Below are 72,089 nucleotides of genomic sequence, written 5' to 3' on the forward strand. Positions count from 1 at the left end.
AGGGAACCCTGAAGCTACCACTGGGTCAAGAGATGGAGGTAGCTCCTGGGTTCCCGTCTGCTCAATTTTGAACTGAAAGCAGGATTGCAACTTTAAGTGCGAAGAGCAATTTTTGACACAAGTACCTTTAATTAATGTTGTTATAGAGGCAAATCACTGCAATGAATAGCACAAACTGCACTTGGGAACTTCTTTTACAGTATCTTTCTTTACTTTGTGGCTATGAGCAAGTGTTCTGTATATGTATGTTTGTAAAATAGGAAAGACTCCCACTCACCTGAATTATGATGTAAAATCATCATAATTCGTTTATTTTGTCACCATTTGGTAAGACCTTTCTCAAGGATAAACAGATTTTAAAAAAATACCCTCCCCATGTGTAAAAAAAAACCTCCAAAATCATATCACATAATTGTGAAGATCCAGTTCATATTGTGCAATCCATCCAATATTCCTGATGTTGATCTACTGTGTCATTCTCATCATGTGCAAATACAATTTCTTTAACATAGTCCAATAGAAACACAACACTTATAAGTGCTAAAATCAATTCTTATATTGATCTGCTTGGTGTCACTCTTAAACACTTCCAAGTTTAGTTTATTTGAGTTAGTCCATCGGAAACAATTTTTGTATCTTTTGAAACCAATTCTCATATTGAATCGATATTAATTGATGTGTAACCTGTATAATTAATAATTAAATAGCTGAGAGCAACCAAGTTGGTATGCAAATAATAGGTTAAACTTATTTGCTGTCTACAACCTCTTTCACTGGGCCGATCTACTAAAATGTTAGCCCTCACAAGGTGGCTGTTTCTTATACCTTCAGTTTAGCTTTTATATCCTTTTTGTAGAAATTTCTAAAATTGGTGAAGCAAAATATATTACTGGCCATTCTGGAATCTTATCATTATGATATTGCTTATGTCAGCTTCCTGTATACACCTATTATAACCTACCCCAGATTTCCTCTTGTGCCCTGACGAGGCATTGGTTAATGGTGTGCCTGTAAGAACTTACCTGTTTGATTACCTGCTTTGTATGACCCTGCCTGCTTCTTGCTATCTTGCTTGCTTATTGAGTGTGAACTTTTAATACCAGCCCCAAACAACTGTACCAGGACCTGGTTCAAAGCCCAATTATTTGGTGTACCCAGTCTGCCCTACAGTCTCTGCTGAGGCTGAATTTTCACTAGTTACTGCTGTCTTTTAGTACGGTTGTCTAAAAGGCCATTAGAGTTAACCTGTTGCTTTTGAGCCTTTAGTGTTAAACAAAATACATTGTAATGCAGAAGAATAGGGATTGTCTCACTCTACATATGGTGATCTGACTTTATCATGGGAAAATGCCTTCCTGGTTGGTTAACAAACCACTAAATCTACCATTAAGAATCATATTGTGGTGGGATTGTGGGAGGCATGGCAGGTTTAGGTTTTGGAGATGATGTTGGCTTCTTGTGTGCAAGTGGAGTAGAAGTTATTTCAATTTCACAATAAACATGTAATTTGTCATTTGTATCTTGGTCCAGTGCAGGCATGACTAACAGTGCTGTATTCTTTCCTGATATTTCACTTTCCATGTTGGTAGAATTATTGTTTGTCCACTGATAATGAGAGAGGAAAGAAAGAATGTGTTAGTTTAATGAGATGTTTTATGAGATGAGTAATTTATATTTTAATCAGTCAATGGCCAGCCTGGAAAAACATAAAGTTAGGACTTCTTGTTGTTCAGGGAAATTAATTCATTCCAGTAAGGACCCATGGAGTACTGGAATATCCATGTGCAAATTGCAAATAATCACTACCAATGACCTCTGTAACTTGTTATGTATGAGGAGAGGTCAAACAAAAGTAAATAAACTTTGAAATTTGAAAAACTTTTCAAATTTGAATTAAGTTCAGGGTAAACAGTGCATCTCTATGTAACTTTTTATTTATATGCTCACTCATATGTTGGACCAAATTAACACAGGTCCTTTAATAACCTAGACATACAAACTAATGGGCCAGATTCAAATAGATGAGAAAGACTTATCTCTTTCTTTAAGTCCAGATTGTCCCATATCTCTTTGTTAATACACATTATACATATTTTAGCCCTGAAAAGACCGAGCAGTTATAAAAATGTTTTTTTCAGTTGGCACCAAAGAGTTGATTTAGATGTGACTTACTAATTAATTTGGTTTATAACGATGCTTCTTTCCTGAGGAGAAACACAATAATTGGATGTTCTTAAAATGACTTCATTAGCAAATGACAATATTAGCAAATATTACCTTTAGAAAATAGTGCTCATTATCAAGGGCGACTTTTTAAAATGGACAGAAAGTTGTTAATCTTTAGACTGTAATACAGTAGTACATAAATTGTACTTGCTCACATACACGTTTCCTGCACTCCTGTGTTCTCCAAGTGCCCGCAATGACAAAATGGAACTCTGGAATTACTTCCACTACTAGTGATAGGCGAATTTATTTGGCAGGCATGCATTTGCGGTGAATTTCCGGATTTTGACGACTGCGAATGTTTATGCGAAACTGCCACGAAGTTTCGCTGTGGAAAAAATTTGCTGCAACAAAAAAATTGTCGCTTGTCAAAATTGTCGCACGTCAAGATTATTCAGACACCCATTAACCTTAATGCATTTGGACAAAAGAGTCGCACGTATAAAAATTGTTGCCTATGTCAAAGTTTCACAATTTTTTTGGAGTTTCGCTAAATTTTCGGCGAAGCAAAACGGGAAAGATTCGCCCATCACTATCCACTACCTCATGCTCTATTGAAACAAGTAATTTCCCACTTGGGGGTGCCAAATGTTAGGGATCCCCAAATGACTGTATTTACTGACATGACACCCCGGAGATTCTTCCAGTGAGGACCACGGATCGATCCTCTTCCTGCTTCTTCTTTCTTCTCGTGGCTGTGCATGAGCAGTAGAGCTAAAAGTCGAATGAAAAAGCTGGCTATTTAGTTTTAGTTTGCATGCGTCTGCCCCGGGAAATTTGAAGAGTGAAGAAGCAGGAAGAGTATTGCTCCATGGTGCATAAGTAAATACAATCACTTGGGGGTGCCTAACATTTTGGCAAATTACTTTCCTTCTCCTTTAAGCAGCAGAACTTGAGCTCATTACAAATACCTTGGGGTCCCCATCTTTCGTTTCCACAATGCCACTTCCCCTTGCAAGCTCGCCATAATTGTGTGTGCACTAGAGTTAACCGCTGACTACCAAAGGACTAAATTAAAGGAAGTATAAGGAACATAGGAACATAGGAACATAATTGGGCTCATTTTCTCCTAGGCATAAACCCATGGCTACAAATGAAATTTGGAATTTCACTACTCAACCTACAGCTTGCTGAAGAAATCACTGATTGGTTTCTATGGGATACTGTCCATGTGCAAATTTGCCCAGTGTTTATAAATGTCTCCACAGAAACATGGTTGCAAAAATAAGGGGTAGGTTAAGCAAGGCCAGTGATGATGTGTGGCCATATCAAATGACTTGCATGTCATTGCTCAGAAGGTGAACACTAATGATACAGAGAGCACGGACAGGTTTGAACTGTTTCATCAGTGCATATTCCTGCCCAGGTTTATATTGAAAAAGTAAACTGGCTGGTGTCATTCTACTTCTAAGATTCTACACATTCTACTTCTGCTGAGGTGCTGTGAATTGACCAGTGACTATTAGAGGCACCACAAAGTTGGCAACGAGCTTATTCAATTCCATTTTAAAGTGTCCTTGCTGCAGAGGTTCTAGTCAACTTTTTGTTTCTGCAACTTTATTTGTCGAAATGCATTAAAGTCAATGTGCATTTTTTTCTTATGGCAACTTTTTTGTCCAAACTCATTAAAATCAATGGCCTTTTTTTCTTATGGAAACTTTTTTTTTTGTCTTGGCAACATTTTTGTAAAATATTTCACAGGAAATTTTTGCCGCAGTTTCAAGAAAAAAATTGCAGATTGCCAAAATGCAGAATTTTGCCACTAATCCATGGATGCTTAAAAAATGTGCTCATCACTACTACCTTCTGATTGGTTGCTATGAGCTACTGCTTCTGGGCAAAATTTTGTTTTATTACATAACCCCCAAGAGTTTTTATGTGATAAACAGTGAGATAATTGTTGGTGTTATAACTGCTCTATGGTTCATTTGGATGAGAGAGCATTAATCAGTATATTAAGCACTGGTATGGGCAGCATTACTTGGCATTTTGCTGCAGCTTGCTTCCCATTCTGGGGTTATGCTTTTCCTTTTGTTGGGTTTTGGGCTGTTTCATTTATTTTTTAGAAGATACCAGTTTTGAAGAGCTTGTAGCGTAACCTGGGGTGAGTTGAAAGTGTAGTTGAATCCATTTCTCAGTACTATTAGTTTGGTTGGTAATCTCATCTGTAAATAATACTGCATTAAGCATTATACTTATGGCCTTCTGAAAATCTGTGTTTCCTGATCCTCCATGGCAGTGGTCACTAACAGGTTAATACCCTGTTGTCATGTGAGAACAGGAAATAAGATAATTATAAAACTCCTCCCCCAAGACTAACACCTAGTTTTTTTTTTATCCTGTTTTGTGAGGATGGGGATGTGTGGAGCTTCATGGGTTAATGCCAGCAGCCTTCTGCTGATGTCCTGGGGCAACACCGATTGTAATTGTTCCCCAGAAGCCCTTTTTGACCAAGGGCATTGCTGGTGCTGAGAGACACTAGCGTTCTGTATGGCCCTTGTCTGGGCAGGTTTGCAAAATCAAAAGTGTATGTGTGTCAAGCTGGAACACATTGGGGAAGCAAGTATATTCGCATTCTGTAAGGTGATTAAACCAGGAGAGAATGTGAAGCATGTTATCATTATTCTCTAGATAACAAAAAAACATTGTCAAGATTCGTTAAACTGTATTGCTGGTCCAAGCTCTTCTTATCAATTCTCCCACCTTATAAACTGTATGCACTTCATCTATTGATTTTATGGCCTCTACTATTTCAAAAGGTACAGAGAGTGCCATGAAACAGCACACTCAGCTCAACTTAAAAACCTGTTAAAGTGTCTGTGGTACATTCTGAGTCTAAGTCACTAGAGTTCAGACATGATTTTGACAGTGACGATGATACCAATATGGTGCCAGGCAAAGATAGTAAAGTTGACCTTGAAAAACTAGAACCATTGCTTGCAGCGCACAGAAATGTGCTGGATGCAGAAGAATCAGTACCAGCCAAACAATGTTATGTTCAAATGCAAATGTAATGCAGTGAAATTATTTAAACTTTTTGTTTCTTTGTTTGTTAATATCAGTTAGCTTTGCTGATCAGCAAATTCATTGATGGGATGCAGTGCAATGAGTGTCATAGCATTCTCTGCAGCTGGTGATTTTTTGCAGCCCCTTGTAACTGGCCTCTCACTGTGGAAACCCCATTACCCAGAAAGCTCCGAATTACAGAAAGGCTGTCTGCCATAGACTCCATTTTATCCAAATTTTTAAAAATGATTTCCTTTTTTTCTGTAATACTAAACAGTACCTTGTACTTGATCCAAACTAAAATATAATTAATACTTTTTGGATGCAAAAGCAGTCTATTGGGTTTATTTAATGTTCACAGTGACTACTTATTATTTATTGGCCTTCCCTGCCAGAGACTGTCACCTCTCCAGTCCATAATGAACCCTGCCGCCAGGCTTATACACCTCAGCAACTGCTCCTCCTCTGCCATGCCACACTGTCAATCCCTGCACTGGCTTCCACTACCTTTTAGAATAAAATTCAAACTAATAACTCTGACATTCAAAGCACTTTGTTCACTCTGCATCTCTGAACTCATCTCGAGAACTCACCCAGCTGCTTCCTACACTCCTCTACTGACCTGCTCCTCAACTCTTCTCAAGGGCTGCTCCCCTCCTCTCTTCCATAGTCTGCCTGACTTTCTCCCAACCTTTCTACCTTCAAAAGATCTCTTAAAACACATTAATTTAGAGAAGCATACTCTCACTCTGTTTAACTACCAAATGCAATACCATATGCTACATCTCTCACCTGCTTATTTGTGATCTTGCCCTCTCCTGCACCTTGGTGGAGGCAGGGTGTAGTGCAACTGTAATCGTGTGCAATGCACAAGAAATTGGGCGCCAGTAGTTTTATTTTGCTTAAACCAAAACCATAGTTCACAATGGAGTATGAAAAATAGAATAACACATAGATCAACCAATTTAACAAGTTATACTCACTGTACCAAACATAGAATGACTCTTTGCACGGTACAGAGAGTTAGGCAGCTTGTGAGAAGGTATTTCCCCAATCTTCAGGATTACCTTAGGTGGAACTCAGAAGACTACGTACTACCCTGAGTCTAACACTTAGGCCCTGCTATAGGGTCAGTAATAACCGGGATCTTAATCTCTCTAATATCCTCGTCGGAGCTTTGAGCTGCTCAAGTACATACCCTATCTATCACTGCTAGAGTGATGTATTAAAGGGTATAACTATCAATTCACTAGACTCAGACTGAGTTCCACCACCCCTAACCTCGGCTGCATAACAGAGGTAAGGCTCAGCAACAATGGACGTTGACCTCATGGCTTGAAAGCCTTTTATACTATGCCGCAGTGCCACCTAGCATCCACTGTGAGAACTACAGGGATTACATAAGCACAAAGCCCCACTTAGGCGTCAATATTACTGAGGATGTGCCTGTCAATAAAGGGTAAGGGTGTCTACATTTTCCCATCCCTACATATGTAACTCTGTATGTTCTATGTACAGTATGTAATTCATGTGATTTCTTGTATAAGCACATTTATTTTACAGCGATGCACAATATGTTGGCGCTCTAAAAGTACATTAATAAAATAATAATTCATGATCTTCTAGTACCCGTAATGTATGAAGATCTAATTATCCAGAAAACCCCAGGTCCTGAGCATGCTGGATAGCAGGTCCCATATCTGTACAAATGCAAGTTTCATGAAGCACTTACCTAGAGCTCCCAGAGAAGCCATTCCTAAAGGGGTGGGCAGCATCTGTGAATGAATATTTATAGGATAGATGCTGGCAGCATAGAGCAGTCTGAAGTCTATAAGGAGATATCTGTCTCTTTCTCAGACATTTAGGAACTTTGTTGCAAGTTTCTTTGATAAACTATAGAAAGCAGGGGAATTGCCTACACAGTGGAATAGGCCAAGGCACTAGATAGTGACAGCTGCACAGATGGAGAAGTTGAGTGCACTGTTAGTAAATACACATGTGCATATCCAACAAGTGTCATGAATGAGGGTGTGTATGTGCGCACCATTGTTATTTATAGTATTGTCTCACCCAACCAAAGAGTCTGCCGTCCTGATGGGAGAAACAGGATAATTCAAATACCTCTGGTGTCTGGTTTGCTGGTGAGATTAGGGACAATTGGATACCATGAATGCTCTTTTTGACTGATCTTTTGAAACCACATTTACCATACAATACAGTGAGCTTTGTGACAAGTCCATTTTTTTCATTGCTGGTGCTGGCCATGCTGGGAGATGTTTAGGTGTCTTCACCATACTTTGCTTGCTCCAGAATGTAGTAGTCAGTAGTAATCTACTAGTTTTGGCTTTTATCAATTTTATTAATATCCTTCGTAAGCACTGAGGATCAAAACTGGACTGAATATGCTAGATGGGCCTTACCAGTGATTTGTAATGGGGGGAGAATTACCTTGTCCTCCAGTGATTCTATACCCCTTTTAAAACAGAACAAGATCTTGCTGACCATTCCTGCTGCATTGCTTGCTAGAGCTTAGTTTATTATTCACAATTCCATGCATATTTTAAAATCCCAAATGCATAACCTTATATTTATCAGTATTGAATCTCATCTGCCACTCTGATTGTCAGTCTAATGCCAGTCGTGCAAGATTGCCACATCCTGGATGAACTGAATTGGCCTGCAGACTGTTCTGTCATCAGTAAACACTGATATACTGCCTTCAATGCCCTCACTGAAGTCATTAATAAACAAATTGAATAAAAGTTAGCCTAATATGGTAACCTACGGCACCCCACAAAAAACCCCCAACAGTAGGCCCATTACAGAAGACTGCAGCACTCCACTAAGAACCCAACTCCAAGCATACCATCTGTATATGATCTTTGTATTAGTTTTCTATCCATATACAATGAGTATTACAAAGACCAACATACAGTATCTCATTTTAGAATGCAAATATTTAGGCAGCAATTCATTTGGCAAAATGCAAGCAGATCACACCTTCTTCAAATCCATTGTCCAAGTTCCTGCTTCTTTATCATAAAAGCAATTACATTTGTCATAAATTTGTTTTGATTACAACTATAACACCAGTATATTTTGATATACCATTAGAAGGTATCCCTTAAAGGAGAAGGAAAGTCATTTGGCACTTGGGTTCCAAATGTTAGGCACCCCAAGTGATTGTATTTACTTACCTGACACCCTGGGGTGGTGCTCCTATCTGCAGAAAACTGCACCGGCCCAAGGTTCGTCACGCTGCAAATTTCCTGGGACAGACACATGCTCAGTAGAACAAAAATAGCCGACTCTTTTGTTAAAGTTCGGTTTTTCCCATTACTGCGCATGTGCAGCCGGGAGAAGAAAGAAGCAGGCAGAAGATAGCTCCATTGTGCTCACTAGAAGAACCCATAGGCCGTTGAAGGTTTCTGCTGATAGACGCACCAGGGTAAGTAAATATAATCACTTCGGGTGCCTAACATTTGGCACCCGCAAGTGCCAAATGACTTTCCAGTACCCTCCTCCCCTGAATCTAGTATAATGATTGTGTTCAGAAACAATCATTATGCTAGTATCTGGTTTGGAACAACCTGAGAGATAATCTGTCTCTCTTCCAGACATTTAAGAACTTGGTTGCAGGTTTCTTTGATAAACTGTAGGAAGCAGGGGAATTGCCTGTGCAGTGGAATAGGCCAAAGCACTAGATTGTGGCAGCTGCACAGATGGAGAAGTTGAGCGCACTGTTGGTAAAGTGGGAAGAAACTGATCGATTTCACAATACAGATGTGTTTTTACACTCTCTTCTTGGTTGTGCAAGGAAATATCATTCTGAGGCAATTCATTTTCAGTGACTGTTTCACCTGAGTTTATCTGCTGAACATGAGAGAGACAATGAGAGGCTTTTAATAACCAATTACCAATACTTGCACTGCTACACATCAAGCTTTACTAATTACTATCACTAAACCCAGAAACAAAAAAGGACAAAAATATCTGTGTGCCTTGATTTGCAAAAGTACTTAGCCCCCATGCAAGTAATTGCACATAGCTTTGATGTACTTGCTCTGATGGATTGTGCACAACTGAGGGCAAGTACAATGCACTACTGGATGCAAATAACCATTGACCTTAACACCTGCCTTGAGCTGGTAGTAATTCCAGGGTTCCCTTAAGTTGCATACACATAAGGGACTCATTTGGATAGTGATGCTGTTTTAACACTGTGGAAGTGGCACTCTTTGCACACAAATGCATTTTAAGAAAATGTGTGCCACAATTTGCTGAATCACAATAACAAAGTGTGCTGCACACCTTTAAGCATATAAGACAATAAAACTGAGCTACACTAATAAAGTTGTTTTTACTTTGTCAGTAGAAAATATCACAATGTATGCTAGGACTTACAGTTTAACCAACTCTATACAGCTCATTGGTTGAAGCACTTCAAGGCCAAAATACTACTATGTTTTGCTTACTCTATATCTCAGGGTATAACAAAATACTGGCTAATACACCAAGCCAATATATATCTGTGGTTATATCAAGGCAGTTGTATGGAGCTGGCTGACAGACTGACTGACAGTATAATTAAATAATCCTGAATGGCTGATTCTGCAGTGTTAGGGTTTTTCATATGTATATATAGTCCAGCATGATTGTGTTACTATATAACCAACCAGGTCAGGGCTGGTATTTGTTCTAGGGGTTTGTTAGCATTTGAAAATAAATTATTTTTAGGGACCCCTAAGGTATTTAATCATATGCTGGGAGTGCTGTGTTATCCAAGGGGAAGAGAAGGCATATGGATTTAAGGGTATGTCTTAACTTTTTTTTCCACATGAGTGATAAGTGATATCCCTGCAGTGAGCACCAACCATTTGGTTTTTTGGTGTGCTACCACAATTAATGTGGACATGATCGTATGGTAACATGGGTGTAGTTTAAAGTGAGTGTAGTTTAAAAACAGAGAATGGTCAACACTGGCTTCCATTATCGGCCCTCCACTATGTAGGCCGGAAAAATATTGGCCCTCGGTACCACAGAAGTTGGACAGCACTGAACCAGGCTGTTTTCCTGGAAACTATTTTTAACTACAGTTGACAGGTCAATGAATTAATGCATTTACTCTAAAGTGCATTCCCATGAAATATAAAGATATACAATATCATCTTATTTGGTTAAGATAGAAAGCTACCCTGATCACTGTTAACAAAATATTATCTGTAAGTGTGTATATATAGTGAATAAAGTACCCCCTCTTGTAAAATATAAGGATATTATAAGTTACCGAGGAGTTTCATGACCATATAAAAACACGAGGCCGAAGGCCGAGTGTTTTTATACAGGTCATAGAACTCCGAGGTAACTTCTAATATCCTCATATTTTACAACTGGGGGTACTTTATTTATTATAATACACAAGTTTCAGTGAGTTATGTGACAGAAATGACATCAGAACTCACCATTTATAAGGGTATAATTTACAGGATATTCATGGCTTTTGTGTATTATATATATATTATGCAAATATATATTATATATAAAATTATGATATGCTCTCACATTTTCATGACTTAGAAGAGGCGCTGGTTTAGGGTATTTACCCTTTCCTAAGGAGAGAATAATGTACTTTGTATTATATAAGCAAAAAGGAATACAAACTTGACACAGTGACCTTATCAATTAAAAAAACTTGGATATTAAAAAAGAAAAATACACTGTCAACAGCACATTCAAATTTAAAAGTACAACTTTACCTAAAAAAAGAACATTCTCACATTTTTTCCTGGTATAGTCACAAAAGCATCACTAAATGATGCCACAAGGTAAAAGATGTAATTTACTAATATGTACAGCATATGTCAATGTGATAAGATTCTTTATTGGGTCATGTATCTGGATATTAATTCTGTTGGTTAGGTATTCATTGTGAAAATATAGTTTTCTTTATTGCATTAATTGTAAGCAGACATGATTCACCTAAACGGCTGTTTCATCTCAAACAAATTTGAGGCTTCCCAAAACCCTAACAGGACCCATTTTTTAACTACAGTTAATAGGACCCATTTTGGTGCTTAATATTGTGAAGCAAATATGGTGCTGCAAGGTTTAGAGGTAAGTTCTCACAGTTTTAGTATCTGTTATATTGTATACACAGTAGTTTTGCACAGAATGTATATATTACCAAGCACTATGGCAAAGCTATTTTATATTATATAGTACTACTAGCCATTAAGCACACATGTGAAATACAGTACAGATGATGCACCAGTGACAAGCAAGTAAGTTTCTACCAGGGCATAAATATATGAGCACATCCAACTTACTTTTGCTGCAGCTTCTGAGCAACACAATGCCTATAGTAAACACCAGTATACATAAGCCTGCTCCAGCGATGAGAAATATTAGCTCTTGAGGTTCATGTAAATAAGAAAATAGTTAACATTAAGCAGTAAACTAGAAGACTAAAAAGTGAATGCTGTTTTAAATACAAATATGGGGCAACATAGTTATAGTCATTAATGGAAAAAGAATACAAAAAAGCATTGCTTTGTGCAAACCTTTGTGCTAGTTTTATGCAACTTTTGTTAACCCAGAAATTAGTGACCACTTCCACCAGTGGAAGTAGGGGGGCTTCGTACCTTTAAGGGCAGGAGCCTTGATGGTGCTGGGAAGGGCAGGCAGAAAAAGAGGGTTTAAAGGGCAGGTCTAGGACTGGTAGTTGAGGGGGAGTAAGGCAGAAAATTGAGTCTATGGTAGATGGCCATCCCGTAATTCAGAGATTTCTGGATAATGGGTTTCCGGATTACAAATCCCATACCTGTATATATATCACAGTCTCAAGCAGCCGCACTCTGATCCAGAATAATTCAGCAAATGTGGGTGCAGGGTCTAGTAATATATAAAAATCTTCACACAGACCCGCACTTTAGTTTGTGATAAATCAAATAATTTTTTTATTGCATAATAAAAATTATTTGATTTATCAGAAATTGGAGTGCGGGTCCATATGAAGATTTTTATACGTATATCTATATACTGCTGTGTAGCCATGGGTTAGCTAAATGCTATCCATGGATTTCCACAAAATATAGAATACGACATTTTATTTGTAGGTGCTGGATTAAAAAAAAAAACCTCTGATTTTTGAAAGTAAACAATTGTATTGTGATCTTAAAGTATAAGTTTTAATAAATAGTGCAATTTTGAGTAATATTTAACAAGAAGCCTGATTAAAGTTCAAAGCACTTACCATTTCGTTTCAGTGCAGAACCAGTGTCAGACTGGCCCACTGGGATACCAGGAAAACTCCTGGTGGGCCCAGGTGTCAGTGGTCCCTGATTCTGCTAAATATTTGGCCTATTTCATGGCCAATACCTATTTCTATGAGAACAAAGCTAAATAGATGGAATAATAGAATATAATATGTAAAGAAAAGAGACTAGGAGAATAGAGGTTGAGTGAGGAGAGGAAGAATAATAGTACTGAGAGTGGGCCCTTGGTCTAAGGTTTTTGGGTGGGCCCCTGGTGTCCCAGTCCAACACTGTGCAGAACTGAACGAAAGTAGGTTTTCAGTAGGTAGATGTGCAGTAGAATTGAAGGATATAGAGAGAGCTGTACCAGAGACAAGATCAGAAGCTGGGGGGATAGAAAATAAAAGTATATACAACTACCTCATTTGTTCTTACAAAGATTACAGTCACATGAACATGAATTAAATTCCAACTACAAACTTCAACTACGCATAGCTAATCACTAATTTTAAGTCCTAGTATGCATGTCTATTGTAATATACAGTAGCAGTTGACTTTATCTGAAATAGTCTTAAAGATAAGTCACGTATTTAACACGCATTTATAAAACTCAACATATTCCACTGCACTGTACAATAGGGAGTATATATCAAACATTCAGATTACATACAAAAATTCACAAAAATGCAAAAAGAAAAAAGCCCACTTAAGATATTAGGGTTTTTTGGCAGTGGTATTTGTGTTGATAAGTCTACCGTTATATTCTATCCTGCTGTTAAACCATAGTCCTGAGAATCCTAGTAACATATTTAAATGTAATTCTAGTACTTTTGGAACAATGGGTGTCTGTCAGTAATTCCTCACTGAAAGGGTTGGTTCACCTTTAAGTTAACCTTTAGTATAATATAGAATGACCAATTCTAAGTAACTTTTCAATTGGTCTTCATAATTAATTTGTTATAGTTTTTGATTTATTTGCCTTCTTCTTCTGACGCTTTCCAGATTTCAAATGGGGGTCACCGACCCACCTGTAAAAAAATTCTGTCTAAGGATACATATTTCTTGTTATTGCTACTATTGATTAATCCTCTTTCTATTCAGGCCCGGATTTGTGGAAAGGCCACCTAGGCCCGGGCCTAGGGCGGCAGGATTTAAGGGGGGCGGCATGATGCCCAATCACACCTACTTTTGTTCAAAAACACTGGGAATGCGCTGGAGATACAATATTTTTTTAAATTTCCCCATTGATGATGAAAATTTGCACGAATAAAAGGGAGGGGACAGGGGCGCCGAACGGCAGTGGGCCTAGGGGTGCCCTCTATGTAAATCCGGCCCTGTTTCTATTCAGGCCTTCTCTTATTCAAATTCCAGTCTCTTATTAAAATCAATGCATGGTTGCTAGGGTAATTAGAACCCTAGCAACCAGATTGGTGAAATTGCAAACAGGGGAGCTGCTGAATAAAAAGTCAAACAACCACAAATAATAAAAAATGGAAACCAATTGCAAATTGTATCAGAATATCACTCTCTACATCATACTAAAAGATAACTCAAAGGTGGACAACTCCTTTAAGTATTCAAAATATGCATACAGACTGCAGCAAGTTAATTACCTTCTATTGTATAAAAACCCAAAGATAGGTTTTCAGCATGTAGATGTTCAGTAACATTTATAGACATAGATAGAGCTGTAGTAGAAACTGTAGTAGAAACTGTAGTAGAAACTGGATCTAAAGGGGGTGAGAATGAAAGTAAAAAATAACTGTTCATAGTACCCTCATTTTATTTTACAGTGCACAAAAAAATATCCCTTAAAACCCTAAAAAGTGTAGTTTATACAATTTAAGGTGAACCACCCGTTTAATATAAATTACACTATGGGGCAGATTTATCAAAGGTTGAATTTCGAGTTCATGGGAGTTTCTAAAAACTCCCATAAACTCCCATAAACACGAAATTAGAAAAAAAGACTAATTGAAACTTATTAAAAATTTGAATTTTTCAAGTTTGGGTGAATGGGATAGACCTGCAAACTCGAATTGAATTTGAATCGAATTCGATTCGAGTTTTTTCTCCAAAAAAAATTTAAACTTCAAAACAAATTTTAATCCCCTTATTCAAATGGAAATTCGAACACCTCGACCATGGAAACAGTCTTAATTCGAATACACGCCACCTAAAGCCTGCCAAGTTCATGTACAAGTCAATGGCAGAGGCAGAGGCGTTAAGCCAATTGGAGATGTTAATAGCCTTCCTGACATTCAAGTTTTGTTTTCAGTGAAAAACTCTATTCGTACTAATTGAATACAAATCAAATACAATTCAAATTTTTGGGTCGGATATTAGACATTCAAATTTTTTCTTAAATAACCTCACAGTTAAATTGTGAGTATATTCGAATTAAACAACATTCACATGAATTTGAAATTCGGCCTTTGATAAATGGGCTCCTAAATGTTTATAAATCTCCTGCAAGTTCTTCTTTATCCTGCTGCTAAACTAAGGGCAACTGAAATAAAGAACAATGATTCATTGACCAGAATCTGCCCCATAATGTTGCAAATTTACCAAAATATGTCATTACATTGATTTAAAAAGTTGTGGGGGAAAAAAGGTAGATTATTTTTGTCTAGTGTTATAAAAAAAAACCTCCTAGTGAATATGATTATTATATCTAACATCGTAAATAAAAAGATTATTAGAAATGACCATGGCATTATTAACAAAGCCACTGAGCCCTCATATTTTATAATAGGGAGTACCTAATGTTTTATGATATTTTAATGAAAGTTTTGGACAGAGTAAAAATATTTTAAATTTACAGTACATCTCATCATACCAAAGGAAGAATTATTTAGGGGCAGATTTACCAAGGGTCAAATTTCAAATTCATGTGTGTTTTTAAAAACTCCCAGAAAGGCTCATGAACTCGAAATTTGACCTATCGAAATTTATTTAAAAAATTTAAATTTTTAAAACTTGAATTTAACCGAATCGAATTCAAGGTTTAAAACCTTGATTCAAGTTTTTTCTCCGAAATAAAACTTGAATGTCAGGAAGGCTGCAAACAACTCCAAATTGATCCCAGGATGTCTCCCATTGACTAAAGCAATTCGGCAGGTTTTAGGTGTTGAGTTCCTAAAGGGCCAGAGTATGATAAATCTCGAAAATCGAATTCCAATTTTTTAAAAAAATCGAATAGAATTTTAACAATTCCCTAGTAGAATTTTACAGTTTTGGCAATCAAAAAATAATGTAGTCAATCAATATGATAATATAAGTAAGGTGGGTGTCTTCAACTAAGTACTTTACAAACCAAACAAAGAAAAAAGGAGACTGAATCCCCACTTGAATCAACCCAGATGATTAATAATTCAGTTGGAGCCAAATCATTAAATGAAAAGCACATTTATTAAATCTCCATATAGATTAAAAAAACTAGCCCTTAAAACCCTAAAAAGTGTAGTTTATACAATTTAAGGTGAACCACCCCTTTAATATATATTACACTATGGGGCAGATTTATCAAAGGTTGAATTTCGAGTTTATGGGAGTTTCTAATAACTCCCATAAACACGAAATTCAGAAAAAAAAGACTAATCGAAATTTATTAAAAATTTAAATTTTTCAAATTCAGGTGAATGGGATAGACCTGCAATTCGAATGAAATTCAATTTGAATTTTTATCTCCGAATTTGATCTTCAAAACTACTCGAAATTGATTGTAGGATGTCCCCCATAGGCTAAAACACCAATTCAGCTGGTTTTAAATGGCGAATTGTCGAATTTGAACAGTACATGATAAATTTCAAAATTCGAATTTCGATTTTTTTAAAAACTCAAATCGAATTCTGACTATTTCATAGTCAAATTACACTAAAATAAACTTGAAAATTCAAATTTTGAAATTCAAATTTGAAATTCGTATTTTTTTCAATACCATTGATAAATCTGCCCCTATGTGGTAAATTATGGATATTCTGTTATCTGTTATTCTGTCTTTCCTTCTTGCAAAATGTGCAATGTCCATCTTTATATAGGATGTTCAACCTGCTTCCCACTACTTAGGTAAACTATAACCTACAGTATTCAGCTGTCAAAGAGTACTGGAGATTGTTAGTCAACAAACAACATTTTATACTGGTGATATTGGTAATAATGAACCCGCATTGTCACCGTGCACAAAATCATGTGTTTAGAACAGAATATCCTACACACATAGAGGGTTATTTACTAAAATCCAAATTTATCTAATTTTTTTTTAAATAAAAAAACATGACCAAACTCCCATACCCAAGTTTACCTTATTTATTATTAAAAAAGCTAAATTTAATTGGTTTTGGTAAAAACTCTATTAAATGCGGCAAAAAACTGAATTTTTTTCGCTATTTTTTTCCCGAATCGCCTGATTTTTTTTAAAGCTTTTTCCTGAAGAGCGCAAACTTTTCTGATTTTTGTCTGAAAAGCCAAAATGGTTAATTCCAGCGCAGACCACAGAAAGTTCAAAATAGGCTAGGGACCTCTGCCATTGACTTATACACAACCTAGGCAGGTCCGAGATGGCGGAATTTTGGATTTCGGGTTTTTTGCTGCATGGGGCTTAAATAAATCTTGAAAATTTTGAGTTTAAAAAAAATGAAAAATTTGAGTATTGGAGTTTAGTAAATAACCCCCATAAAGTTTGTGTATACACAATGCTCTTATTTTTTTTTCCTGACACTTGCATTAATTTTTGCAAATCAAAAAAAGAAAGACATGAGCCTTGACACAGACTGATGCTCGAGACAGTGGTTCTACCGCAAATTCATGCAATTCAATTGACTGAATTTCTGTGATGCAATTGGAGTAAACAGTCTACATTTCAGTTGCAATAAATGCTTTATCACTTTAGTTCATTAGCAATGATTCAGACTGTACATTCATACTGTACCTTTAAAAGTTTGAGCTACTGTCACTGTTGATGTCCGTGTAGTAGTAGAGAGAGGAGTAGTGTAACCTATCCAAAATGATAGTAATATTATAAAAATGTGCTGCATGCTACATATGCGCACTTCCATGTTTACATCATTATGCATTAACTTGATTTATTACTTAATTTTTTAAAAACAAAAATAATTGTATACAGTAACATACACATATACTGTACACTTGTATAGAAGTCCCTCATAAGAACAGAGAGCTCAGGTAACCCTATTTTCCAGAGAATATATATTTTTTAATTATAAATACATTTTATTGGCAAACACAACGGAGGACTTTACTGTAGACATTAAAATCAGTTTTTTTTCTACTGAAAATAATTGTTTTTTTCCTAGAAGGTGTAACCCCTTTTTGGCCACCCCCCTGTGCCAAGGTTGTACATTACATATTTCTTACCGGTGCAGGTCCTGAGTCCCCTTTGCTAAGTGAAAGGTACTGGGAAACTCCTCTCTGGCAGTGCCTCCACCTAATGGGATCTGGGAATACACCTGTGGGTGGCCCCATTAGGAAAACATTCAAATACACAAAGTACTGTATAACAAATAACTTTATGTAACATTAAAGGCAAAGTAAAACACATTTACATTTCAAATACCCATTCCCCTGGGAATATATGCAGTCCAAGATCCTGGCCCTCCGTGCAAGGCAAAGTCCCATAACTCCTTTGGTAGACAAGAGTCTTAGTTCCCTTTCCCCAAAGAGTACATTGCTCCCAGGTAGCGTTACCTGTCCCAAGTACTTTTCCCAACTGGACAAAGTACTGCTCCCATGTGGCAGGCACACAAAAAGCCTGGGTCACAAACGGAAGACATCCTGGATCCTCTCTTTCCCTCTACTCTCTCCAGGCAGACTCACCCAGGGGCTCACACAGAGCTGGCAGGCTCACACAGAGCTGGAGCAGGCATCCACAGTGATGACATTCTTTATTCAAGCATCTTGTAGCTTGCTGCACTTTCTGAACTGTAGCTCCCAGCACTGTATACATCGTAAGCATTCCAAGTCCAGATTCTGAAATCAGGCGCTTGAGACCCTCCTGGTCTAGCTCCCAGGCATGGGGCTGCCGCACCCCAGCCTCAGAGGCCTCCTGCACCTACATCTTGGTGGCTGAAATCACTATCTCGTCCATGAAGTAATATCCATCTAATCTCTGACTCCCTGCTGTCTGAGCACATGGCTCTGCTTTTTATAGTAAAGTGGTGCAGCAGTGACAGCTATGTAGCTCAGACCAGAGGGGAATTAACCCTACGGGTCCCTACAAAGACTTTCAGCATTTTTACCTTCCTTCAGTGTAATTATATGTATGTCAAATGTATGTATGGAGAATGGATTGTAGCTTTACTATGGAGCAGGTTGTATTTGTTTGCTTTTTAACTCCATATCCATTTTAATTGATCATGTATTTGCATTGGTGCCCCTTAACAACTGCATCAAATGCAAACTGTTTTTGGACTTTTACCTTCTCATTTCGTATATTTTAAGTGTAAACATGAATTATTGTTATATTTGTTAAATCAACAAATGGAGCAGGGTCACAAAATATACTGCTGAGGCATCAAAATGTAGGACATGAATAGCAGTGATATCTAGTATTTATTTCCTGTATAGAGTGTGGTAGTACATTTTAAAAAGATCCTGTCATGTCTGTTACATTGTGAACACTGTACATATTTCACTCTACCATGTCAAATTTCATTACCAACACAACTGTATTTTTTAGTTGTAATATTGGTGTGTAGACAGCCATCTCAGGTCATTTTGCCTGGTCATGTGATTTCAGAAAGAACCAGTGCTGCACTATGGCACTGCTTTCTAAAAGGCTATTGTTTCTCCTACTCAATGTAACTGAAGGAGTCACAGTGGGACATTTTTACTATTGAGTGTTGTTCTTATATGTACCAGGGAGCTGCTATCTGGTTACCTTCCCATTGTTCTGCTGGGTGGAAAGGGTGAAGGGTGATATCACTCCAACTTGCAGTACAGCAGTAAAGAGTTTATCAGAGCACAAGTCACATGACTGGGGACACCTGGGAAACTGACAATACTGTATGTCAAGCCCCATGTGAGATTTCAAAATTAAATATAAAAAGATCTCTTTGCTCTTTTGAAAAACGATCTTCAATTCAGAAGTCTGCTGGAGCAGAAGTATTAACTGATGTGTTTTGAAAAAAACATGTTTTCCCATGGCAGTATCCCTTTAATTAGTGGCTACACCTTAATATAAGGAGAATGTCTTTAAAAAAATAATCACTAGGCAAATATTCTTACCTTCAGTTTTTATTGTAACCTTTTCACTGTTGTCTGATTTTATATCTCTTCCTTGTATTTGTACCCAGTAAGCACAGGAATAATCCCCTGCAGCCTTGTGACCATATGTTGATACAGTAAATGAATCTTCTTTGCGAAGGTCTTCATCTCTATCAATGGCAATTCCGTCCTTGTAAAACTGGATCTTCCTCACATCCAGGGATTGTGGAATTAGACATTTCACAGTGACTTGCTCACCTCCAATAGACATAGGATGTAAGGGGTTCAGATGTATTTTGGGAGATTGTAAAGGTCCTAAAACACAAAAAGGTATATTTGCTAGAATGGTTAGTTTCCAATACTCAAAGAATAATTCTGTTCCAACTAACCTTAACCTTAACTGTGTAATTAAGTTGGCTACAGGTTGCACCCCTTAAATGGATTCTGTCATGATTTTTATGATGTAGTTTTTATTTTTAAATTACACTGTTTACACTGCAAATAGTTCACCCTACAATATAAAATGTCATTCCTGAACCAGCAAGTGTATTTTTGTAGTTGTAATATTGTTGTGTAGGCAGTCATCTCAGGTTATTTTTAGTGATGGGCGAATTTATTCGCCAGGCGCGAATTCACGGCGAATTTGCGCGTTTCACCGCCAGCGAATAAATTCGCGAAACGCCCGCAAAAATTCAGGCCAAAAACGGGCGCCGGCATCAAAAACGGGCGCCGGCGTCAAAAAAACAGGCGCCGGCGTCAAAAACGGGTGCCGGCGTCAAAAACGAGACGCCGGCGCTGTTTCGCTAATTTTTCGCCGTTTCGCGAATTTCGCGCGAAATTCGTGAATTTTACGGCGAAGCGAAACGGCCCAAATTCGCCCATCACTAGTTATTTTGTCTGGTCATGTGCTTTCAGAAAGAGCCAGCACTTTAGGGTGGAACTGGTTTCTGGCAGACTGTTGTTTATCCTACTCAATGAAACTGAATGTGACCCAGTGGGACCTGCTGAGGACACTGCTCTGCTGCTGAGACTGTCCGCACTGTGCCTGCACATAAATTCTATGTTGCAGCAGGAGGATGCCAACCATGTAAACCGTCCTGGAGTCCCTCCCGCATGAGGATTCTATTACACGATTGACGATTGAGTGTAAGGCTGCAGCCTGCAATTAAGTGCATTGTCTTCAGCAGCAGAACTTGGTGGTGGCAAAACTCTCTCCTGTCTTCCAGGTGGAGCATCATCATATACCTTGAGGACATTACTGGCTATAGTGAAGCCTCCAATTGTGACCCCCCCCTGCTGCAGCACAGGTACTAACTTTGGTCAAAATTTGAAAAAATAAAAATTATTATTAAAATATATATAAATATTCTGTGTGTCACTGTTACTAGTGTGGGGGTCAGCAAATAAAAACTTTTTTTAACCTCTTAGAATGAACAATTCTTAGCAGTGTTTCAATTGGTCTTTTTTTTTTTTTTTTTGGTATAGTTTTCAAATTACTTGCCTTCTTCTAATCCCTTTAAGTTGCTCAAGCTCTTTAAAAATAGCTTCACTGGTAAACTATTATCAAAATTGGACATGTTTTCCCTAGAGAAGTGGTGCTTGCATGGGGACATGATTATTCTTTACATATATATGAGAGCACATTATAGATTGATAGCGGGGGATTTTTTTTCACATATAAGGGGAAAAGTGGGCAGTATGGTTGTATGGCAGTATGGTTGTGGATTTCCCTGTCAGGTGATGATGTAATGGCAGATTCACTTTTAAGGGCAATGAAAGATGGCATTGTAAAATGTATGGATGTGCATTAGATGTACTGGAATCATATGCTCATTATTGTGCCCCTTATTTAACAAGCCCAGAACTTTGTATTTATGACTAATATTTTAATTTATATTTCAATACACTTTTATTTTTTTTATCAACATCTGTACAGAACATTATTTCCATAAAATCACAAGTGAGTAAATATTCCAGTATCAATATTGCTTTTACAGCAGTAATAATGAAAACAAGGGACACAATCTGTAACACATAGGGGCAGATTTACTAAGGGTCGAATATCGAGGGTTAATTAACCCTCGATATTCGACTAGGAACTAAAATCTATCGACTTCGAATATCGAAGTCGAACGATTTAGCGCTAATCCTACGATCGAACGATCGAAGGATTATTCGTTCGATCGAACGATTAAATCCTTCGAATCGAACGTTTCGAAGGATTTTAATCCAACGATCGAAGGAATATCCTTCGATCAAAAAAACGCTGGCAAGCCTATGGGGACCTTCCCCATAGGCTAACATTGACTTCGGTAGCTTTTAGCTGCCGAAGTAGGGGGTCGAAGTTTTTATTAAAGAGACAGTACTTCGATTATCGAATGGTCGAATAGTCGAACGATTTTTAGTTCGAATCGTTCGATTCGAAGTCAAAGTAGTAGTCGAAGGTCGAAGTAGCCCATTCGATGGTCGAAGTAGCCAAAAAAATACTTCAAAATTCGAAGTTTTTTTAATTCGAATCCTTCACTCGAGCTTTGTAAATGTGCCCCATAGTATCTAAACATTATTAACAATCCGCAGTACAATTGTCTACAAATGAGTGTCAACTTTTAAACTACATTGACTACACCAAAGTATTGTTTTAATTGGGAAACAAAAAATAAACAATAAAAGTATTACTTCTACACTGACCATTCATTAAACACTAGGGGGTTACTTATAAAGAGAAAAAGGAATTGGGTACATTTCGATATTCCAGGGGCCCCAAGTCAACAGACATTTATTTTGAGAGTCCAGTAAAATGCTTGTTATTTTATCCTGAATCATAATACAATCTACTCTGGATTTAACTGGGTCTATTGGGATTTGTTTTTGTTTCCAGGCATCAGCCAAGGTCCTCTTAGCTGCTGTCATAATGGTGGTAAATAGGTGAAACTGGGTATTGTTTAACTCTTTGGGTTTTATACCTAACAAAACTATTCCAGGGTCCCTAGGAATAAAGATTTCCATAGCTGAGTGTATCATATTAACGATCCTTATCCAAAACCTCCGGGCATTAGTGCATGACCACCAAGTATGGAACATTGTCCCTATTTCATTGCAAACCCTAAAGCATTTGGCATCTACAGATGGAAAGCATTTTGCAATGCAAGCCAGTACAAGGTACCATCTGAAGAGGTCTTAATACAGTAGTTAGTTTCTTGTAAGGAAACATTATTTGAAGATTTTTTAGCAGTAAGCCAGATTTGTTCCCAGACCTCAGGTTCCAACTCTCTACTTAAGTCTTTGTTCCATCCTGACATATATGGTAATCCCTGGGGTAGAGGATGGTCAAAAAACTTACTGTATAAAAAAGATACCGATTTCTGAAGGTTGGGAGAGCGGAGGCACCATCTCTCAAATAATGTCTTGTCTGCACTGTTTACCTTTGTGGGCTTGGATGAAGTTAAATATTTGCTGTAAACAAAATATTTTGTTTTGTGGAATAGAGTATTTTTCTATAAGTTGTTATAAGGAATATGGCCCAGAAATTGAACAAAACTGGTATATCGCCCAGATGTTTTGGTTGAACCACTGTTTAAATTGTTGTGCTTGGAGACCTGGGATAAACAGTGGGTTCCTTAATATGGGAGCCACTGGTGTATGGGGAAAACTTAAGTTCAGTTTCATAATTAAGGAGTCAATATTTTTAGAGTATGCTGAAGACACCTACTGACCCCTTTGGGTCTTTTACCTAGAGGGCACCAAATTAAGGCAACAAGAGAAAAAGGATAAGTAAAAGTAGCTTCTAGGGAAACCCAATGCGGGCTATCTTCTCTAATGTGCAAGGTTAGAACTTGGGATAGTTGAACAGCCTTAAAATAATATAAAGGTTTAGGGAGACCTAAACCCCCTTTTAAGTTTAGGCTGAAAAGGGGTATATTTATTCCCAGCCCAAATTAATTTTAAGACTAATGATTCAAATTTTCCTAATTGGTCTACTGGAATTGAAACTGGAAGTGTTCTAAATAAATACAATAGCTTTGGCAAGAGTGTCATTTTAACTGAGTTTATCCGCCCTATCCATGAGATTTGATGAGAGTTCCATTTCTCTAGTAAAGCGGCCAGAGCTTTAAACATTGGTGGATAATTGAATTTATAAAGAGAATCATAGGAATTTGTCAACTATGAGGCTGCCAATTAAATTCAAAAGTAAGGTGGAGTAATTTTTGTGTGGAAGATTAATGTTCAATGCCTCTGTTTTGAAGACCTGAAATAATGCTAAATGTGTCTAAAAGATTATAAAGGTTTGGTAGTGATGTTTAGGTCATAGAGATAGTGAGAGTTAAATTATCTGCGAAAAGACTGATTTTATGATGGTCACCTCCTGTTCAAATTCCCATGATATCAAGATTAGTACGGATCGCTGTAGCTAGCGGTTCAATTGCCAAATGAAATAGGGTTGGGGAAAGGGGGCACCCCTGACATGTCCCCCTGTTGATTATAAACTGTTTGGAATAGAAACCCAGAATATTAACTAGAGCGGATGGGGTAGCGTATAGAGCTCTCACCCAGGTTAATAAATTACTTCAAAACCCCCACAAATATCCAGTTTTTTAAAAAATAAAAATGTTAATTTTGATATTTGTGGGCGCTATTTTGTACTGGGGGGTGGGCCCTTGAGATAAGGTTTCCTGATGGGCCCCAGGCACCCCAGTCCGGCACTGTGTGGAAAAGCAAATCATCAGGTGATGATTTCATTAAAAAATAACACATCATGATCTGAAAATGTAAATATTATTCCTAGCATTCATTTATAAAGGTAAAATGTATAATCAGTCTAATTATCATTTATTATAATGTGACCTCTGTCTTCTGTTTGGGTCTTTAGACCCTTCAGTGACATGTTTATGGCTGTTATGTTTATATAAATTAAACCAAAGGTCTCTTTGTCCAGGTGGTGGTGAATACAAATTGATGACAGCATTTACTATTATGATAGTAGAGAACTGAACACAGCTTTGTAGATTTAGTATTGTGACTTCTGAATGTATTTACTGGTTGAGCATTCCCCTTTTAATATACTAGTACTAAAAGGATGTAGCATGTAAAATCTCCCTAGAGACTTCTTATGATGCCTCTCTTTGACCTTAGCCCCCAATTTGCTGTCAAACAGCTTGCTTTACCTGGGACCCTCCATCCAAAATGTCAGTAGAGTCCAATCTGGACCCTCATCACAATCACTTTTAGAAATACTGAGCTTTCTAAATTTTTTGTGTTACTTAAATAGTTCAATCTGCCTGCTTGCTACAAAAACATTGTTTAATGCTATATCTGTAGAAACAAGTAAAATCAACTGGACTTGCTGTGTTTTTTCCTTGAAAGATCCCCATGACCTGCCCCCCCCTTCAGCTCCTCCCCTTCAGCTCCTCCAAGCACAAATATCCTTTTGAATGAACTGGACCTTTACAAAATATGTTCAAAATAAGACAATTTTATATGGTTAGTTGTACTTCAAGGGGAAGTATTTGATTTGGTCAAAAATGGGCAATTCAATCCTTGTTGATACATCTGAATTTATATCTATATTTCTATAGTACAAATTGTGTTGTACATTTATCAAACAATAAAATAAAATTTACAACTAACAAGTGCTAAGTGTTAAGTGAAGAGGGAAGGAGGTCTCAGTCCCTTAAAGCTTACAATTTAAGTAGGTGGGAAATTTATAAACACAATTTACAGTGGTTGAGGCTGTGCAACACAAGTGCAAATAGTGAGCCAGAAGTTATGACAGTGCTCTGGTTCTGAAGAGAATGAAGGTGGATTCTCTACAGAGGAATTCTGAAATGACATTGCATAGTAACATAGTATATGAGTTTGAAAAACTCATCAAGTAAAATCGATTTGCACAATATAGTATTGTGTATTGTTATGCAAATCATTTTGTACCTACAGAAAAATCTCTTATCTCCCTGATTATCTAGAGATTAGCTATGAGGCAAAGCTTTTTGTTTTGGAAGAACACCGTTGCATAATTTGTTGTACTTAGTGTGAGAGAGATATCTAACTGATAGAACTAAGAATATCACAGTAGGAAAGTGTAATTCTATTGCTTTTTGAATAAAAAATATACACATTATGGAAATTGAATCATTCACCACAGAGAAGCAAAAATTTAATTAATGAATTTCGTAGCATGTTACTCTTTTACTTACCAATTACAAAGAATGTGATTTTGTTACTTCTAGGTGAGGTTTTTCTTCCATCCCAGTAGTCACAGCTGTATGTACCTCCATGGGTATATTCAATACTAGGTATCTTATAAATAGCACTTTTCTGTGATAGGAGGAACTCCGAATTCTTTTGAAATGTGAACAATTTAATAGTGTCCCCACCATGCACACCACACTGCAATGTTACCTCTTCTCCTGTTATATACAAATTATAATCTGGGATTTTGGTGAGAACGGCATCTAAAAGATACAAATAATGTGTAAGGACTAGTACAAAATTTCCAATAACTAAAACCCCATTAATGCTCTTGCATCATAACTTTACAGTTAAGCTGCTGATTTTGGAATTACATTTTGTGATAGTAATATTAGTAAATAACAAACTACTGATGTCATTGTCCAGGGATTGGCATTATGTGTCCTGACCCAAAATGGGTCCCCATATTGTTAGGGCTGTGCCTCTTTATTAATGTGAAATTTAGTACAGGTATAGGACCTGATATCCAGAATGCTCGGGACCTGGGGTTTTTCCGGATAACGGATCTTTCCGTTATTTTGGTCTTCATGCCTTAAGTCTACTAGAAATTCATTTAAACATTAAATAAATCCAATAGGCTGGTTTTGCTTCCAATAAGGATTAATTATATCTTAGTTGGGATCAAGTACAAGCTACTGTTTTATTATTACAGAGAAAAAGGAAATCATTTTTAAAAATTTGGATTATTTGGATAAAATGGAGTCTATGGGAGACAGCCATTCCGTAATTCGGAGCTTTCTGGATATCGGGTTTCCGGATAAGGGGTCCTATACCTGTACTACAAACCAAAATGGTTACTTAAAAAGGTGCATAATTGATCCTAAACCAAGTCACAAAGCTAAGAAAGAGAAAGAAACCCACAATGTGACAAGCAGAATAAAGGCTATAAGGTACGGTATGAATCTGAACTAAAGGCGTCTATGGCTGTAGTAGGATTTATAGAAGAGGTTCCTAGTTGCTGTTTTTACAAAGAATAATATATTAGCAGTAATAAAGGGAAACTTCTTATTTAGAGACATAACAAAACAATTGGATTGTTTTTGTTTGCAGTAATTTACAGGTGGGTTTACCATGAATTCATGGTAAAATCACCTTTTATTAAAATCCTTACCAGGACTTCTCTGCTTAAATTCTTTGATTACTAGTTGCACTGTCTGAGTGTGTTTGTAACAAATGTTCTGAACAAGCTGGGGTTTGCTTTGTTGAGAAAATAATACAAATGGTTTTCACACAGCACTCAATTGCAGTCAAATCATTTTCGAGGTGCAAACAGGAGAAAATGCTAAGCACTAAAATAACGCATAATTTGCCCAAAGGACGTTTGATTGCTACAGATGTAACTGAAAATCCACACTCAAATTAAGCAGTACAAGAAAAAAATCTTTATTTCATACTATAAAAAACACATATAAAAAATCATACTCAATAATTAAAAACATAGACCCACATCCCTTCTAAAGCATATAAAGGGACCCGCACCACTCAATACAAGCACCACAGAATGCAGTTTGTTGAAACTAGGACTGGAACTTTCTGCAACAGAAATAACCAAATATTCCTACCTAAGTACAGGTAAGTTAGCGGTAATGGGCATCAACCCAGAAGCATAGTCCCACTTAGTTCAGTTTATGCATATAGATACCAGTTTAATTTGTTTGTGCCGTAACATTTGGGAGAGCAGATTGGGCCCCGGTTCCCGGAAGAGTCATCTTTTTGATGTATTTACTGATGCTATTCACTTCCCTGAATCTTATGTAGGGACCCATATGGTTAATGCACCCCTATGGCTTTACTTCAGGTGGGAGTGGATGTTTCTGGGAGCCTGGCACTTAGACCCTAATTAAGGAAAGTCCCCAAGGGTGGTGAGGCCCTCCTTGGTGAAGTCGGGGATACAGGGACCCCGTGAATTAGGTGAAGTGAGGACCGGGTAGGTTCTGTAAGAAAATTTTCTAGGAAAGTGAGACAAACAGAATTAGTGAGCAAGAGCAGCCTGTGCTCTGAGGGTTAGCAAAGGGGTTAGCTCTCCCCATAGGAAAGATTGGTTCAAGAACCTTCTGGTGTCAAATTCTTTTATTTAGTCATGCGGCACAAGTGAGGTGTAGTTGCACAGCACCATTCCTTGACCCTTTCATGTAGCAAAGGCCAGTCCTGTGGAGAGAGGGTCAAATGTGACCGGTGCTCTGCCTGTTTCCTAGCTTAGCCTAGATGGGGTTACAGTTATTAGGCACATAGGTGCAGTAACATTTGCATTTGTCCTTAGTACATGTTACTTGTGACTGTCCAGCAATACCATGATCTTTTCAATGAACCAAACTGACAAAGTTAGCTTGATATGTAAGTAATATGCACCATAAATGACTTGGCAGATGTTGATGCTAGTAAAGATTTGTTTGTACTATTAAATGTTATGGTTCTGATATGTATAGATGGGGTACAAATATTACTAGTGTGCACCAAATAAATGATGCAGTTCTCTGTCCAAGCCTGTTCTGCCTGTATTTTTAAAAATCTCAATAAAAAGAGTTGAACAGAAGCTCTGATGCAAAAGGCACTCAGTGATATTTCTCATGCACAAAAATGTTTCTAATTTTTTTCAAAATTTTACCTTTTTTGTTTAAAATGAAACACTTACCTGTAAAGTCAATGAAAAGGCCATTGCAAAATCCTGTTAAAACATCCAAAGTGGGAAGACAATGTGTGTAAATGAAAAATCCAACATATTTACTCCAATACTTTATAACATTTAAAGGAGAAATAAACCTGTGGGGAAAAAACCCTGTACCCCCCACCCCAGGTAGACCTCCCTCCTCCCACCAAGCTACCCCCCCTCCCCGGGGAAATGTCCCATACTCCATACTTACCCCTCGGCGCAGATTCTTCCAGCGAAGTTCCACGCGTCCATCTTCCGCGTCCTCTGTCAGCTGACTGCGAGATCGGTATTTCTGTGCATGCGCAGTTGGAGCAGTTTTCAGGATTGCGCAACTGCGCATGCTCAAAATCACACGGAAATTGCCGATCTCCCAGTCGGTTTACCGAGGACGTGGAAGATGGATGCGTGGAACTTTGCTGGAAGAATCTGCACTGAGGGGTAAGTATGGAGTATGGGGCATCTCCCCGGGGGGTAGTTAGCCTAGGGGGAGGAGGGAGAGTGGGGGTAGCGTTTTTTTTCCCCACAGGTTGATTTCTCCTTTAAAGGGAAATATACTCCAAATCCCAGAATACAGCACTTTGACATTGAACATGATGAGGGAGAGCGCACATGACTTTGCTAGCCAAATAGAGGGTGAGGAAACTGTCCCAGCAAGTCTGAGGCAGACAGTTATGGTTTCCTTTCAATATTTAACCGGTTGGTTTGTCTTTAAGTTAACTTTACTATTATAGAATGGCTTATTCTAAGCGACTTTTCAATTGGCCTTCATTTATTCTTTTTTTTATAGTTTTTGGATTATTTGCTTTCTTCTTCTGATTGTTTCCAGTTTTCAAATGAGGGTCCCTGACCCCATCTAAAAAACTAAGGCTACAAATGTATAGTTATTTCTTCTTTTTATTACTCATCTTTATATTCAGGCCTCTCCTAATCATATACTAGTCTCTCACTCATATCAATGTATGGTAGTTATTTTAAAGGTTTACAACCCCTTAATACTCTTGTTAAGTGTCATTATACACATATTTCCTTGACTAAGTTTGTTAAAATTATCATTTGTGTGCAGTTGTGCACCTTTTTCAGTCTTGTGCACAGGGAAATTGATAGAGTTTTCAGGCAAAACCCAATCATGAAGGCTATTAACATCTTCAAATGGTTCAAGGGACCTCTACCATTGACAACAAAATACATCAAAACTATGAACTAAACTAAAGAGGTGCTGATCTGTGTTGATAGAGGCAGAACAGCATTCTACCAGTGTTTGTTGAAAGCTTCTTGTATTTGTGCAATTTTAATTTATACAGCGATACTTGTGTATGCAGCGCTGTCCAGCTACAATTTATTGAATTGCCTAGAGATGCAACCATGAAATTAAAGGCATAGGCAGGACCCTTGCCGATTCCAATTCACTGCATATGGGACAGTTAGGGATGATCAATCAAACTTTTAAAATTTGTTATCTTTAAAGGAGAACTAAACCCCCAATGAAAAAATCCCCATCCACTTCCCTCAACAGTACCCCCTTCCTGCTTCCTCCCCACATAGTGCATTAGTGCAAAAAGTGTCCCTGAATGCCAAACTCACTTCTCCATGCAGAATAGCTCAGTGGAGCTCAAGGGCACCATCTTTGGTTTTCCTTGTAAAGGTACTGCTGACACTGAACTATTTGGTGCATGCGCAGTAGGAGCCAGTCAGGTATTTGCGCCAACTGCATATGCTGAATTGAAGGAAGAGGATCTGAAGAAAACTGAAGATGTGGGAGATGGTGCCCTTTGCATGGATAAGTTAGATTGACATTCAGGGACATTTTTTGGACTATGCGGGCGAGGAAGCAGGGAGGGGGGGGACTATAGGGGGTACTGAATGGGGCTTTTTTTCATTAGGAGGGGTTTAGTTCTCCTTCAAGGTCTAATAACCCTTTACAGGTATGGCATGGTCACATGTTTGAAAGTAAATATCTTGATGTAATAGGTTATATATATATACCTGGTGCAAATTTTATATACGGTATACGTCTCAATTTTTTGTTTCAGGTTCTACAGACTGCTCTGATCAACTTGATATGCTCTGTGGACTATCAAATTAGTCTTTTCATCAGAGTTCCATGTTGCTGTGGCTGCACTACAATTACATCTTCAGTATGGTCATTTAATAAAGAGGAACTGAAAATGTTTCACACCTACGTAGATATATACTGAACATACATGTAATAATGTTATTTTTTTTATACTCACCAATCAGAACTGCACAATACAAGAGCATAATGACAAGTACAATCACAGATGAAGGGCAAATGTTTTATTACTTTCTGTCATAGAAAATACAGGACATGGGTTAATTAATAGAAATAATATGTATTCTATCTTAATATAATAATTATGCCAATAATTATTCCTCTCTATACAGATTATCTGACATTTGTCTAGGAGATTATGTTTACCTGGGTAAACATAATTTCCTGGGTATTTATGTAAAGAAATTACCTTGTTGACTTAAATAACCTATAGCTTGCTGTTACAAACTTTGCTGAACATGTTACTGTACTGATAAATAAATTATATTTTTGATTTGGTGTTATCTTTAACTGTAACGTAAGATGCTAAATATACAAAAAAAAAACCTTAGACTTGTGTATTTGCCCAGATCTTTAGCAGAGTTGTTAAATTTACACACATCTGGTTGTGATCTTATGCCTTAAAAAAGCTGTAAGCAGTGGGAGTATTATGTCCATGAAATGATCCTTGCAATCTCTCTCCTATAAAAGCTAATGGCAGGGGGTGGATCAACCTGTGAGACCAATGCCTTGATTACGAGACACTTATTCCCAAGATATACAACCATGCTGGAAGAAATACCATCCTGTATCATTTACCTCGCAGAAAGCTTTATAATTTTAAAGTGGCTTTATTTGTGCACATAAATACATTATACAGCAGTGGGATAAGGTGCCAACTAACGCGTTTCGTGGCCGTGTACTGGCACTTCTTCAGAGTTGTGCAAACTACAAAACGTCAGCATGTTATAAAGTGCTTTCACAGGTGCATTCAATTAATGACTAATTCATTTAAAGGTAGAGATAATCACAGTGTTGTGTAAAACTTACAATTCTCATAGTAATTTACATACATATGTATCATCAAGCCATGTTCTTGTTAAAACATATTAAATATGCTAAAAATGTGTTTTTAAATATTGAAAATGGTCAGTGTAAAAATACTATGTTAGTGAAAATTAGTGTGATATATTAATATCTAAATACATAAATCTCTAAATACATAAATCAAATAAATCAAGAGGATATCACACAGACAGCATCAAGAAAACATATGACAAGACAGTCTTGTGTAATAGGGAAGAACTCCTAATGAATAAATGCAGAAGGGATGTAAAAGATAGTGTAAAAAACAAAATGAGATTTATTACTACATACACTTCTGAGGCCAAAGAGATACAACATATTATCTTGAGACATTGGAATATTTTAAGATCTGATCCAGTTTTAGCGCAACTAGATTTGAAAAAAACCACAGTTTGTGTATAGGCGGGGCTTTAACCTGAGAGATAGAATTTCACCAAGCATGTTACCTGATAAGAAAAAACAAACTAATTGGCTAAACACAGTAGGAACCTATAAGTGCGGTGCGAATGTGTGTAAATGCTGCACATTTATTAAAACATCTAATGAAATACAGAGTACGGTGAGCAAAAAAATACACAACTGTAAGACGTATGTGAATTGTCGAAGAAACAAATGTGGTATATTTAGCAACGTGTAGATGTGGCAAACTATATGTTGGCCGGACAGTTAGCAAATTTAAAGATCGGGTCCTGGAACATATAGCTTGTGTAGGTAGATTAGACACTTCCTCAGCCGAACACATAGTCGAGATGCATGATGCTAATGAATATTTTGTATCTTTTCAGGGTATTGAAACAGTAAGATTGTGAAAAAGGAAAGGAGATATTAAAACGTTAATATCCAAAAGGGAAATTAAGTGGATGTCTATTTTGGATACAGTTGTACCTAAGGGGTTGAATAAAGAATGGGATATAAAGTACTTTTTAGAATAACCAGTCCTGATGCAACATATTTTGAGAATCTGAGCTCTATATGAAATAGCTATTTAATCAAATATATGAACTGCTTTTATATTTTATCCACAATGATTGATTAAGTGTATATAAAATAATATGAAAATAAATAAAATATGAGATAAAATATAAGTATATGAAGTTTATAACCAAATTAAATAAGTGATATAACAGCGCCGACAACATTGTGGATATTATATAATAATCCATATAATAACTTTATTAACTACAGTAAATGTCTATAATATACAATTGATTGATAAGATTGACATGTTTATACTTAACATCTAGGAGTATTATATATTGTATTTTATTATTGTATGTATTTAGAGATTAATATATCACACTAATTTTCACTAACAGTATTTTTACACTGACCATTTTCAATATTTAAAAACACATTTTTAGCATATTTAATATGTTTTAACAAGAACATGGCTTGATGATACATATGTATGTATATTACTATGAGAATTGTATGTTTTACACAACACTGATTATCTCTACCTTTAAATGAATTAGTCATTAATTGAATGCACCTGTGAAAGCACTTTATAACACGCTGACGTTTTGTAGTTTGCACAACTCTGAAGAAGTGCCAGTACACGGTCACGAATCGCGTTAGTTGGCACCTTATCCCACTGCGGTATAATGTATTTATGTGCACAAATAAAGCCACTTTAAAATAATAAAGCTTTCTCCGTTAGTTCAGCGCTCGTAAGCTGCGAGGTAAATGATACAGGATACTAACCGGCTGAGGATCTCGCGGGATCTCGCGGGAGCAGCGAACTGAGGAGAGTCAGCACAACAGGGTGAGCTCTGCTATTATCACGCAAGATTTGTTTTGGAAGGAATACTATGGCTGGAGTTAAATAGTTAGGACCACTATATGGGGTTTACCATGACATGATATGGCAGCTCAGCTGTCAAGTCATTTATGGTGTATTTTGGCACGAGTCAAAATTATTCGGAAGCCTATTGACTTCAATGCATTTCTCCTGTTTTTGAAAGTATATGCACTTGCACAGTTAATAAATTAATAATGAAACAGGGTTACGGGGAATATGCATTGATCAATCCCCTCTTTTCTGTGTGCATGCAGCTAATCTGGCCAGATCAGTTCCACTTTTATATTTATATATTTTAACTTAGCCTAGTTCTCCCACAACCCCCCTTTTTGTATATTTACATACATACACAATCAATTTTACAACCATAAAAAGTGTAGACACAGGTGTAAAAAACTTTGCATCTTCATAAAAGCTTCTGTTCCATTTCCCTGGATTTGCATGAGCTACACACATTTCTTAAAGATCTTTAGCACATTCGTTTAATCTTTATGGTTTGGGTAGCCAGATTCAATTCAGTGAGAAACAGTTATCTCATGGTTTATCATGTGAAAACTCATGGGCGAGATTCAATTCAAGGAGAAAAAATGTTTCTCCTAATTCAGTTCCATTTTTTTCCTCATAAACTTCAATAGTGTTGATAAACTGTGAGATACGTTTTTCTGAATTGAATTGCATCTCAAATTAAATCGCATCCATGAGTTTACACGTGATGAACCTTTTTCTCACTGAATTGAATCTGGTCCAGTATTTGCAAGTGTTTTCAGCTGCTTTGCATGTGTACACAAATGAAGGCATTTTCAACAGATACACCAAATTCATACTTTTTAGATTCAGCGTAATACTGCTTCACAAAGGATCTGGATTGAAACGAAGTTAAACTTGAACCCTCATTTGCATTTTCAATTTTAATTTTAAAAAGCTTGCATCACCCATGGACAAAAGGTTTGTCACTTTTATCTGTCTGGAGTTCATTATTTATCTTAACACTAACAATTCAGCATATCCCTAGTTCTTTGATATATTCAGTCAACCATAAAATAGAAATATGCTCCTATACTCACCTGTATGCAGCTTCTTCTCATAAGAACATATAACTGCACTTGGCAATTGTTTTGATCAATCTAATTCACAATTGCTATGTTATAAATCTTCCCTCTGTCTATTTGACTGCCTTTAATATACTGAAATGCTCCATAAACAGCTCACTGTCTTTTCAGCACATGCCGCCAAGCTCCTTCTGCAAAAGAGCCTTAGGTCATGCGGAGTCTGCTAGTTCTTCTTCCTGTCTAGTGTGGTGACATCAAAATGCTGTGTGACTGCTGTGGTAAACATCAGAAATGCTTTTCATGGCAGGGCTGATGTATGTTATAGATAAATGCAAGAGTCCTCTGCACTCAACCCATTATCAATATATTTAAGACAGAGACATTTTGTGCATACTGCTACTAAAAAATGCCTTACCCTTTAAACAACACAGGGATTGTTTGTCCATATATTGCAATATATTTAAGCTGGCCAACAACGTCAAAGTCATCCCATATCTGGCCAGTCCAATGCTCAATTTTCATCTGATTCATTAAGAATTCTATTGCTTCATTATACATTTTACAAAGGGACTAGTTTTACCTGCAACTTACTTGCTGCTTTCAAAGTAAAACTCCCAAACGTGGCTGCCCTTTTATTAGACACCAGTGGGATCACCTGACTATAGCTGGGAAGGGTGGGAGCTACAACAAGGAGCTGGTCACTGCTCCTGTATAACTATAACAAACAAGGGAAAGTTGTGCTCACCACTATTTTTTAAAAACATTAGGCGGGGGTGCAATGAGGCTGTGACCACAAAATACATATAGATAAATACAAGAGTCCTCTGCACTCAACCCATTATCAATATATTTAAGACAGAGACTTTTTGTGCATACTGCTACTAAAAAATGCCTTACCCTTTAAACAAAACAGGGATTGTTTGTCCATATATTGCAATATATTTAAGCTGGCCAACTACGTCAAAGTAATCCCATATCTGGCCAGTCCTATGCTCAATTTTCTTCTGATTCATTAAGAATTCTATTGCTTCATTATACATTTTACAAAGGGACTAAGTTTTACCTGCAACTTACTAGTTATTAAGTAATGTGTACCTAATGTTACCTCTCTCATTTTGGAATCAGATTCTTGTGCATTTCATTTTGTTCACATTGTTCTCAGGATATCAAGGGTGCCAAGTTCTCGCCCACAACACCATAAAGACCCTTACTATTGTCCATGCAGCAGAATATAGTGTATGCTTTAAGGCTCTACAGATTGGAGGAAAGAACCTGGGACACTTGCTTTGCTCTACAGATTTTCATTGTACAGTATAACTACATTTTGAACATGGGGTTTCTAACCCTGAAATACAAAAACCTGACCAAAAAAATCACAATTCATAGTAGTAAGTGATGTTTCTTTTTTTATATAGATAAAGGGTATTTTCTGATTCAGGGACCTCTCCTAAGACTGGTTTTCTATGTCCCAGATGAATTTAGATAATTAATAGTGGGAAGTGAATGTTTAAGCCCCAGCACCTAATCTTAGATCTGCTACTTACAAGCTACCAAGAAAAGGGCCGTTTACCTACATAATTTTTTATCATTACACACCAATACAGATAAGGGTCATAGAAAAATGTGCATGTTCTTTACATGAATAAGAGACTGAAATATGAATAGGAGAGGAACTGAATATGAGGATAAGTAATAAAAAGTAACAATAACAATACAATTGTAGCCTCACGGAGAAATTGTTTTTTGGCCGCTGGGGTCAGTGACCACCATTTGAAGGCTGGAAAGATGCAGAAAAGGACGGCAAAAAAAAAAAAACTATAAAAAATAAATAATGAAGAACAACTGCATAACAGGACATAACGTAAAAGCAACCCCCCCCCCCTTTCTATCTTATGACTTTGTTTCCGGTAGAACTATCTACCTCAATCTTTTATTTTCACTGGAACAATCCACACCATGATTTGTACATCATTTTCACAATGCTTTAGTGCTAGGATGTATTGAGCAAAAAAAAAAAAAAAAGCTTAGGGGGTTTCTTTGTGTTGGCAACAATGAGAAGCATCATAATTAACCCATAGCCCACTTGACATTTGAAAACATCCCCATGCACATTTACAGGCAACAATTGTGACTTGAGTGCTTCTCTTCTAGAATCAATAGGAAGTGACTACTCACCTCTGGTATTTTGTATGGAGAGACAGTGGGAGATCAGAAGCATATGTTACTGCCTGTCACAAGCACGGTACTTTTCTATATTAAAAGACAGGAAGTCGCTCATAGCAGGAAAAAAATGTGTTTATTTCAGTTTGCTATGGGACGCGATCAAGATACAGTTGTGCTTGATTTCTACTGTTTGTAAATCCTGTTATGGTTAGCGTATGTCTATCTTGCCATGGCACACCCCCTTGTCTCTTTAACTCACAATGATCACTGTTTCTGTTACTTAAATATGTCATATTAACACAACCCACACAATCAATATTTTATCTTTTATAACCGAACAAAGAATGAAAATCAGAACATATGATAACTGTGCACCTTTGTAATAATTTAAACCTCTATTGGTATACACATGTATAACCAGCAGTAATATCCCTGCTATTGTAAGGTTTCCTTCACTGCTCTTCCCTTCCTGTTTTGCTCCTGGAGTAGAGCTGCCAGCAGGAGATTCCTTTCTAACAATGCAGCTCCTCCGGCCCTTGTCCCAATCCTGGCTGTTGTCCCAGCTCTGCAAAGAGGGAAGGGGCTGTGGCCATGAAGAAAACACAGAAGGTTCTAACACTTCAACCTTTAACAACGGTCTCAAGCAATCAACAGGATTAAGGTAAAATTTGCTCATAAAACTACAACCTTGCATATTACAGATGCATATAGTAGGGTAATTGGAAAAAAAAAAGCTTTTGGATATTTAGAACCTTTACAAGCTTGACACTTTAATGGCTTAAACACATTAGGAAACAACTGGTATCCATAAGGGAATTGTATGCATAAATTAATGTATAGCTAATGGTAATTCAGACAGGATAGGAAGAGAATACGTTAACAATTTCCTAAAAACCATACCACACCCCAAACATCAATTGGGTCAGTAGAAGCCAACAAAATTACTGTGATGCTAATTATTACAGATAAACAAAACAAAGTATCTGTCTATATATATTTATGTGTGTGTGTGTTGTAGGGCAGTGGCCGACAGGGAGATTTGTGATGGGGAGTCATCCTAAGTTGCCTCTGGAGAAAACTTCAATCAATTTAGCCATATGTCAGTCGTACCGCCAGAAATTTCAATTATTTTCAATAGAGAAGCATTTTCAGGAGATTTGTCGCTCACAAATAAATAATCACAGGTGTCAAATCTCCCCATGGTCCACTGTGCTAAATAGTGAAAACATTTATAATGGCATCAATTTTGCATTTGTAAAGGACACAGCATCAGAAACCTCAGATATGAAGTAAAGATACTGGAAGCATTTAGAGAGGATTTCAACAATTTCCAGATCATTTTCACTTTATTTTGTATGCTGATCTGCGCAATATGAAAGTAATGTTACAAACAAAAATGGGCAAAATTACATTGTCTTTCATTCAATACTGAAGTGAAGTGAACAGCTATGTAAAAAACAGTAATGTCCAACCTACAATTTTACAGGCACTGATGAGCTACACGACTAGCATTTAGTAGTTAGGGATACAGATTGTTCCTTTTGATAGACTATATATACAATCACATAATCTGTCATATGGTTCTCTTTTTTTCCAGTATCCTATGCATTGCATCTATGGTCACTACAAACAATCTTTGACACCTTGGCATCTTGCATTACTCCTCTGCCATGCACAGCTCTTCTTCGTGGTTCTTTTGCATCTCACTTTGTGTGCTGGAAACAATTAAACTTTATGAAGGTTAGTCCATACACACTTTACAAGTAAGTCCTGTTTAAAAAAAAAAGTAGTGGGTAATAAGGTAGAATCTGGAACCACAGTTCTTTATGCAGACAAAATGTGTACAGGCTTGGGACCTGTTATCCAGGACCTGGGGTTTGCAGGATAAGGGATATTTCCCTAATTTGAATATCCATTCCTTAAGTCCACTTAAAAACTTTAAACAATAAATAAACCAAACAGGGTTGTTTTACCTGCATTAAGGATTCATTATACTGTATCTTAGTTGCGATCAAGTACAAGATACTGTTTTACTATTACAGAGAAAAAGAAAATCATTTTTAAAAACAGACTCCATACCTGCACCAAGAAAATTATTTGTATAAGTATTGTACTGGGAAAGGGTGCTCAAAACTCTGTCTCACAAAGACAAAATGAGCATGCTTTGTGTCTTTTTTAGGCGCTGCAAAGATTTTAAAATAATTTCTGTATTAGCCATTATTTAACCTTGAATTAAAATTTAAAAATGCTAAAAATGTCTCTCATTTGTTTTTAATTTAAAAAGTTATATCCATCATAGCTAGGGCATGCCTGAAAAAAAAAGAGTACAGTTATTCTTGACTTCTTATAATTTTTGATTTTGGCTGGTAGCTCCTCACTCGCTGGCAGCAACAGGAGCAGGAACAGCAGGAGTGCAAGTCTTACACCCTATGTAATAAAAAGCACAATGTTTGCCTAGGTGCAGTTGCCCACAGCAACCAATCAGATATTTGCTTTTGTTTTCTATCTTAAAGGTGGCTGTTGAAATGTAATTACTGACTGGTTGCTATGGGTATCATTGCCGGTGATGATTTTCCTCCAGTTTTTACACAATATGATAGATAGGCCCCACAAAGTGTATTGTTGTTGTATTTCATTTGTGTTAGACTAGAAGAAACTTCGAACTTTGCTTCTTCTATCTTTCTGTCTAGCATAATAATACATGAATCCCCTTGATCCATGGTCTTTTTGTCCCCAATCATGCTGATGAATAACAGTGTTGTATTACTTTGAAAGGAGTAGTTCACCTTTCATTTTTCCAAGCAAGGGTTTGAGGGTGCAGATCTGACCTGGGGGCACAGTTAATTATTCTGGCCTGTGAGGCCCCCCATCAGCTACAGGCTCCAGTCACTTCTACAGTGATCCTGGGCTTATTGGCCAAGTTATAGGTACTTGATGGATAGTCAGAATTATGATGCAGGAAAAAGATGAAGTAGACCCAAAGGACAGACATACTTAAAACCTGAGTGATGTAGAAGCAAAGGAACTGCTAAATGAGTGTTGTTGCTGGTAGATACAAATGACAACAGAAGTAGATTAAAAAAAAAAACATATGTTTCTGGTAAAGTGTATTGTTATATTTAGAACAGACCTGTTTCTGCAAATAACCACAAAAGTACGGTTTTTAAAGACAAAAGAGCTCATTCTGAAAAATCATGGTAAAAAGTATTCTGACAAATCATGGTAAAAAATATTCCCTCACTGCTTAAACAGGTATGGGGTCCTTTGTCTGGAAACCTGTTATCAAGAAAGATCCAAATTACAGAAAGGCCATTTCAATTTTTTTTTTAATTATTTCCTTGATCCAAACTAATATATAATTAATCGTTATTGGAAGCAAAACCAGCCTACTGTTTTCCAGTAGACTTAGGGGCCGATTCACTAACTTCGAGTGAAGGATTCGAAGTTAAAAAACTTCGAATTTCGAAGTTTTTTTTGGGCTACTTCGACCATCGAATGGGCTACTTCGACCATCGAATGGGCTACTTCGACCTTCGACTACGACTATCGAAGGATTCGAAGTAAAAATCGTTCGACTATTCGACCATTCGATAGTCGAAGTACTGTCTCTTTAAAAAAAACTTCGACCCCCTAGTTCGTCATCTAAAAGCTACCGAAGTCAATGTTAGCCTATGGGGAAGGTCCCCATAGGCTTGGCTAACTTTTTTTGATCGAAGGATATTCCTTCGATCGTTGGATTTAAATCCTTCGAATCGTTCGATTCGAAGGATTTAATCGTTCGATCGAAGGAATTATCCTTTGATCGTTCGATCGCACTATCTGCGCTAAATCCTTCGACTTAGATATTCGAAGTCGAAGGATTTTAGTTCCTAGTCGAATATCGAGGGTTAATTAACCCTCGATATTCGACCCTTAGTGAATCGGCCCCTCAACGTTTGACAATCCAAATTATAAAAAGATCTGTTATCTGGGAAACCTCAGGTCCCGAGCATTCTGGATAACAGGTCTCATACTTGTAAAAAAAATATATCCAGCTACTTAATGAGAGCTCATTTACCATGCTGTATACTTATTAACTTCATCTGCTTTGCGCTGTGCTGTTTAAAGGGATTCAGTTATGATTTTTATGGTGTACATTTTATTTCTAAATTACACTGTTACAGTGCAAATAATTTACTCTACCATGTAAAATGGTATTCTTGAACCAACAAATGTATTTCTTAGCTGTAATATTGGTATGTAGGCAGAGATCTCAGGTCATTGTGCATGATCCTGTGCTTTCAGAAAGAGCCAGCAATTCACAATAGAACTGCTTGCATATAATACATTGTTTCTCCTGTACAGTGGGACTTGGATTTTTACTGTTCAGTTCTAATCTCATATCTACACCAAGCAATACAGGTGTCAGGGAGATATTATCCTGTTAAATTCCCATTGTTCTGATAATAGGCTGCATGGGGGGGAGGGGAGTAGAGGGGATATCATCACTTCAACTTGCAGTACAGCAGCAAAGAGTGACTGAAGTTTATCAGAGCATCAGTCACATGACGGGGGGGCACTGGGGAAACAGATTTCAAAATTAAAAATAAAAAAAGGTTTTTTTTGAAAAATGGATTTCAGTGCAAATTTCTGCTGGGCTATTTACTGATGTGTTTAGAAAAAAACATGTTTTCCTGCGATAGAATCCCCTTAATAAATTATCTGAAGTAATGCACAGAACATAGTGCACTCAATATATCATTTTTGGCTTTGGCCAAAAACAAAATCCTCCATAAAAAAATTTGTCCAAATACTGAATTCCAGCCCCAACTTGCATTTTTACATTAGAGAAAAATAAAACAGTTGCTTGAATTGTAAACATTAAGGGGTACATTTACTTAGCTCGAGTGAAGGATTAGAATGAAAAATACTTCGAATTTTATTTATTTTTTTGGCTACTTCGACCTTCCATTATGACTTTGAATCGAACGTTTCGAACTAAAAATTGTTTGACTATTCGACCATTCGATAGTCGAAGTACTGTCTCTTTAAAAAAAACTTTGACCACCTAAAACCTACCGAACACCAACTATAGCCTATGGGGAAGGTCCCCATAGGCTTTCTAAGTCATTTCTGATCTAAGGAAAATCGTTTGATCGATGGATTAAAATCCTTCGAATCGTTCATTTCGAAGGATTTAAAGTGGACCTGTCACCCAGACACAAAAATCTGTATAATAAAAGTCCTTTTCAAATTAAACATGAAATCCAATTTCTATTTTTTATTAAAGCATTCATAGCTGTTGTAAGCTCATTTAAAAATCTCAGCTGTCAATCAAATATTGTCTGCCACTCCTCTATGCCAGTGGCATTGAGGCGGGGCAGACAATTACTTTCACTTTCCATTCAGCACGGATGTCACTGCTCTCCACATATTCCCCCGTTCTCTTTACCATTTAATTGTGTAACAAGTGCATGGGGATGGACATCAGGTCCCCCATTCTGGTGCACAAACAAGATTCTGAGATGATACAAGGCTTGTCTTAATAACAGTGTCCACAAAATGGCTGCTGCCTGCTTACTATAATTTTGAAATCCCAGACTGAAGGAAGCAAGATTCAAATAATTTATATAGTGTAATTAAAGTTCATTTTGCTTGACTAATGTGATAAAATAGGATTTTGAATTTTTTTTTGGGTGACGGGTCCCCTTTAATCGTTCAATCGAACGATTTTTCCTTCAATCGTTCGATCGAACGAATCGCGGTAAATCCTTTGACTTCGATATTCGAAGTCGAAGGATTTTACTTTGATGGTTGAATATCGAGGGTTAATTAACCCTCGATATTCGGCCCATAGTAAATGTGCCCCTAATTGTTGCATCCAGTTGTCCAGAGCCATCAAGTAACATGATTTTAAGGGATAAGATTCAATTCAGTTCAGTTAAACATTTCAAAATTCGGCCAAACCCAAATCCTGCAAAAATTACTGGGATTATGCCAAATCCTGTATTTGGTGCATTACTTATTTTATGGCACTCCTACTGAGGTAGAACACAGAGTTATGAGTGGAATCGCCAATGTCTTCTACCTTCTGTATGCCGCTGTGACAGGTGCAAGTAACATAGGAGACAGAGGCAGGCAGAACTCCAAGGGGACCAGATGACTTGTTACCTAAAACACTCAGCACTCTGTCACTGTGTTAGACACTTTGCATTTGTTCTCCATTGATAAATGGGTCCTCTCTTTGTTAAATAATAAACACAAGACATAAGATGACATTTGAATGAAATGTTTTTATTCATAGTTTACAAGAGAGCAGCAGATTTTAGTAAATCCTTTGTGTAGCTGTAGCTATAAAGTACCCTTAATGATTGGCATCCCCATAAATATGCTGAGAAAGTTACATTCAAGCATAATTTATAGTATAGGCTGTCCCCTGGTTGTGTACGAGATAGGGTCTGTAGGTTTGTTCTTAAGTTGAATTTTTATGGAAGCTGACACATATACATTTACTTATTACAGATGTCTGTCTTAACATAGTATTTTTTTTTACCTTTCTGTGCATATGTATTTTTACCTTCCTGTGCTCTTCAGTAGAAAACACACACAAGAGGGGATTGGGGCAGGTAGTTTATTAAAACTAAATGCTAATAAAAGTCAAGAAAACCACAGTATGTTACTGCAATAGCCTTCGTTTGTAAGTGTGATTTGTAAGTCAGGTGTCTGCAACTTGAGGACTTTCTGTACATATAATACACATTTATAATATAATTATTATACTGAGTGTTTTAATGTGGTCAGTTCAACAAGACATACAGCAGAGAAGTTAGCAATAGTGAAACAACAAGATCTCAACCACAACCAATCCAACTTACACACTAAGCTTTATATTCAGCCTGAGTAAATGTTTAAAAATCTGATTGCTTAATTGGAATTGATTCATGATTAGTATTCTATGTTACTATGGATTGTGTCATTCTTGGTGTGAAATAGATTTAAACACTTAAAGGGGGAAACATGCCCCTTGGTTATTTGTTGTGGGAAGACAGGCAATGAAATGCTACGTGTCTGGCCTCCCTAACTCTCTGAGATATACTGTACTGCGTGTGAGCATTCGGAATAGTCCATTCAATCCCACCATTGCCTAGTAGGGCAAATGTAATACGAAGGAAATAATAAGTAATATTGCAGTGAAATGTCACTGTAAGTATTCAGGAACGGGCCCCCTGAGTTTCCCTTAATAAATGTATAAAACCTTTTTTTTTTCTTGGCAATATTCTTGCAGCTTCTCTTCAGATGCCATACATTTCATTCTCAGCCGGATATGCCACCTACCTGATTGCAGAGCCGGTGTCTATGTCATGCCAGATTCCGTCTAATATTACAGTAAAGGGTTACCAGTTCTTTAAAAATAACCAGAAGATACAAGACATAAATGGACCCTCAGGAAAACATTACAAAATCACCAGTGTGAACCGGGGAAGTGCTGGATCTTACTCCTGTTTGTACTGGATATTAGACTCCAGAGGACAACAAATATCTCCAATAAGTTCTCCAGTATTTTTGTCAGTAATGGGTAAGCAGCACAAGTGGAGTTCACTGCAACTGTACAAGAAATAGAACTAGAGAGATATAGAAACTATTTCACATACAGTTTATATTGTATGGTCTGCATAAAATCTACACACATATAATAATATGATGTATAACCTACATGAATTGCTCCATCATCTGGGTAATGGTTTCTATAGCACTTCTTTCGACTTTTTCTACTTTTGCTTTTATTTTGCTGTAAAAATAGTTTAACAATATTTAACAATTATCTACTCAAAGCAAAATATGGGATTACATGAGAGCCCCATGCATATGTTAGGAGAACTGTATCAATGACGTTTCCTAATGAGTTTTTATTATTAAAATTCGGGAAATTTTCAGATTCCTGATCAAGTAAAGGTTGTTAGGGCCATCATTTTAAAGTTTATACACACTTAAAGGAGTTGTCCATCAAGGGATTGTTAACTTTCAGCATGTAAAGAGTGATATTCTGAGACAATTTACAATTGGTTTTCATTTTCTCTTATTTATGGTTTTTGAGTCATTTAGCTTTTTAAATAGCAGCTCTCCAATTTGCAATTTCAGAAATCTGGTTGCTAGGGCCAAATTACCCTAACAACCATGCACTGATTTGAATAAGAGATTGGAATATGAATAGGAGAGGGCCTGAATAGAAAGATGAGTAATACAATGTAGCAATAACTATACATTTGTAGCCTTACAGGGCATTTCTTTTTATACGGGGTCAGTGACCCCTATTTGAAAGCTTTACAGAGTCAGAAGAAGTCAAATAATTTAAAGATTATAAAAAGAAATAATGAAGACCAGTTGAACAGTTGCTTAGAACTGACAATTCTATAACATACTAAAAGTTAACTTAAAAGGTGAACCACCTCTTAAAGGGGCTCTAGCCCCAAAATATAATGAATCTAAAATTCTTTGAGCACTTTTACCATTTACTTTCATTTTCTATATTTAGCCGTTTCTGAGATATTTGCATTATACACTGCTAATACCAGGCATTTGGATGAATTGAACTGGGAGAAATTACGTTATTAGGGTAATTTAGGGTTGCTGACATGCTGGGTCTTCATAAAGAGCTGTTAAGCCAAGACTGCATAGTAGTATAAAGCTGTCTACAATGGCCCTTATTCCAGGATCATGCAGACCTGAAAGGAGAACTGCACGAATGTGATAATTACTCAAACTGCTTAAATGTTAATACACTGGGGAATGCCAATATGTTGGGCTTGGCCAGCAAATTGCTAATATCTTGGGCCAATCTATTGGCAAATCTTATATATAAATTGCTCTGCGGCCTCTGCCCCTAAGTATGTTCTTCTAAGACACTGGCCCACATCTGCCCAACATATTGGTACCCACCAGTGTTTTAGTATTTGATGACATTCATTTCTGATATCATTTTACTAAAAACATCAGTCTATCCACACTTTTTTCTTATAAACAAAAATCACAGCTTGCATATATTGCCCTTTGAAAACAGTTCACAGTATGTTTTTTTTTTTTTTTAAATCCTCCATGTGCGATACTTCATACTATTAGTAGTAGTTATATAAGAAACACAAGCACAGGAATATCTGATCTTTTATTTATGTATTTATTTTACATTTTGTCATTTTCAGATCAACCTGTTACTCCAGCTCTCACCATAAATCCCAAGTACCCTCTTTATTTTGAAGGAGAAGATGTGAATTTAGTATGTGAGCATCAAATTTACCCTTACACAGGGGGTTACAAATTCCGCAAGAATAACAGAGAGCTCAATAATTCAAGTGGTGATTTAGCATCTGCTCTTTTTATTCACAACATGAGTAGAAAGGATTCTGGGACATATGAGTGCCAATACTGGTTATCAGAACACCAAAGGGTGGTACACTCCCCTAGAAGCAAACCACAAACCCTTTCTGTAACAGGTAGGACAATTTTTTTATGCACTTACATGATAAATCTCTTGTACTGTGTACACCATTTTAGTGCCCCTTGGGACTTACTTTAGTGGTTGACACTGAACAATGAAGTGATAGAATTAAACAAGGAAATGGAATGCATGTACTGCTCTGTGACAATATGATAGACAACCTGCATCAGGGCTGGACACTTTGTGATGCCATATTCTGTACCTATATAATACCAATATATTCACCCAGAGATCCTAATTGGAGTCATTTTAGACTAAGTACTTGATAATCAAACCTTCTGCGTGTACATTTTACAGCACCTATAACGTTAAATCCTGGGAAAATATTGTATTTGTGTTTTTGTTTGGCTGCTTATCACAATAAAAATCCAAGGAAGTCATTTTTAAGAAACATACTCTCATGGGCATCTGATATCATGTTTGTGTTATAATTACAATAGATTCCTACTCTTTTTTTTCAGCTTTATCTACAGCCCCATTGTTGTTGTTCCAGCCGCCTTACTCCACATTAATAGTAGGGGAGACTGTTTCCATGGAATGTTTGGCCCCCTCTACAGTGTCTGTCAGTTTGTATCGCTTTTACTATGAGGAACGTGAGGTGGCATCTCCTTCAACTACGCACTCTGGGCAGCTTGTGCTGAGGAACCTTACTAAGGAGCACAATGGAAACTACATCTGTATGTACTGGAGCGCAAAGAACCAAAGGGAAATCCCATCTTTTCCAAGTGCGACAAAAGAATTGTATATAATAGGTAAGGACAAGTAGGCAGGTCTGGCCCATGGCCAATTGCATTGATGTGCATGTATGTTCATATTAGTATTCATTAGTAATTGGACTATTGTTTAACTACTGGACAAAATTATAAAACTGAAATCAGTACATCTTTTTATGAGTAAAAACAAATACTCAGAGAAAAATGTCACTAACTTACTGCTAAATTAGGACGTCTAAAAAGAAAAGGTTAAAAGGGTGTTCATTTCCCTTTTATGTTTTTTAACCTTCAAGTTATTTTTTTGCATGTTATAGACAAGTTCTTTGCAACTCTACAATTGGTCTTAATTTTTTCTTTAGTTTTGAATTATTCGCCTTTTTCTTGTGACTCTTTCCAGCTTTCAAATGGGGGCCACTGACACCAGCAGCCAAAAAGCTATTGCTCTGTGTGGCAACAACTTTACTGTTGTTGTTCCTTTTATTATGTTATTGTTAATTGTTATCACTTATCTTTCTATTAAGACCTCTCCCATTCATATTCCAATCTTTCGTTCAAAACACTGCCTGGTTGCTAGAATTAAATTGCAGCCATGGGCACTGCACCATTGAGGCGAGTTGAGAAACTCACTCCTGGTAACATAAAGAGCCAAAATTTACGGTTTGCAAATGGAAAATTAATCTCTTCTAGCACAGAGAGCGCAATTGCGATTTTGGGCACTAGTGCCGTGGACCCCCCGTACCCCCTTCAGCACCAGAAGGGGGGGAGGGGGCAGCAGCCACAAGCTGTCTCAGACAGCAAAGGGCCCAGTATTGTCCCTGATGGCAGCTATTTAAATTGCAAAATGGAAAGCTGCTAAGTAGCTGTGCTGTGTAGAGGGCATGTGGGAAACTATTGTTGGGCAAGTAATATGGAGCAGAAATTCCAAAATGTGCACAGTACGTTTTGATACATTGCAGCAATTTCTTTAATAACATCAAAACAGCAAGAGACAGTTCCTTATATGTATTCCACAGATAAAACTTAAAGCTAATTCTAAAATTTCAATATGATGTACACTAATGGCCCAAAGAAGTGGGTAGGGTGAGCCTAGCCTGAATGCCATTTAGAGTGAGATGTTTGGATTGTTCTCCTAGATATACCTGGAAGAGTCCAGCTGAAAGATGTCATGGATACCGATTTTTGAATTTTCAGTAGTACCTGAATGGTTGCAGGCTGGCCTTCCTGCAATACTAAGTGCTTCCACATCTGCAACCCCCAGCCTGAACATAGGCCTTTGTCCTAAAGGGACCACAATGTTTTGTAAGCTTACTATATGTACATTTTTTAGCCCTGTAAAGCTATCTAAGTAGGCCCCTTTTACCGTTTCCTTTAATTTTAAAACTTCTATAAAGCATAATTAAAACTTTGTTTATTCTGACAGTCTAACATGTATCTTTCTAATAAATGTGTTAGTTTGCTAAAGCACATTCCTGACTCTAGTGAAGAGCAAAATCATTTATAATGAGGATTAAAAACACACACACTGCCATAATAATCATTCCCTTTTTAAAATTGCATTCCATTTGTTACTAAGGTGTCATTAAATCATTATATGAGTGAAAAGCTTAATGGTTTGTTGTTCTATTTCATCCACAAATATTGCTCATATAGCTAAATTAGACTAGTCTCTAGATAGCAGTGGAAGGACCAAAGCACACTGAGCGATGGCTCCATTGCACTCAGTCTGCTTTTTTTTTTGCAAGCTGAGAGAAGCCAATCTGCTCCCTTCTCCATCTCTGTGGTTCTGCACTAAAAAGTGTAGCTTCCGCTTGCGTTCAAGCACACAGAGCAGAGGCTGGGCCGAAAAGCTGAATGCAAGCATTTTCAAGGCCGATCTTTGCTTGGTTCCTTGTATCTGCACGTAAGAAGAAGCTGCAATTTTAAATGCAGATCCACGAAGTTGGAATGTGAGCAGATCCACTTCTCTGCTCCTGCAAAAAACAAAACACAAAGCAGGCTGAGTGCAATGGAGCCAACTATCTGTGTGCTCCTTAACTGACAAGAGGCTTCAGGGGCAATGTGTAAAGAGCTGAAAATTAAAAAAAAATAATGAGCCCTAAGTTCTCTCATCCTGATTATACTGCCAAGCATTCTGACTGACTTTGTTTCTATTCCCTTTCTGGTTTTATGTTCCCTTTAAAAAAAAGTCAAATGAGTATCAGGAACACACTTCCCCCATGCAAGTGATAATAACATTTTAAGTAAAATAACAGTATAGTATAAGTACAAGTCTAACTGAACTTACAGGACACATGCATGGCAATTTGTAAAATGATAAATAACAGAAGGCACAGGACTGTGTTTAGCCCCCTAGCAAGTGCATTATTCAGACACACATTAGTTTGTGCCAGCTATGATCTGCACCTTGCACCAGATTTATTTAGCCTGTACAAGTTGCAGCGTTCAACCAGACCCTGGATAGAATTACTCCTGTGTGTGCACTAAAGGCATTGCTTTTTTCTATCTAATATCTTGTGAATAAGCCCTGTAGTTGTGTGTCCTGTACTAACAGTTGCATTATTTGCTTTCAGATCCTCTTCAGCCACCAGTGCTTTCACTAGATCCACCTAGTGGTCGAATTTGGGATGGAGGAAATGTGACTTTGTTCTGTACAACTCCCATCGTTTATGAAAATACCACTTTCCACTTCCTTAATGATAGAGAAGCGGTGTTTATCAACAACACAAGCAAAGCACAGATGAAAATGGTGATCACCATGTCTTTGTCAAATGCCACCTCAGTTTTCAAGTATTCCTGTCAGTATACAGCATACATTAAAGGACGTGCCTTAACATCACCCAGGAGTCACCCTGCAGAGATCACAATTATAAGTATAAAACATTCATCATGTTACTTTACCTACTATTCTCTTATCCTTTTGTATGGCGTATTAAATAACAAATGCCAAATAAACTGTAAGGAGCAGTGGCGTAAATACAGAGGAAGCAAACCCAGCAGTTGCAGGGGGCCCAGGAGTGTAAGGGGCCCAGTAAGTAACTCATTAATTTAATGGGCAACTTCAATATATCTGGGTAGAGCTGGTCAACTTAGCAATGTTTTGGGGCCCAGACTTGAATTTGCTGCAGGGTCCAGTAGCATCTAGTTACACCACTGGTAAGAAGACTTGAATAAGCATATTATTAAGAATACAAATATATTACAGTGTATATGTTGTGGTAGAGTGACCAAAACAATGTGGGAAAAGGTGTGTTTTCCCTTTAAGTTCTCCTTAGTGGGAGAGGTAGGCACCAGGAAGGGTGTCCATAAAGAGAGAATAGGTTCTCTGTTTAAAGGCTTTGGTGGCCAGGTACTGGAAGCTGGAGTATTCTGGAAAGAACAGGCAAACCAGGTACTCCAATCCAGTAGTCCAGATCATGGATTAGCGCTCACCTTTAGCAGGAAGGCTGTCCTGTGGAAAGGTATTTAGTTCTAGTGAGGCTGTTAGGGAGCTCTCTCAGAGCAGTGCACAGAGCAGGAAGGACACCTGCCTGTGTGAGGAACTCCCAGAGGGGCTGGGGTGCCATTTGCTATTGCAAGGTGCAGAGAGAAAAGACCAAGTGACAGAGGGTCTGTCTGTCTGAGGAAAGCCAGGAGGCTCAGCAATCCCCCAGAAGATTTGTGAGTACAGGGGTGACCCCTACTTATGTGTTTGCTTACTGGTAGTCCGCAAGGGGCCCACTCTTCATGTGTGAAGGTAGCGCCCAGTGGGCAGGATTTATTTTTATGATTTGTTTTGTATCCTGAAATGGTCACCCCTGCATGTAAATAAAATTAGTGATGGGCGAATTTGCGCCGTTTCGTGGGAAAATCCGCGAATTTCCCGTGAAAAATTCGCAAAGCGGCGCCGGCATCTCGTTTTTGATGCTGGCGCCTGTTTTTTCAGGCCGATTTTTTCAGGCGTTTTGTGAATTTATTTGCTGGCGGCGAATTGCGCGAATTCGCCCATCACTAAATAAAATGTCTTAAAGACAAGAAAAGTGTCTGTTATGGATCCCACAGCTTACATAGTATTCAAACATCTTTCATTTGCCATAAATGTTCAGAGCTCAGTATTGTATCCACATTGAAAAAGTTACAGACAACAAAAGAGCTTTATTTCCAGCACAGATCAGTAATGCTAGAGGAGACATCACAGCGTGAAACTTTATAGAGGTTTCTTTTATCAACCCAAAATAATTAAGTTACCATATGAAAGTGTTTATAACCTACAGTATTTATCTGGAACAAATAATTATTAAACTGCAAAATAAAGAGTTCATTTCCACTTTAGATATAGCACCCTTCTTGTAACACTACTGTATTCTTTTTCAGCTGGATCAGCACTCTGGCTCATAGCTATTGCAGTTGCTGCTGGGGTTACGGTGCTGATAATAGTATTTCTTCTATTCTACTGGATTTGTTTGGCGAGAAGAGGTAAGGCTCATTTACACTGAACCCTAATTCATGCACCCTCTCCCCCATTTACCTTGCTTTTAAATCATTTCTAAAATAGTAACAGAAGCTAACAAATAGTTCAGATAGTTGGTGCCCGAACTTGAAGTTCTTGAAGAATTCTCCTCACTTGTCAGTATTTCTGCTATATCTGACTGTCATGTGGAAACACCAACATCTGAGTTAACATCTTTCCAGAATTATGAGTGATCAACGTCTACCATATTCTACTCAACCTTTAGTATTATTCCTAAGAATACAGAAGAGAAATGAGCTCAGTGCTAACTAATGAGGCCTTTCACTTTAACATAAGCCCAGTCAGAATAAATTTCAATGACGGAGCATTAGCATATGATGATATATTATCAATAGATATTCTGTATGTATATAATACTAAATCATTTTAAAATGCTGTTGTTCTCTTATTTCCAGACTCTACAGATGGTGAACAGAAATCACAGTCCTCTGAAGTAAGTGGAAAGTCATCCTCATTCAGGGATATATACTGTATCAACCACAAATACTGTTTCCTGCATCTGCTTTCCTATGAATAGCACAAATATAGCCCAGTATAGTCGTATATGCTTTCTGCTTAACTGCCACTCTTCTCTGAACTATTATTTAATGTTATGATGTTGTGCATTATATTATAACATTTGAGTCTGTATCCCTTTCACAGGAAAATGGCAAAACTACGACAGGTCTGAGGATGCAACAGAGAAGTTCAAAAGACTGATTCCAATTTCCCAGACTTGGGAAGATAAATTATGGGAGTAAATTGTATGAACTGACATCAATTTATTTTATCATTTTAAAAATAGACAGCAAATGGTACAAAAGACCATGGAATCACACTAAATTGCTCCCTTAGGGCAGAGACACACGTGGAGATTTGGGGAGATTAGTTGCCAGGCGACAAATCGCCTCTTCTTCTGGCAACTAATCTCCCTGAACTGCCTTCCCACTGGCTAGAATCCAAATCTCCGGCAGTATGGCATTGGAAGTGATTCGTTTTCCGAAGTCACCCGAAGTTTCCTTGTGAGCCGGGCGACTAATCTCCCTGAATCTCCACATGTGTCTCTGCACTTAAACTTATTATATTTAATTTTGTATCTGAAAACAATGTTGTTGATTTAACATAGATGAGATGCATAAAACGGAGGAAGCAAAGCAAGGAAAGTAAACCATGCCTCCCTGAGCTTTACCTACACCCGGCATATTTCCCTCTCTTAGTGAACTCTCCTCGTTGGCCATCCTTGCAATTAGGTACCTCTAAAGATATTTTATTTGCATTCACTGAATGAGAATTACCCAGGCTAACAGCCTTACATCCTACGTTAACAGTCAGACATTTATGTATTTAAGTAAATATGTTTATGCTTATTCTGCATATTTTTTTTATTGGTTTGCAGATGCTAATTCAAAAAAACGTTAAGCTTCCATACATGGTCAGATTTGGTTGGACAGTTTAGCTGATTTTAACTATTCTGCCTGACCATCTGGGCATATATGTCATCTTAAGGTTTGGTATCAACAGGCCATTCTGTGATGCAATAAACCAAAATTGTAATCGACCGATGTACCTTCTTGGTAGGTGCATGGGACTTCCCTTTTACAGTATCTATCTGCTTGCCAGTGGGCTGATTGGTCAGACACCGTCATCAAGGGTCTGCTAGTATATATATATATATGTGTGTGTGTGTGTATATATATATATATATATATATATATATATATATACAGTCCTCCGTCATCAAGGGTCTGCTAGTATATATATATATGTTCTCTCTGTCCCTGGCGTCCGCACTCGCTCATCTGGTTGTAGCAATTGCCGGGTGCCGTGTCAATGTTGAAATAATGTAAATCCAAATGTTGCGACACGCACTCCGATTATTTTCAATGATTTTTATTATACATCATGGGAAAAGAGCATCAGATGCATATACTCGTATGAGTATATGCATCTGATGCTCTTTTCCCATGATGTATAATAAAAATCATTGAAAATAATCGGAGTGCGTGTCGCAACATTTGGATTTATATATATATGTTCTTAAGACCTTTTTCAAGACCATGCCTTAGTCCTTGAACAGGAGCATCCATATAAAAGGGTCCGATTTATCAAGGGTAGAAATGAAAATTCGAATTTGACTAGGAGGTTAAAGGGGAACGCCACAAAAACATATTGAAAAATAAACTCAATTTCAAGCAACTTTGCAATATACATCAATTTAAAAATATGCAGACTTTTCATGATTTGAAATGGTTTCTGACAGTTCCCTTAGCCTAGCCCCCTGTTCTCCTGATCTCTCTGACTACTTTGCTGAGCTGGCTGACTACTGTTACTTTGTAAGCCTGCATCCTCCAAACCCCACAATTCCCTGCACACGTGATTTCAATAAGAAAAAAGAAAATCACAGTGCACTGCATTGTGAGTTATGTAGTTCCTGCATGCGGTCTGTAAACTGTTGAGTAGTTGTTACAATTTGTAACATCAGTGTTTAGTCCCTCCTTCCCTGCCAGAATTTCAAATGATTCGAAATCGAACCTTTGATAAATGTGCTTCTAAGTGTTTAACATTGTTCTTTCCATTTTAATACAGTATTTTTTTATCTTTGTATGACATGAGTTTTATAAAATAGAATATGAAGTAATGTTTCTTTGTTTTTCCCTTTATTTATAGTAAGACCCTTTTTTGCATACAAATATTCATATATTTTGATCAGAAATATTATTTTTAACAGCTTATCTTGATATATATACAGAATGTGGCCTTTAACATATATGCAAGTTTCCAAGTACAATTTAAAACTTTTGTCATTATATTATCTTTCATGCAGCAATTAAATGTCCCAGAAGGACACTGTACATTTTACATTAAACTGTATGGGGAGCAATTTAAATATTTCTCTCTCTTGAGATAAAGCTTCCAGTGCTACCCAAGAGTGTATAAGACAATACCTCTAATGCTCCTCACTACAAATATATTTTTGGCAACCACTAATAGCACTTTGACATTTCCTGGCTCAAATAATGTGTATGAAGGCACTCAAGCTATATATGTTTTGTCATGTATACTGTAATTTTCAGTTTCACATTTTTGCATATAGTTGATTTATTTGGTGAACTACAATTTGTAAGTAATATAATTGGCTAAAGATGCCATCTAATAACCTGACTGAATTTATTCTTCTTGGGCTTCCATGCAGTCCCAGGATACAAACATTTATCTATGCTGTGTTTCAATGTGTTTACATTATGTCGCTTTTTGGTAACCTAATTATTATAGCCACTACCTGCACATCCCACCAGCTCCAAACACCAATGTATTTTTTACTCACAAGTTTGGCTTTCTTGGACATCTTTTTTATTTCTTCCACTGTCCCAAAACTTCTAAGTATTCTGCTGAGTGGAAATCAAGTTATATCCCTATCAGGCTGCCTTATACAGTTCTATGTGTATATTTCTCTTGGTGGCACTGAGTTCTTTTTGTTGGCTGCCATGTCTCTTGATCGCTACCTTGCCATCTGTCATCCTTTAAGGTACAGCGCCATCATGACCAGAAGCCACTGCCGGAAACTCACTATTGGCTCGTGGGTATTTGGGTTCTTAGAAGGCATTCCATTTGTTTTTCTGATTTCTCAATTACAATTTTGCGGCAGAACTTTAGTCATTAACCACTATTTCTGTGATGCCTCTGCTCTCCTTCATTTGTCCTGCTCAGAAACATGGGTAGCTAGGAATATCATTTTTGGTTTTGCATCCTTTACCATTCTAAGTTCATTCACTGCCACTGTATCCTCTTACTTTTTTATCCTCTTATCTATCTATGGTATTTCATCAGCAGGTGGCAGAAGAAAAATGTTCTCAACTTGCTCCTCACATTTTATAGTTGTTTCTATTAGTTATGGCAGCTGCATTTTTCTCTATGTCAGGTCTGGTGCTTTTCAGCCTTCCAGTACAGAGATGGCTGTGTCTGTCTTTAATAGTATTTTCATTCCATTTCTTAATCCATATATTTATACTTTGAGGAACCAAATTATAAAGAATATTCTAAAGGGGTTATGGAAGATGAATGTACAGTTCTGTGGCCACATCACACAACATTATGAAAACAAATACTTTGGTGAATGATGCAGATTTTCAAAGCAAACAAATAATAATTATAATAATTCCAGTTGGCACCAATCTTAAGATTAATTTAGTTATAAGTGCAAAAATGTCTGCATTGCTGTATTTTATGTTTGTAGTATTACAGCACTCTATGGAAATCAATTAGCATACATACGATTTTTTTTGGCACAACATTTCTCTTTTGTAGCCATAAATACAAGTCTATTAATATACTCACATATATAATGATATATACCAATATCTTGATGTTTAGATCACTATAGCCTTGGATATTATGCTTGTTCATGAAAACATCCAAGCCACTCTTAAAGGCATTAATGGAATCAGCCATCGCAACATCATCCTCACTGCCCTCACCATGAAGAGCCACATACACTGCTTCAAATAACAGTTCAATTCCTGCATAGTGATGAGCGAATCTGTTGCCAAGACAAAAAAGTCGCAGAGACAAAAAACATTGCCACAAGAAAAAATGGCCCTTGGCTTTAATGCATTTGAAATGAGAAAAAATTGCTGCACGTGTAAATAAATTTTCACACGTAAAATTGTTTTACATATATTGACTTCAATGTATTTCACTGTTTCGCTTAGTCAAACAATTTGCAAAATGGCGTTCAACTTTAAAAGTTAATAGGCTCCTGAAAATCCAGCATCGTCATTTAATTGTGCTTCTCCCTCACATTATACATCACTTATAGGATGACTTGTATTGTCTACATTTTTGTCACTACTAATAGTTGCAATATTAACAACTTCAATATTTCGGCTTGTAGAGACACTCAATAAATTCGGCGGCATCAAAAAAATTTCAGCGACACGTCCGTCAGCAGTTCTGATGACGGCAACAATTAAACAAACGCCCATTTAATGTGCATCAAATCGTTGTAACTGTCGCTACCATCAATTTTACCGCTGGCGAATTGTTGCCGGCGTCAAAATCCACGTTTCGTGGGAAAAATTCACCCATACTGAATCATGATGTCTAGCTGTTGGAACATCATAAAGTGGTGGTGTTGTTGGCTTATTGCCAACATATATGTTGGGTATTGTTGCACCATTAACACTACATGAGTGTGTTGTTGGCCAGCTAGGATAAGATAGTTGGTGCCTGACAACATGATCCTCTCTTACATTTTCAGGATGATGGACAATTGTTTTTTCTGTTGAATTAGGAGTGTCACTTGAAACAGCATCTGTTATTTTGTTACAACACCCATTGATTTTAATGCATTTGGATAAAAAAGTTGCTGAGACAAAAAAGTTGCCACAAGAAATAACACCCTATGGGGCAAATTTACTAAGTGGCGAAAATTCGCCAGCGATGGCTTTGCAGGCAGAGCAACACTTCGCCAGGCGAAAATTCGCTCAGACAACGCTAATTCACTCACATGCGAAGTTGCATCCAGGGCGCTGAACGCTGGAGAACTTGCGCTAGCATTAATTCGGCAAGCAGAGTGAAGTTACGCTAGTGTTGGCTAATTTGCATATGGCGAAACGTTAAAGTTGAATGGACATATATGTTGCAGCAAATACATTATATTACACAAGGCCAGGGAACCTTAATACAATTAAATAGATTTGTTATAATGCCCTACACATGGGCCCACTGTATAGTTTATGTTCCATATGTTAGGAAATGTAGGGGGGAAGCCAGTTATGCTGTATGCTTTTTTGCAGCCTATCACCCTGAAAAAAGGAAAAGATGCTAGCATATTTTTGGACTTAGAAAAATTTTCAAATATTTTTTTAGGAATTCTTATCTACACTACTGCACTTCACCTGGTCCAAGGTGGTGAAAGCAAGTCTGGCACAAGAGGTAGCATTCAGTAATTTGCTCAGTTACGGCCCTTCGCCAGAGCACAACTTCACCTGGCGATTGAGTGCGAATGAGCGTCAGTTTCTTTTGCTAAAGAAGTTATGCCTGTGCCCGTTAGTAAATCGGTGAAGTACCAAAATGACGTCACGCTTGCAAATTTTCACCAACGTTAGTCACTTTGTCCTTTAATGCATTGACTTTAAAGGGATACTGTCATGGGAAAAAAAGAGAGTTTAGTCAATTTCTTGTCATTAAAAACTGTGACTAGTTTGAGTTTTAGTAAGTTAATGCATATTTTTCTACCATTAGAGTAGTAATATTAGCATAAAATATAAATAGCAAGAGATTTGAAGTGTGCAAGCTACAAATGCAGGGCAAACAGAATAAACCAGCACAAGGAAACTATAGTTCTGAACATGGCAGGTCTGTATACAAATATATAACAAAGCAACCCAGCACTGTTTCATATAAATAAAACCTTTTCAAAAAATATTATTCTGAAATTATGCAATTGGCTAATCCCAAACTAATACACATACAGGGCTCTGTGCAAGGTTCCCAGGCCTAGGGCGGCAGGATTTTAGGATGGTGGCATGAAGCCCAACCACAGCCGCATTGGTTCAGAAGCTCTGGGACTGATCATGAGATACAACCGTTTTTTTCAATTTCCCCATTTGCCAATCCCCAGTGCTCCCAACCTGATGATGAAAATGTAAGCATGTGCAAAAATGAAGGGTAGGGGACAGGGGTGACAAACAGAAGCAGGCCTAGGGGTATCAGTTATATAAACTTGGCCCTGCTGACTCACCTATTCAATTTGAATAGGGCGGGTACAATTAGGCCATATATCTGTCTTATTAGAGATGTTGGTGCAAATGCTTGAAGTGGCCTCTTATTATAAATGTACTAGGAAGCAAAATAAAGACAAATAGATCCTCTAATGTCCTAGACATGAGCCCACCCTAAAACAGATGTGGCATGCCCCTCAAATGGTAAAAAAAAAAGTTAAAACAAAAATAGTTAATAGTTTAATAGTTCCAACTTTTAAAGAATTATCCCACTTTAAAATATGAAAAATGACAGCGTTTTTTATAATTTTTATGACTCTTCAGCATACAGGATATGATGTCACTGACATAAGATTGAGGAGTATGTAGCTTCATCTTATCAATTCGCCTGGTCTTAGCTGGCAAAGGAAACTCTGGTGAAAGAGGTAATGTTCTGTAAAACTTTAGTAAAAACTTTAGTGAATTTGTGGAGTAATGATCGTTAGCCTAAGCAAAAAATTCACCTGGCTATAGGGCGTGAAACTTCATTAGCAATGAACTCTTTTGCTAGAGAATTGTCCTCTACGGATGGGATTTCAGGCATATTTTTGCTAGCGACAGCCACTTCACCCTTTAGTAAATCTGCCCCATTTTCATATTTTAAAGTGTGATTTTAAAGAGTAAATTGGCAACGCCCACTTCACCTTTTAATTGCACTGATGTTTTTTATACTGTCATATATTGCACTGCTGTTTTTTATGTTTCTATATTTTTTATACAATTTTCACTCACTGTCACTTAAGTAACAAGGTTTATGCCACTTTATCCATAATCTCCCACCCCCCTTCTTTTTCTCACTTGCACCTACTTAACCTATGTGACACTCTACATCACCACAATGCAGTACTATATAATCCACATACTATGCACCTTAATACTTTTGTACTGTTACTGCACTGTTTTCTTTTATTTTTTTATTTCTCATAATACAGTTCCCTTACATTTATTTCACCGTCACCTCATGTAACATGTTTATCTGGTGTACTGTATTGCTGTTGTTTTTATACACTGCTGTTTTTATATTTCTAATTTTTTTATACAATCTTCAGTCACTGTCACATATGTAAATAACATGGTTCATCTTGCACTACATCTGCTCTGCTGCTATACTTAATTAAATTTTTCTTAGAATTCTTATTTTTATGGTAATTATTTTGTACTTAGTATTTAACTAGTATGTTTTAATTTTGCACAGTCTTAAAAAGTGGATCAGGATGCATTTCACTGCATGTTGTACCTGTATAACTGTGCATGTGACAAATAAAGAATCTTATCTATCTTTAAAAATCTGCCCCATTAACTGAGACATTTTTAACTGCCCATCAATGTGTGTATATTTCTCCCCTAGAAGATTAAAGGAAATTTTTTGCAAGTTGCTAAAAACCAGAAACAAAATAGACCAACATAATACGAAGCATTGCTTCCGTGACACTAGGCTGGGGGCGGAGCGATCCTTCTATAGGCTGCAGTCCTGTTTTGATTGGTAATTAGCCTATGGAAGGATTGCCCTGCCCCCAGCCCAGCATAACTGAAATTGCACAGAAGGTCTTTCAACAGTGGCGGAGGGTCGGGTCAGTGCAGGTTCGCAGGGCTGGGGGGCGGCTTTGAGGAAAAATGTTCCGGGTTAAGCACATACTTGATATTGACACATTCCTATGATTTTTATAGGAACGTATCAGTATCGCTTTAAATATAGTCTCATTGGCCATCATACAGTATCACAGTGTAGGCCATAGTAAATATATTCATGCTACAGAATTACATATTATTGTCTACAATAGAAGTTGCCATCATCAGTATCCTTCTGGGTACGTATCACCACAGGAATAATTAGAGGTTTTGTTGATCCTAATTAATATGACAGTTTTAGAATCCAGCATTGCCCCTAAGAAGCCAACTTTGAACTTGGGAAATCTGTTGTTGCATTGGGATTATTAGGTGTGCAGGTGAACTAATGATAACCTTTCAGACCTAACATGAATGATGTCACTGATTTTAAACCTGTCATCTGAAAATATTATTCCAAATCCTATTTTATCACCTTAGTCAAGCAAAATAATCTTCAATTACACTCTACAAATTATTTGAATCTTGTTTCCTTCGGTCTGGAAATTCATAGTTATAGCAAGCAGGCAGGAGCCATTTAGTGAACACTGTTATTAAGGCAAGCCTTGTGTCATCTCAGAATCTTGTTTGTGCACCAGAATGGGGGACCCGATGTCCATCCCCCTGCACTGGCTACACAATTAAATGGTAAAGAAAGAGGGGGAATGTGTGGAGTGCAGTGACATCTAGTAAGTGCTGAATGGAAAGTAAAAATAATTACAAATCGTTTTTGACAGCTGAGATTTTTAAACAAGTTTATAACAGCTATGAATGCTTTAATAAAAAAAAAAAAGATTTTGAATTTCATGTTAAAAGGGAATTAGAATTCGCAGGTAAAAACTACATATATTCTACTGTCGGATGAAAACGCTGCATGCTGCGTCTTCATCTGACAGTCGGATATATGTGGTTTTTACTGCAATTTCTCATTCACTTCCTTTATCTTCTGGACATCCGACAGGTTGCATGTGTGTCATCATATGGCAACGGATTGCTCCTTGGCGGTGCCATGGAGTTCAGCCCTAAGTCCAAGCATTCTGACCACTATAGTTTGACCAGAGATCACTGCTGGACGTTTGGGTTCTTAGAAAGTATTCAACCTATTTTTCTGATATCTCAGTTGCAGTTTTGCAATAGCCCTTTAGCCATTAACCACTTTTTCTGTGATGCCTCTGCTCTCCTTCATTTGCCCTGCTCAGATACACGGGTAGTTAGGAATGTACTTTTTTGGGATTGCTACCCCTACTATTCTAAGCTCATTCATTGTCACTATATCCTCTTACTTTTTCATATTTTTATTTATATATGGTATTTCATCAGCACATGGATGAAGGAAAATGTTCTCAACTTGCTCCTCACACTTTGTGGTTATTTCCATTATTATTGCAGCAACATTTTTCTCTATGTCATGCCTGACCAATCTGGGTCATCCAGTACAGTGACAATTGTGTCTATAAAATAGTATTTTATTCCATTTCTTAAGCCATATATTTATACTATGAGGACCCAAATGATAATGAATATTCCAAAAGGGTTATGGAGGACTAATGTATGGCACTGTGTCAACGACTTTTGGCTATTTTACAAAATTATGGAAATAATATTCTTATAATAATAATAATAATGATGAAAATAAAATGCTAAAAAAAATAAATACTTCAACAGTTTTTAAAAATGTACAATCCCTAGAATATCATCTAGTCCTCAATATTTATTAATCTGTAAATAAACAAAGACATGAGTTTATTTCAGTTAGATAATTTGGTAAATAAGGTGAATTTGCAAAATACTCAAATTATTCATTAAAAAATTCCCAGTTAGCATCGAACTTCGTTTCATCTTGTCAATAGAGCAAATTCTTGCTCATTAGGCTGTGAAAAAAAAATGTATCCAATGTTCCAGTAAATCATATGAAATATGCCAGAAATATACAGAATTTTGCTGGCATGGGAAGCAGTATGGATACCATGTGACACTATAAAATATCTGCTAATCCCAATTAATGATGGCTGATAAATTTTAATATATGTTTACTAGACAACAGAAGACTGAGTTAGAAAGCATTGTGCAACAGTAAGAGCCTGATTCGTCAATGGTTGTATATTTTTTATTTTAAAAATATTTGCTCAAAAAAAAAATGAATTTGAATAATGGCTTTAAAAGCTTGAATTTTTGATATTAGGGGGTTATTTATTAAGTCGAGTTGTGTTTTTCCTGAAAAATCCTGAAAAATTCTTTGAGATTAGTTTCACTAAAAATGTGAATTTTTCATGATAAAAAAACCTCACATTTTTTGAGATTTATTATGATTTATTATGCCCCAAAACTGTTAAAAGCCCAAATCCAAAAATAATTCAGCTAAAACCTGTCAAGGTCATGTAGAAGTCAGTGGCAGAGATCCCTTGAACCATTTGAAGATGTTTTGCCTTCATGATTTTCTGTTTTTTTACTATGGTTTTCCCCCCGATTGCATTCAATCAAGTTTTTTACATTTGGGTTTTTTCATAAATAAGGAAACATTTTAATTGTGAGTTTATTTGAGGTAGAAAAAACCTCACAAACTCAACATCTGATAAATAACCCTTAAGTGTAAAAAATGCTAAACACTCTAGTGTAAAACTACAGCATCTAAAAGTTTGCAAGGTGATTGGCATTGGCAAACTATATATTCTAGGTATTCAAATTTAATCAATCACCAGATTTTTTAATAAATAAGCAAAAATTCTAGATCCCTTAAATTGGGAGTTTACTAGAAAAAAACCATGACAATTACATTAATCTTCATTTTTGATAAATAGGCCTCTATGTGTTAGCTACATAAAATAATAAATTCAAAGTATAGTATCAAATAATATAACAAAAACCCTTCCCTACACCATATTATTACTACATTGAATGCATATAGAGATCATCATAATTCTTCAGGATTTAAATATAACTCACTACCTGCATCTCTTAGGGGCAGATTTCCGAATTTCAAATTTGAAAAACGTTGACATTCGAATTTATAAAGCCCAACCACAATGAAATCAAAGTTTTTTTTGGCCGAATTTTTTTTCAATTGAATTCGAATCGTACCAATTGAAGTAATAGCGCATTTGATCAAATTCAATTCAAAGTTTTTTGAAGTCCACCAATTGACTCCAAATAGGTTCTAGGAGGTCCCCCATCGGCTAAAACAGCATTTCGGCAGGTTTTAGATGGCAAATGGTTGAAGTCAAATTTTTAAAGAGACAGTACATGATAAATTTCAAATTTTTTTAAAATTCATATAGAATATTCCCTAGTCGAAGTACACAAAAATTAGCTCACAGCTCCTGCAAACGTACACAGCTCAACTGTGTCATTTTGTTCTGAAGTGAAAACCTCTATATACTAGACTTGAAAAAAAAACAGGATTTTGTTTACTGAAGAGTCATTGGTCAGATGCTGATAAGATGTCAGTCAAAGATTGGATGTGAACATTTCAGTAGTTTTGTCTCGGCAAATGAGCCCTGGTATAGCATTACACTCTTCCTAGGGAAACTTCGTTAAAGGGGTTGTTCACCTTTAAATAAACTTTTAGTATGACATAGAGAGTCATATTCGGAGATAATTTGCAATTGGCTTTCATTTTTTTTTTTTTTTTTTTTAGCCAGCAGTTTTCCAGTTTGCAATTTCTGCTATCTGGTTGCTAGGATGCAAAAAATCCTAGCAACCATGCATTGATTGAAATGAGAGATTGGAATATGAATAGGAGGGGACCTGAATAAAAAGACAAGTAATAAAAAGTAGCAGTTACATTATATTTGTAGCCTTTCAGAGCATTTGTTGTTTGTTGTCAATAACCCCCATTTAAAAGCTGGAGAGAGTCAGAAGAAGAAGGCAACTAATTAAAAAACCATAAAAAAATAAATAATGAACACCAATGGAAAAGTTGCTAAGAATTGGTCATTCCGTATGTGCTAAACAAATATGTCTTTATTAGTGATTGTTGTGAAATTGCTGGAAGTAGCCACTTATTAAAATGTCCAAGGAAGCAAAATAAATACAAAAGAGATCTTGTCCTAGATATGCCCATCCTAAAACAAATGTGGCATGAGATTCAAATGGTTAAAAAAAGTATAAATAACTTATATTTAACACTTACAATTTATAAACATAATCCCACATCCAAATATGAAAAAGCACCGGTGTATTATCTTTTTTTGGCATGCAAGATATGATGTCACTGACATAATAATGTTGAGGATGTAGCTTCATAGAGATCTCTCTGCAGCTGTAACATAATTGTATTTTTAGGAGGTAAAATGCTTTCAAAAGGTTATTTTTGCATCATTACGTATTGTAAGGAAGGAAGAATAATATAAATGAGTATTATATGGAATGTGTCCTTGAAGCAAAAGGAGAAGGGATAAACACCTCTTTTACAATAGAGTGTGCTTATTTTTTATATATATAAATAATAAGGTAATAGGAAGAGGATCTCTCCATGGTGGTCTCTAGAAGAACCTCGGGCCAGTGCGGTTTTCTGCTGATAGGAGCGCCGGCCTGGGGTGTCAGGTAAATTAAAGTAGTCACTTGGGGGTGCCTAACTTTTGGCACAACCCAAGTGTTAAATGCTATACCTTCTCCTTTAAATTGGGGAAAACATTAATAAATGGAGTAAAGAAGAATCAAGACGTATTCTGTGGCAAGTGCACCCTAGAAAAATTTAAAGAATAGCAAACACCCCACATATATTTCAGAGATTCAGTAATCTGATAAAAATAAACTGTACAGATGCACAAGTTAAATTAAACTCTCAAACACACATGTATAATATGAGTTTGTCTGGTTCTCTCCCACACCCAAACACTAACACACTGAAATTACAGGGATAAGGTAAATGTACCCCCTACTGTAAATTATAAAGATATTAGAAGTCACTGAGAAGTACTGTGACCATATCAAGGCACAAGGCTGCAGACCCACAGGGATCTCTGTACACTAGTGTCACTCATGTATTATAAGGGATAATCTATAGAAATAAGTCAAATCAACTGGACTTGCTGTGTTTTTCTTGAATACGTTTCACCAGTCATCTAACTGGTTTCTCAATTTAGAATAACTTGTACATAGGATCTTGCTTCGCTATATTTCCCCTGGAATGTTGCTCCAATCAGCATAATCTGTTTATCATGATCCACAATGATGTCATTAAATTAGGTGTTGATTGTATTAGCAAGATTGGAGCTTTGATGTGTTATTAAACCAAACCAGCATTGTATGGGGCAGACAATAGATGTTGCACTCCCGCCTCTATTCAAACGTGGTTTTTCAGTTTTTACATATATGGCTTCTTTAACACCGCTTTAGGACCAGTGGCTCTCCCGGTCTAGAATCCTTTTCAGTCTTCAAACGTGTGTATTTTTCTTTTAAATGTAGGTACATGGCTGAGTTCTGACCAGAGGAGCTGACTCTTCTCTGCTGTGTCATACGCTGGTGTAACTGTTTGGTTTCCCCACATAAAAATCAGAGCATTCCTCACTGCAAGTCCAGATTCTAGACCAGGAGAGTGACTAGTTCAAAAGAGATGTTAAAGAAGCCATATATGTAAAACCTGAAAGACCAAACTTGAATAGAGGCGGGGGGAGTTAGAACATCTATTGTCTGCCACATACAATGCTGTTTTGGCACCTCTTCCTAGAAGGTTCAATAACACATCAAAGTTCCAATCTTGCTAATACAATCAACACCTAATTTAATGACATCATTGTGGATCATGATAAACAGATTATGCTGATTGGAGCAACATTCCAGGGGATATATAGAGAAGCAAGATCCTATGTACAAATTATTCTGATTTCATCTTCAAGAAAAACACAGCAAGTCCAGTTGATTTGATTTCTATAGATATACCATGACCTGGATGAATGTGAGCTTTTACAAACATATAAGGGATAATGTACTACTGTACATGATAAGGATATTAGAATATCACCGGCCAGAAATCTATTGGAAAAATATTCAAGTTAAAAACAGAGCAGTGTTTCTATTTAGAATTATCCAGTAGCAGATACTATTAAAACGTATATTTTTAAGTTAAATGGTTTATTTATGAAGTAGTGTTTTACGCAGCCTGTTTCATATGAAACCTGCAATGTACAGGGGTATAGTGTTTCTTTAAGTGGAATCTTTTCAGGCATTAGCAATAAGAATATTCCTGGTCAACTGATTAAATATCTTGCTGGCAATATGTCTCTAAGCCTTGAGTCAGTTCTGCAGTACCAGTCCAGTTCTTCTTATAGCTGAGTAGCAGTGGGATCACTCTTTAAAGGTACAGTATTGCTTAAGGTGAATGTCTCATATTGCCTTGATCCATAGGTAAAGGGTTTTGTTGTTTGTTTGGGAGGCTAAGGCTAATGTAAGGGCAAGAACAGCATCAACAAGCCTCAGTGTTCCTTGCGCCAGTGGGATTTTTAAATCTACTGATCGACATCTGGGCGATTGTCGGTCAGTAAGACCCATTGGAGGGCCTCACACACAGGCCCACAAGCTCTTGACATAGTCTGTCTGCAACTTTTATATGCCTATGTATGTCCACCTTAGAATAAGATCTGACTTTTTCATTTGCATCTTGCTGTAAAACTCCATAGTACATTTGGAAACCATGGGGCTCATTTAGAAATTACACAAATTTGCACCTGCAGACAAACCCATGGGAATCAAACACATATTGCATTTGATCACCCAACTCCTTGTAGAATAATGACAGATAAAACCACGGGAGGTAACCACGGGTTACTGCACAGTATTTTGCTTTTGATCAGCAATGATCACATTTTAACTGATCCTAAAAACATACAGAATGTAGCATTTAACACAGTCTGGCGTTACTTAAAGTATGCAAATTTTCAAGTAAAAGTCCAAGTACCTATTAATTATATTTCAGAAGGGTCTGCACTGTAATCAAGCTGTATGGGGAATAATTTAAAAGCTGTTGTTTTTCTCTGCCTTTCTCTCCAGAGATAAAGCTTCCAGTGCTACCCAAGAGGCCAGTGACATAAGAAAATACATTCCAAAAGTTCCCCCTTTACTTATATATATTATTTGCAGCCACTATTTACACTTTGACATCTCCTGTCTGAAATAATGTGCATGAAGGCACTCAAGCTGTGTAGATTAACTCATTTATACTGTAATTTTTAACTCCACATTTTTCCATATAAGTTTATTTTTTTGGTGAATTATAATTTGTAAGTAAAATAGCTGGTGAAAGATGCCATCTACTAACCTTACTGAATTTATTCTTCTTGGGCTTCCATACCGTCGCCGGATACAAACATGTGTCTTTGCTGTGTTTCTATGTGTTTACATTCTGTCGCTCTTTGGTAACCTAATTATTATAGCCATTACCTGCACATACCGCCAGCTCCAAACACCAATGTACTTTTTTCTCACAAGTTTGGCTTTCTTGGACATCCTTTTTATTTCTTCCACTGTCCCAAAACTGCTAAGTATTTTGGTGGGGGGAAATCAAGTTATATCGCTGTCTGGCTGCCTTATACAGTTATATGTGTATATTTCTCTTGGTGGCACTGAGTTCTTCCTGCTGGCTGCCATGTCTATTGATCGCTACCTTGCCATCTGCCACCCTTTAAGGTACAGCGCCATCATGAGCAGTGACAACTGCCGGAAACTCATTGTTGGCTCATGGGCATTTGGGTTTTTAGACCACATCCTATCTGTTTTTCTTATATCTCAGTTAAAGTTTTGCAGAATATCTTCCATCATTAACCACTTTTTCTGTGATGCATCTGCTCTCCTTCATTTGTCCTGCTCAGACACATGGGTAGTTAGGAATGTACTTTTTGGTTCTGCTATCCCTACTATTCTAGGCTCATTTATTGTCACGGTATCCTCTTACTTTTTTATACTTTTATCTATCTATGGTATTTCATCAGCACAGGGCAGAAGAAAAATGTTCTCAACTTGCTCCTCACACTTTGTGGTAGTTTCCATTGTTTACGGCAGCTGCATTTTTCTCTATATCAGGACTGACGAGTCTCGGTCTTCCAGTACAGAGAAGGCTGTATCTGTCTTTAATAGTATTTTCCTTCCATGTCTTAATCCGTTTATTTATACTTTAAGAAATGAAATGATAAAGAATATTCTAAAGGGCTTCTGGAGGACAAATGTACGTCTCTGTGTCAAAGACTAGTGGCTAAAGCACAAAACTTTATGTGAATAAATACAATTCTTTATTTAATAAAATAAAATACTTTACAGTATTTAAAAATGTAACATCACTGGAAAATCTGCTAATACTGAACATTTATTTATCATGTGACATAGGAGTTATATTCCGTTAAAAATAAGTCATTTTTGCTTTATATTTTCATTTCATTGTTATGCCACTCACTGCAACTCTTTATTTCTGTCTTCCATTCCTATTCTATATGTAAGGATTCGTCAGACATATGGGTCTTGGTAATTCTAGATATCTTACATTAATTGCAACAACACTGCACTTTGATTGTCAATGCTGTCCAAGTGCCAAGTAGGGCAGTAACCTTTGAAAGGATAGACAATAGATATGGTGCCAAGTTATACTTTCCGAAGTGTCAGGGCACCGAACGCTGGCGAAGTTGCGCTAGCATTACTGCGCCAAGCAAATCTAAGTTGCGCTAGCGTTGCCTAATATGCATACGGCGGGAAGTTAAAGTTCAATGGACGTATAAGTTACAGCAAATACATTACACTACACAAGCCCGGGAAACCTTAATAAAATAAAGTTGTTATATTGCCCTACACATGAGCATAGTGTATAGTTTATGTGCCATTTGGTAACAAATGTAGGGTGGAAGCCGGTTACCCCAAAAAAAATGTACGCTTTTTTGCAGCCTATCACCCTGAAAAATGGAAAAGACGCTAGCTTTTTTGGGACTTAGAAAAATTTTCAACTATTTTTTTAGGAACTCCTATCTACTCTATTGCACTTCGCCTGGTCTGAGGTGGCGAACGCAAGTCTGGCGCAAGAGGTAACGTTCAGTAAAATCCGCATCTTAGTAATTTTGCCTAATTACGTCCATTCACCAGAGAGCAAATTCGCCAGGCATTAGGGAGTGAAGTGCCGCTAGAGTCTATCTCCTTCGCTAGTGAAGTTACGCCCGCGACCGTTAGTAAATCAGCGAAGTTCTGAAATTACGTCACGCTGGTTAGTCACTTTGCCCTTTAGTAAGTTTGCCCCATTGTGAACTGGTCTGTTATTGGTAGAATAGCTGCACTCCCACCTTGGGACAGCGCTGAAAAATAGTACAATAAAGTAAGCTATGAATGATACATGAAAAAAAATTAGTCCTGCAAATGCATAACTACTGTAACTACTGTATTTGTGATATAATGCCAATTATTATGAACTGCAAACTTTTAAAAATAATAGCTAATGCTAATATGCCAACCACAGAACCCTGTGGGTGCTAAACTAGAGTGCTGTTCCTCCAAAGTACATTTTGTATTCTGCCAAAATGATGTAGAAAATACTGTTGATTTTGGGACAAATGGCATCTATACTAAATCAGGCCAAAATGCAGCCTTAGTATACAATGTCAATGTCGAATTTATATAACTTTAAGTAGACATGAACCTCTCTCATTGACTCTGCTGCTGAGCTAAGTCCTCTCTTATACATCTTTCAGTCTCTCATCCAGACAACTACCTTTATCTGCTGAAAAACGCAAATACTGTCATTGTGTTGCGGATTTGCCCATCTATTGCAACCAAAAAAAGTAGAGGTGCTCTAGACTTTACCAGACTTCTATGTATATCATATGTATGTAACTCCATATGTTCTATGTACCAAAAAACACACAAAGTAGTGCTACACACACACTCTCTCACCGCTCTTTGCAGTGTCGGGTGCCGTCTGTGACCCTGTCTGCCCAGGTCTGGTTCACGTACAAGAAAATACTTCAGCAGCACTCCGATTATGGTGAAAAAATTGGTACTTTATTCGTGCCTCAAGCTAAGCGACTTTTCGAGCTTTTCCAGCCCTTTATCAAGCTTCCATATGTTCTATGTATATACTTCATGTGATTTAGTTGTATAATCACATTTACTTTACAGTGCTACACAATATGTTGGCGCTATATAAATACATGTTAATAATAATAATCATAAAGCTGCAATAGTGCAAAGGATGCTAGTTACAATGTACATTGAAACCTCTAAACTATAGATATCAGTGGCACAACAAATTATAACAATACCCCTGGACACTGTTGTATGACTCCCCAGGGAGATCCGCTCTACTTCCATCGCTTACAATCCTATCATTTTGGAAATCCTGGAAACTTGGGACAACTAAACAAAAACTGATACATACCAGAATGACTCCACTTTCATAAAATAAGGATGTCTCCGGGGTTAAAGGGCAATTCATTTTAAAAACTGAGCTTAAGCCATCCATGGGGGCAGCCATTCAAAGGAAAAAAGTCTCAGGTTACACAGCAGATAGCAGATAAACTCTGTAGAACATAATGGTTTTATGTGTTATCCATTATTTAACCTGTGCATTTAGCCTTTTTTCAATTTTCGCAATTGCTACACAGCAGCTTGTTTATATGAACTATAGTAGTGTTTCTAAAGCACACAGATACGTTTTATCTGAGCAAGGCAACGCTACATTATATTTTATTTATTTTAAAACATTTGCTTTTTTGTTGTTACTGTATTTTAATTGAAGGATGGCAGGGAGCTCAAAAAGATAGAAAATATCCTCCCTCAAGTTTGTATAGTCTCTTTGGACAGATTACTTCTATACCAAATTCAAAATGTTCCCAAAACAAAAAGTGACAGAGACACTGACAACATTAGACTACACCATTTGAGCAATTATTCACTAGATCACAGTGCCTCCCTCTCTATAATATATATCATTATCCATGACTCCCTGACTCCTGCTATGAAAAGAAACAATGGGAAAAAATTGGTCCGGAGGAGGAATGCCATTGGTGGAAAAAAAAACATTTAAAACAGCCATATGTACTAGATTTAAGTAAAAATAATTACAAAATACTGTTTTAGTGGTAAAAATTTGCTAAAATACATTTTGACTTTCCTGATACATGCAAGAGATGGAAAGGTGGGAGAGACTCTTATAAATATCATCGACTTTTTCTCAGGAAAAAAAAACCTTGACATTTGAGTGTAAAAATTTTTTTGACGTGCAACGATTTTTTTTTTTATCCCACTAGAGTCTATGGCTATGGGGTGTCATTTTTGCTGTGAAACTTGGCAAAAATGTGGCTAATCAGTACTATTAACATCTTCAAATAGTTCAAGGGACCTTTGCCATTGACTTCTTCATGAACTCAGCAGGTTTTAGGCGGCAAATATTCAAATTAGAACTGTTTCCAGGGTCAAGGTGTGATAAATTTCACATTCAAATTCGAGAGTTTTAAATTCAAAATTGTGAGTTTTGACAAAAAAAAAATCAAAAATTAAAATTTACCATAGTAAATCTGCCCTAAATGTTGTTTGCAACACTTTCTGGTCAGTTGCCCTGTGACTAAAGAGGTGTATAGTCAGTTGGCAGCAGCTTTTAAAGTTACCACCTTAAACAACTTGACCTATTCAGAGTCAGCCTATGGGTTTTCTGCCAGGCAACATCTACTGGACCGTGAGACCCTCTACATTACTAATTGCCTGCACACGTTACCAGTGTAACAACTCACCCTGGTGGTCTAGTGGTGCGGCGGGGACACCCGCCACGCCATCAGAGGGGACACCCCCCTTGCCGCTCCTCTTCTTCTGTGTGCACTGGTAACTAGGGCATGTACGGTGCGCTTCTTCTGTATGCATGCTGGCGTGATGACGCCAGAGCGCAATTCAAATGTATTTAAAGGCACATTTTGTATTTTCTCACTGCCCGTTATAGGTTTCTTCCTTGTGATTTCCTGGTGCCTCTGTGCTTTTTAAGCTTCTGATATCTGATTACCTGTTGTGACCCCTGCCTGTTTGTGACTATCCTGACTTCTGAAATCCTGACCTCTGCCTGGTATCCGACTCTGCTGTATTGATTGATCTCCTGGTTTAACCCTTGCCTGTCTGACTCCATTTGCACTTTACCTGCCCCGACCCGGCCTGATTTGACTACGCTTTCTGTCTACACCTTGTACTGTGACCTTCTGCCCAAAAGACTTTGCTTTCCCGTTGTGCCCCTTTGCTCGTCCAGAACCCTTTACTTGGCACCTCTCTTAATAAGACCTGGTGGCATCCGATTAGTTGAGGGCTCCTCCCAAGGTGAATGGCGGCTGTTAAAGGCAGAAGCAAGAGC

General features: G+C 37.1%; 4 protein-coding genes across 6 annotated transcripts; 3 read left to right on the top strand and 1 right to left on the bottom strand.

The window, feature by feature from the left end:
• Window positions 1–6,888: 6,888 nt before the first annotated feature.
• On the bottom strand, window positions 6,889–34,816 carry LOC108714979. 2 transcript variants are annotated; one of them, XM_041565458.1, is made up of 10 exons: window positions 34,607–34,816; window positions 30,837–30,910; window positions 28,588–28,620; window positions 25,901–26,158; window positions 19,731–20,024; window positions 17,416–17,481; window positions 14,099–14,215; window positions 11,559–11,642; window positions 10,795–10,841; window positions 6,889–9,102 (listed from the first exon to the last, which is right to left on the bottom strand). In XM_041565458.1, exons 2-10 carry the CDS (start codon window positions 30,862–30,864, stop codon window positions 8,854–8,856), a joined length of 1,176 nt encoding a protein of 391 aa, XP_041421392.1. In that variant the 5' UTR covers window positions 30,865–30,910; window positions 34,607–34,816; the 3' UTR covers window positions 6,889–8,853. The 2 variants fall into 2 exon arrangements, with proteins under 2 accessions (XP_041421392.1, XP_018115331.1); XM_018259842.2 differs by having other exon boundaries at window positions 6,889–9,105; window positions 34,607–34,815.
• Window positions 34,817–37,253: 2,437 nt separating this feature from the next.
• On the top strand, window positions 37,254–53,309 carry LOC108714969 (Fc receptor-like protein 5). Of its 2 annotated transcripts, XM_018259837.2 has the most exons (9): window positions 37,256–37,415; window positions 38,352–38,494; window positions 44,019–44,309; window positions 45,931–46,221; window positions 46,688–46,978; window positions 49,510–49,809; window positions 51,290–51,391; window positions 51,842–51,879; window positions 52,089–53,309. In XM_018259837.2, exons 2-9 carry the CDS (start codon window positions 38,425–38,427, stop codon window positions 52,143–52,145), a joined length of 1,440 nt encoding a protein of 479 aa, XP_018115326.1. In that variant the 5' UTR covers window positions 37,256–37,415; window positions 38,352–38,424; the 3' UTR covers window positions 52,146–53,309. The 2 variants fall into 2 exon arrangements, with proteins under 2 accessions (XP_041421402.1, XP_018115326.1); XM_041565468.1 differs by lacking the exon at window positions 44,019–44,309 and having other exon boundaries at window positions 37,254–37,415.
• Window positions 53,310–53,902: 593 nt separating this feature from the next.
• Window positions 53,903–56,801, top strand: LOC108695633 (olfactory receptor 6F1). The gene has a single exon (XM_018224326.2). It carries the CDS (start codon window positions 54,569–54,571, stop codon window positions 55,541–55,543), a length of 975 nt encoding a protein of 324 aa, XP_018079815.1. The 5' UTR covers window positions 53,903–54,568; the 3' UTR covers window positions 55,544–56,801.
• Window positions 56,802–66,867: 10,066 nt separating this feature from the next.
• LOC108697005 (olfactory receptor 6F1) lies at window positions 66,868–68,007 on the top strand. Its single transcript, XM_018226692.2, has one exon. The coding sequence runs from the start codon at window positions 67,032–67,034 to the stop codon at window positions 67,971–67,973; it is 942 nt and encodes a 313-aa protein (XP_018082181.1). The 5' UTR covers window positions 66,868–67,031; the 3' UTR covers window positions 67,974–68,007.
• The last annotated feature ends 4,082 nt before the right edge of the window (window positions 68,008–72,089 follow it).

The sequence above is a fragment of the Xenopus laevis genome, chromosome 1L (genome assembly GCF_017654675.1).
Source record: "Xenopus laevis strain J_2021 chromosome 1L, Xenopus_laevis_v10.1, whole genome shotgun sequence".
NCBI lineage: Eukaryota > Metazoa > Chordata > Amphibia > Anura > Pipidae > Xenopus > Xenopus laevis.

Coding starts and splice junctions, on each gene's coding strand:
- LOC108697005 (XM_018226692.2), top strand. CDS start 67,032: ATGCCATCTACTAACCTTACTGAATTTATTCTTCTTGGGCTTCCATAC.
- LOC108714979 (XM_018259842.2), bottom strand. CDS start 30,864: ATGCTCTTGTATTGTGCAGTTCTGATTG. Junction 11,643..14,098: donor GGGTTTTTATACAATAGAAG/GTAATTAACTTG, acceptor ATGAACCTCAAG/AGCTAATATTTCTCATCGCT. Junction 10,842..11,558: donor GCTCAGAAGCTGCAGCAAAA/GTAAGTTGGATG, acceptor TTCTCTCCTTAG/GAAAGGGTAAATACCCTAAA.
- LOC108714969 (XM_018259837.2), top strand. CDS start 38,425: ATGCACAGCTCTTCTTCGTGGTTCTTTTGCATCTCACTTTGTGTGCTG. Junction 38,495..44,018: donor AACAATTAAACTTTATGAAG/GTTAGTCCATAC, acceptor ATATTCTTGCAG/CTTCTCTTCAGATGCCATAC. Junction 46,222..46,687: donor ACAAACCCTTTCTGTAACAG/GTAGGACAATTT, acceptor CTTTTTTTTCAG/CTTTATCTACAGCCCCATTG.
- LOC108695633 (XM_018224326.2), top strand. CDS start 54,569: ATGCCATCTAATAACCTGACTGAATTTATTCTTCTTGGGCTTCCATGC.